This window comes from Saccoglossus kowalevskii, chromosome 1 (assembly GCF_978046115.1).
Source record: "Saccoglossus kowalevskii chromosome 1, keSacKowa6.1, whole genome shotgun sequence".
Taxonomy (NCBI): domain Eukaryota; kingdom Metazoa; phylum Hemichordata; class Enteropneusta; family Harrimaniidae; genus Saccoglossus; species Saccoglossus kowalevskii.
This window is the reverse complement of record NC_140641.1, coordinates 16,520,765-16,592,853: the sequence shown is the minus strand read 5'-3', so window position 1 is coordinate 16,592,853 and position 72,089 is coordinate 16,520,765. Positions and strand designations below refer to the sequence as shown.

The 72,089-nt window shown below is 37.0% G+C and overlaps 2 protein-coding genes across 3 annotated transcripts; one reads left to right on the top strand and one right to left on the bottom strand.

Annotated features, from left to right (window-relative positions):
• Positions 1–2,393: 2,393 nt before the first annotated feature.
• On the bottom strand, positions 2,394–16,070 carry LOC102809021 (organic cation transporter protein-like). Its single transcript, XM_006823891.3, has 10 exons — positions 15,578–16,070; positions 10,594–10,697; positions 9,958–10,112; positions 9,342–9,510; positions 8,016–8,124; positions 6,753–6,901; positions 5,270–5,484; positions 3,994–4,102; positions 3,694–3,903; positions 2,394–3,144 (listed from the first exon to the last, which is right to left on the bottom strand). Exons 1-10 carry the CDS (start codon positions 15,977–15,979, stop codon positions 3,012–3,014), a joined length of 1,755 nt encoding a protein of 584 aa, XP_006823954.2. The 5' UTR covers positions 15,980–16,070; the 3' UTR covers positions 2,394–3,011.
• An 8,527-nt stretch (positions 16,071–24,597) lies between these two features.
• LOC100378093 (organic cation transporter protein-like) lies at positions 24,598–55,955 on the top strand. 2 transcript variants are annotated; one of them, XM_078014299.2, is made up of 10 exons: positions 24,598–25,292; positions 50,868–50,971; positions 51,307–51,461; positions 51,889–52,057; positions 52,521–52,629; positions 53,092–53,228; positions 53,392–53,606; positions 54,157–54,274; positions 54,520–54,729; positions 55,299–55,955. In XM_078014299.2, exons 1-10 carry the CDS (start codon positions 24,699–24,701, stop codon positions 55,471–55,473), a joined length of 1,986 nt encoding a protein of 661 aa, XP_077870425.1. In that variant the 5' UTR covers positions 24,598–24,698; the 3' UTR covers positions 55,474–55,955. The 2 variants fall into 2 exon arrangements, with proteins under 2 accessions (XP_077870425.1, XP_085358864.1); XM_085502738.1 differs by having other exon boundaries at positions 55,293–55,955.
• Positions 55,956–72,089: the final 16,134 nt, after the last annotated feature.

Genomic DNA, 72,089 nt, shown 5'->3' with positions numbered 1-72,089 from the left:
TAATAAAAAGCTAAAAAACAAAACAAAAAATCACTCCCAAGTGTCCACGAACCTGCATCTCTACCTTAAAGTGTCAATTGACACACAAACTCGGGCTTTTCAAGTTACTACAAATTATAATATTGAGTATGAGATTGCAAATGAACAAGACAAACTACAGGTGCATTATGGGAAATGGATTACTATACTAGAAATAATTAAAGCGCGGCTCCGCAATCCCAGGGATTGTAATGCATTCAACTCTGTAATGTAATCTTTATGACGTAATGTTGCCAATACTGGTATTGATAAAGCTATAAGATAATATTTGATAATGCTTACGTTGTGTCAGCATTATCTGATCATGTTTACATCGTTATATCATTAATATGCATTGGTTTAGTAACATGTTTATATCAAGAGTAAATGTGGATACAATTCGAGTTTTGTAGCACTAATCTCACCCGATAGAAAGCGTCCAGTATTCGTGCAACGTGTTCGAATTTCGTTTAAACAATGGCTTTTACACGCTTTGTATACATCGCTTGGGATGTTTATCGAACACATAATAACCTTCAAAAACGGCACGATGATGAAAGTGCAAATTGTTGATTTAGTATCACAGGACAAATTAGAATTATCACTCGACACTAATTTTATAACAGCTCATCACTACCTTTTTTTTTTTAAGTTTGAATCTTTATTTTGATGGCGCGTTTTATTTCTTGGACTAGCACACATTTCAGACGACAGCAGATCTATAATGTAAAGGGTTAATCATGGCGGCGAGGTCACGGTTGCTACGACCTACATACGACCCACCACCAACTTGGTAGTATAACAATACGATAGCTTGCTTGGAATTACATTTATGCATATCAATAAGGTCACACGACACGTATCATTACCCCCCCCCCCACACACACACACACTCTGTGCTATCGCTGACTAAAATAAAAATCCAATCCCGGACACAAATTCCAGTTAATATTACATGTATTAGCAATTCAATATGCATTGCGACAGGGTCACTCCCCTTAACCATGATGCGTTGCCATGAAATTTAATCATACTGTGAAATAAAACAATATCGATAGGAAATCACCAAGTGTAATTGATATACACATAACATGTGCATATCTATCGCAGCTGCATTTGACGACATGCCATTTTACTGGATATTTGAGTGAAATAAAAATACACAATGCATTCTTCGAAGCTTGAATATAATCATGAAACAAAAGTATGTGTCACAGCAACCCATTATGTGTACTGCTCACACTAAGTTGGATCAATCTATTCATTCCACATTTTACCCACTCTTTCTATACGCATTGCATCTTCGATCTAAAATTATTCTGCCGGGTATGATAGGATTTCTCGCAATAAATCCTTCGTTTATGAAATTTTATAAAATTTCTTAAAACATGTATTCAGGTTATATTGTAAGTATGACTTTCATAAATTAACTGATGTTTATGAAAGTCATATTTTAACAACAGTACAATACTTTGTCATAAGTTATTTTCTTTCAGTTGCAGACAGTAGCTAACATAAACACCTAGCGCTATTTAGCTACAATAACTTATTACAATTAGTTATTTACATTATGCCTTCTACTTCCCTGAGTAATGACAGTAAACAGATTTGAGAGTTATTAATGACCAGTCAACATTCAGCAGAACAAAATCAGTAGGCAGTATATGAATCCCTGCCTTAACACAGGATGTGTGAAAAACGCAAAAACACAGAAATCTGAACATTTTGTGACAATTTTTTTCTACAAAGGGATGGATAGATACTGTTGAAAGCATATGCACAGTATAACATAAATCACATGCAACATACGTGACAGCAGACCCATGAGCTAGGAAGTATAAGTTGCACTTTCACGCACGTTTGTCATGAGTGAACAACTACGATTACCCAGTTTGCAACAACGATAAATAAGACATAGTAAACACAATAGCGACGAGCCAGAGATACATATAACTGTCAGTTTTCGTGAGTCAATGCTCCAGGTTTAACGAGGCACCGGACGTTAGTACCTGGGCAGAATAACGATAACGAAGTCATACCGCGAATATTGCGAGTTTTAGAAGTTGTTCTGGCCCCATCGCAGTGTTCTCAGAGTATATGCGCGTTTTAGGTAAATTTTGTCGTACTGGCGGACAATGGGCGAATTACCTGCCCGAAACACAGGCAATAGTTACTGTATTATAAGATATTGAAAAATAAGCTGTAACAATAATTTAGAAAAACAACACAGATATTTGAACCAAAATTTAAATTTAATATTTTGCAAATAATACTTCGTAAATTATTAACCCAATATTTGCTGAATGACTTCATCACAAATGTAGGCAAGTGAAATTAAAAAAAAAAAAAACTTCCATTTGAAATGAACATCCATATGCAGTTAATGATAATGCATTTATTATGCAAATGAATATTTATGTTCGTATACATAAAATATTGTTTTTGACACTCCGACGTCATTTCACACACATATAGGTATGCCATACGCCATCAAAACAAAAACCGGAATACTATTGAACGGTGTTTAAAGCGGGAGGGTCGTCACCTGCGCACGCGCGGGAATCGAGTCCCAAGCGACGATAACACACGCTAAAAACGCAAAGGCTCAAGGGTAGACGCTTGTTTGTAAACAATGACACGATATGGCCATTTGGCGCCTGCGCAGGTGACGACATCCCCGCTTTAATTCTGGTCTGAGTGGAATGAGTGGGAGAAGAGGGTCATTACAGTACTTGCCTTTCCTTTTTCATACGGCATCCTCGAAATATAATAGAAAGTAACTTAGCTGTAAGTAACAAGCTTTAAGCTTGACAAATATCTTTTAGAATAACATTTCAACATTGTTTAATATTTATATTCATAGTCACGTCCACCTTACTGTGGATTACGTTTGTCGCATTTGTACAAACCTTGAAGTGAGTGGCAAATAATATTTCCGTTAAATGTTAAATTAGGTAGATATAGTAATTTCACGCTGACCGCAATGAGTGTTATTATAGTATGCTGTACTCTTCGTTTGACATCTTTGCTGCATAGCTGAGGTTAATCAAAGATGCCCAAACACTCAACTTTTCATCGTCATCTTTGCCGTCTTCGGTGGTTGCATTCGTCACAACATTAAATTTGCTATGAAGAGGAATAGGAAGAAAAATGGAATAATTACACAAAACATACTAAAGAGAAGTGATAAATATCACGTATATTTATTATATGTATACAAAATGTGTCACTTCATCAATGACAATCTATAACCTGACAAATCGGACATACTTATTTATTAAATAAACATAACATATCACCATGATACGCGCAGACACTAACATACTCGAGGGTATCAGAACAACAGCATTAGTAGGAATATCAAATCGGCATACGTTTAAATAGCACAATCGACAATGTACCGAAATTAAACAAATTATTGGTGGGAACAGCACCACTACCATGTCGAAGTGAACACGAGGGGACGTCAAAAAGACAGGTGGCACCTATAAATCAATGAGGACCACGCATGACTATAACTAAACCATTACACAATCAGTCAAAGATATATATAGCAAGGTAACAAGAGGCTCAAGGCTCACGAGTTGTTGATTCTTAATTATACTATTCCACAAATGACACTAGCGATAACCCTTGAGTCATGATATAAGTTGTTCATTAAGGATGGTTATATACCTAGATGAATTTTCTACATCGGCAATAGTGTTTGGGAGTGGTTTTCCCATTGTCTCTGGAAGCAAAAGAAGCATCATGCCAGCCAAAATAGATACACATCCATATACGACAAAAGAAAGAGGCTTCCAAGTTGACGATAGAAGTTGAACAAACGGTGCAAAAATGGAACCCAGTCTTCCGAAGCAGGTTGCAGCACCGAGACCAGAAGCTCTGAAATTATATAGAAAAATACGCCTCACTCAATCATATCACTGTAACGACAATTAATGCGAGTATTATCAATGTTAACATGCTACAGACCTGAGTACAGTGGGGATCAACTCAGAGGTGTAAATATATGTAGTCCAGAAGGCAGCCGCAGCACCTAATTTACCAATCATAGCAACAGCAATTGATAGATGATTCAGATCTGTGAAGGAAAACGATTAGCATTAGAGATATGTTTTCTGCGGGTACTTATTGACAATATGCATTATAGGATTAGGTTTCCCATTATTTTATAATACCACCGTATGACAAGTTTCATGCATTTTATGGCAATCTTTTCAACCTTCTGACCATTATATGACCGTTGTGTACCCTCCATGTTAGTTTCTATTCATTCCATTATATGAGCATTTTCAAACTCATTGTGACAATTTATGCAAAACAAAAAAACTCTCTAGCCTGGATCTTGTGTATGTTTGTGATCATAGTTTGTGTTTGACCGAATAATAATAAAACTCACATATTCACTGTTAATTTATTCCCTAGTGTCAACAAAATGTTTGAATCAAATGCAAAAGTATGCACTTCTGGGAAGTGTCAGGACAATCATCGTGATATCCTTGACAATTATGAAACTATTATTGACAATTTACTGTAGCAAGAGCAATGAGCCTTAAACTAAACTGTTGTACAAATATCAGATTTTGTAATTTTCAGATTTAATCTGGGGATGAATACTCTTTCGACACTTAAATGATCAGCATCTTCATTGTTTCCACATTCCTAGTGGTCTATATTGGCTTGGTAGGTGCGCCAGTAATCCCATGACTTTCTATTTACTTACTTTTACGAACCAGTAACAGAACGAGTACGCAAATCAATCACAAACTCTTAATTGTTCATCTGCTGTCCAATTGTTCTCACATAAAAGCACATGAATAAAATTAACGTATAATTGCGACGATTGGATAAAAAAGGTTATGCGTGAAAACGATCACACAATGATCATGTTTGCAGAAAACGCGTAAATATTTGAGAATAGTCATAACATCTAATAAACAATTGGTCATATAATGTTAAAAACATGTTTTAAAATGGTGTCAGCAATTCGGCCACTTGCCCAACTGTTATCACGGAAGTTGTGAAAAGGTGAATACACATTTGAGAAAGCTTAATTTGTAATAAAGCTGCATGGATTACGCATTGTCATCGATTCAAATATATCTGCTCTGAAAATGTAGTTCGTTTACGTCACAATATCACCTACACTGTATCACTATACTTTTTTTGGGGGGGGTGAACTCGGATCAATATACATTTGTTGTGCCTTGAAATCTGATTTTAGAAACGGTATGCTAATTAGACCCACCTTCTGGAAAGAACTGACAGCCAATACACCCAGCTCCGGCAACAATGAAGAAAGAACAAAGCGGAATAGGGCGCCCAAATCGGTCGATCAAGAAAATAGCAAGAAGCGATGCAGGCACTTCGACAATTCCGGCCATAAAGAAAAGCAAGTATTCGTCTCCTGGCAAAGTGGCGATGTTGAGAGAAAGTCCATAGTAAACAAAGGCGACAGCAATCCTACAGTGGAAATGTTTCAATATATATATATATATATGTGTATATATAGTCTAGATGTGGGAGTCGATTATTCCAAAACAAAAGTGCTCAATACAAAGTATATGTAGAGGGAATAAATGCGGTAATAGAGGAATTAATACACAACTACATGAATATTGAAACTCGACAGCACTGTTTCGTAAGGTACAAGTACCTCACTCATCAGGAGCTTTATGTTTAATTCACTAGATTAGATTATAATTGCATTATAATTTGGTCATACGTTTCCATAAACAAGAGACCTAACAGCTGAAATAGCTCCACTGCTTTTGTAGTGCCTTCCCAAAAACATAATAATGTTCTGTACGATGATATACTAACTAATTGCCATGGTTATTCGTGTTCGCACAATGTTCTTGCCATATCACAACCATGGTAGTTTTCTGGCTGTTGCCATGGTAATTACAATTATTATCATCTTGTTACCAATGTCATGGAGATCAACACATGGGCCCAAAATACGAGGTGTCTAAGCAATCGAGCTTGTAGTTTTTAAAAAGAATTCGAATTATTCCCTAAATTAGACAATTGAAGATATCGTCACAAAATGAACAAATCTGAAATGAGCTCCACCCAAGGTACCTACATACCAAATATCAAAATAAAATTGTGTTGACGCCGGACGGACAATCGCCTATATAAACAGCTCCGCTATGTCATCTTCGATGACAGAGGACTTAATAGTTGGCTTAGCCGCTACTGTATATACAAGTCTTGTGATTGTTCGTGATTGCAGTAGTTGCAAGTAATTTTGATGTAGTGTCATCAATATAATATTAAAAGTATATGGCCACGACACCTAGTGTCCTCTTGATATGTGCACTGTGTGTCATTGAACGTCAAGGTTATTTTTCTTTATTATGAGTTTTTATTATTTGGGAAACATTGATACACCCGGAAGTACGTATTTTATTACGAATTTATTACGTATATTATTACGAGTCTCGTCATACCACGTCATGTCATGCAGAGTCTCATATAAGTATCGGTTTCACATTCGTATTACAGATTACAAACAAAAATGTGTACAAGACACACAACATATTACGTGCATTGTAGTCAAAATCAACATTACAACAAGGAAGGAGCTTTTATTAGGATTTCGTGAGGTACCCCGTGCGGGTGTTCGCCATTGGCTGAACCACATGTTCTTATTCGTCTATTATCGTAAAACTAAATTTGATGACAATTATAACGTTGTTATTTTCACTTATTATAACTGTACTTACCAGTGACAAAATATATTTAGACACCGCTTTCTGAGAACTGGTGTTCGAAGAAGATCAAAAAAGTTCAACTGCTTCTTACAGTTATTCGTAGACTTTGAGTCAATTCTTTTGTTACGTTCTTCCTGGTAGTAATGACGCAGTTTTGGTAGCTGCAATTTGTACAATGCATTGTTACAGTAATTAAAAGACATTTTGTTGTGACGGTAATGATGTTCCCCAACATTCTAATAAGTCCTACAGTATTCCCACGAGTTAAACTGAGATGGCATGATAGTATTTTTGCTAGAAAACGCTAGGAAAATGTCGATGGTCATAACTGTCCGTAACCTATACATTTTTTAGAAAGCATTTGACATGATTTTTTTTTTCCGGAAAATAAGGTTTCCTATCGTCTGATTGTGTTTCAGTATCACAGTTTCATTTTGTTTGTCAATTTTGATCAACTTCAGTTTGCGAAAATTAATATAGCAACTCGATTAGAAGATTACAAAGTCGCCGTTTCTGGGTTTTGAGTTTGTTGCTATAGCAAAAATAACCGTGGATATGCTATTTTGTCGTATCTGTTTATTTTAAGCGTCATGTGACCTTTTTTGTGAAAATGTCATCCCAATTGATTTCGAAGAATGTATATGTTATTTGCCCAGTTATAGCTATCATCATTTTCTAACAAAAACACTGCTTCCTTGAAATACTTGCACCACCGTCAGTTTTGGCCCTACCTATGGTCATTAACTGTAAATATAAGATATTACACATAACCAAACTAATTGCCCAATAACATAATTTTGCTATGCGTGATTAGTGAAAACAGGCGACAAAGCGCGTGATTGCTAGGTGTATAAGCAACTCATTTTCACGATATATCAACATACCATCAACCGTTGTTTATATATAATTAGTTATAGGAAATTACACCATAACGGTAGTAAAAATATACTGTAAAATAATTTATTTTCGCTGATGAGACGAGTCAGTGGAAATAACATCCAACGAGTATACCCTTTTCCCCTATATTTTACATACAACTCACCGAAAATTCCAAACAAAACAACTATAAATCTTTTCAGTGAAAAATAATTCCAGCTAAAATAAAGTATTTTACAGTAGGTAATATTTCCTGTGCAAACAAGACACCAATCATGTCAAACGTGAATGAATGTGTAATTTATTCCGAGTTGGCTCCTATTAGATAATACGCCATCGTTCACCCGTTTTCAATGACTGGTGGATGGTTTGCACACGGGATAGTAATCGTAGTTGTACCAGTAGACTTATGTCAGCCTTGTTGACTCTCGCAGCTTTTAGAATAATCACTTCAGCCTCCTTGATATCGCCCCGAGACATAAGCCATCGCGGAGATTCTGGTATGCACCTTAAGCGGTAGTAATGAACACGATCAAAATGTGGGTAAAATGATGGAGCAGTAATATCTATTGATATAAAAACTACTAAACATGCACAGTATATGAGGCAATAATACAAAACTGAATAGCAACATCTTGGTTATTTGAAAACCTCGCCTAACTTTCATTCTACATTCATTCAAATTCATCTACATTGAAAGAGTATGGTGAAGACAGTAGTAGTATAAATGTTCCGTTATTATTATACACAGTGTTGAATTTATCGGAATTTTTTTGTTTTGTACAATTGAATTGTCATGTCCTAAGCTCAGCAGTAAACATTACGGATTGTTTCACCACAGAAAAAATGTATATTCTACAACTCACGCCGAGAAATGCTATGATCTCTGATGTCACTCATTTTCAAATTGGTGCATGTTTTTTCTCTCTCTCAAAACCAATACTGACATTGTTTTATTGTGATAATTATAGATTTGTTATCATTTTGAAACGTGTTTGTATGTAATGATTCATCCTTTATCTATCAGACGTGGTTTGTCCGTGCAATCAGAAGTGACAAAATAGTTCTAAAGTCTACTTTTTCTTCTGCTAATTAGAAAAATATTAGGATGGCATTAAAAGGTACAAAAAATGCAACAATACAGTGTAATTTGCGGCTTGTGTATATTGATTAAATAGGAATAAACACCATATGTCTGGTTTGGATGAAAAAGAGATACGATCTCCGGTGTGTTTGTGTTTGGTATTAATGTAGCAGGCGAACAAGCTTGTACTCAAACAAGCCAAAGCTGTGACAATTTTTAGTTTTTGTCTTGTAATTCGTGGTAGATTTACCACCATGCTCTTTTAAATATCCATGAATATGTATATCCTTTTTCTTATAGATATGTTAAATTTTGTGTTGGTTCAGAAAGTAAGTTGTTATGAGGGTTGGAGTGGCTGGACAACATTAAATGCCAAGCTTCAAATGGTTACATCGCATATTGAAACATTGTGTTATCAGTACACACTATCTTTCAATTGAAAATGGCGTGAAACGAAGATTAAGAGTGAAGTATAAATCATGTTTACATAGCCTTGCTGGTGTTTGTATGTGTCGTTTGAGCTCAGCAAGATTTAAAAAGTGCATATTAGGCACTTGATTTTCTAAAGCTCATAACAGGCATATCCTGTAATACAGTGCAATGGAATCGTTGCCCCTATAATGCGAAAAAGCATAACTTACCAGATGTATGCTAGCATGAATATCTGCGGAAGACTTAACACCAGACATAACTGCCTCCAATCACGTATTAGATAAGCCAGGCCAGCAAGCGAAGCGTATCCAAAGGAATAAAAAACGACCACACTGTTGCACGCAAATGCTCTACGTGATGGCCCGATCCATTCTAGGACTAGAAGGAGAAATAAAATAGGAATAGTTTGTCACATTGATATCTAGTACAATTATTGTGAATTTTAGATGAGCATTCTGCATATAGAATTCAAATATTCACAGCAAGCATTCAGCTTTCACGGTGCATCGGAAACGCGTTTAGCTTAGTTTTCTTTGAGATACAACTCGTTATATCATAAACAAGGCTATGAGTACGGTATTATAACACGCTTCCGTAAATATTTTGTACGTGAAAGAATAAATGCAATATAAGTAGTCAATTAACAAGACCTCTGAAGAAAATGAAGGAATCTAGCAAATCGTATACATTGGATTCTCGTTATCGGTTTTATTCATAATTAATATTAATTAATAGATATATGCAGCCACGACTAACGCAGTTTCAGTTGAATTCGTGCAACGATGCTGCCAGATAGACAGACAATACAGTCAAAATTAGCCTTACCGTAACTGAAAGCGATAACGTACGAACCAACAAATGTACCACCGTAGAGGAACTGGCAGATGAGAAATATCGGAAAGTAAGGTGCGAATGCCGAGCACACACTAAAGAGTATATTGCATGACAGAGCGATGAATATGTATAATCTTCTGCCATGTCTACAGGAGTGAATTGAGAATATTATATGTTATCAGTGTTATTAAATCCCCATATTTGTAGTGGCAGTTCGTTCTGTAATAAAAATATCGCATTACTGCAAATTCACATGAGTGGTAATAAGGTGGTATTAAACAGTAGATCACACACAAATCATGGAATACAATGTCTCCGGGCGGTGGCCAAGCCCACGGAGTAACGTAAGGCGGCCACCGTCAAGTGTCAATATATAATTGCCATGTCATTCGTAGACATTGTTTTCATGAGCACGAAAATATTTCAATATACGCACATTGGGTTCACGTGAAATAAATGTTCCTGTCTGGGTGCCAATGTTGAGCATCTGCCCGCATAACACAATAGAAAGTGCGATTGTTTAAACTAATTACGCTGTAATTCGTATTGACAAGTTATGATTTGTATTGTTTACAGGCAAAACAGAATGAAACACCAGTTCAATGAATACGATAAGAGTGCAATCACCTGTCAGATAGCGGGGATACCACCACTGTTCCTGCCAGTATACCCATCTGCACTGTAGCCTGAGCAAACTCTCGCAACCAGCCTCTATCACAAACTAGGTCCCACTGTAATTAAAGACAACGAAAATTAAAGAAACAATGCAGTAACTTTGGGAACTTTGGATCATGATTAGATATCACTTGAAAATTTAAGTAAATGTTGGACACGCGTGTGTTACATTATTTCATTGAATGAATACTGTTACTATACCACCTCACTAGCAACACGAATAGTCCCAAAACATATATATTCCAAAACCCATTGCATAACACAAGCACTACCACAGTCACCATTACCTCCACTGAACAGTAAACCCATAATGCATCAGCAGTGGTGAATTCTTACTAGCAACCACCTATACTTCTTTCTATGTAAAACAATGTTTAATGTCAGCCAGTGCGTCAGCCACTAACTACGGCAGGTGGAACACCCCGACCCTGCATTTTCCAACATTAGTCAGAACATGGTAAAGCACACAAGTTGATATTGAGTATTCCAATGGGCGAGCAAATACCAGACAAGGCATTTGAAGAACGGATGAATGAGTATGTTGACTTTTGAATGAAGATAGATCCAATGTCTAGATTAGGTGAGGTGAATCTGTAAGTATGTTATAGTTTTAGAGGACATTCTATGCATCACTGAGGTCAACATCCACAAGAAAACACCCAAAGACCAATCTATCGACCACAGCAGAAAGATATTTTTTTCATATGCACATTTGGGACACTATGATTGCCTCAATGCCAAACAAAACCAGATGATACAAAAAACAATCTACATTAAAGAGCTCATGAATGTAGGGTATACCAGGGTCAACATGAAGGGCAGATCCAATGGCAGATCATATGTGAAGATAAATGCATTACATGTTTCAATTGCTTTGTCTCAAAGGGCAGCTACTGAGAAGTTTAAGGACCATCTGTATGGAAACAGGTTTACTGACAATAACTCACTCAGGGATGTGATCTAAACTTGATGCAACAGGGCAATGGTTGTTGCCAGTATTGCCTGCCTTTAATTTTGAGCTGAATAACAGAGCCAGTAATATCAATGGTAATGCAGATGCTCTTTCAAGAATGTCTCATAGAAAGGCTGAAGAAACGCGCAGAGTGGTTAGTGGTGTCATGAAGCAGATACCAGAATGAGCATGATCAATGGATATTCATCAAAGTTTTCAAATCACAAAACTGGTGAGGTAAGTGCATAGAAAGAATGTTGTGCATTGTCATCCCTAACTGTCTGAGAAATGCAAGTGTTTCACAGGAATACACCAATATCAATCAAGTACTGAATTATTTGAATAGAGGCAGAAGACTCAGCAGAAGAGTGCATGTAATAGAAGAATACAAAGATACAATTCTGCTATATAAGCAATGGATTGATTACAGGTATCTACTAAATAGGTGTATTCATGATGGCAAAATAAATACTATCTGGCAACTAGTCTTCAAAATGAGAGAGAGAGAGACTGGCACTGATATATAACCTACCAAGAAAAGGCAGAAAGACAGAAAGTGAAGATAGTAGTTCAAGTGAAAACAACTGTGACTATGATACCTTAGATGAATCATTACAGCCAAAACAAAGTCAGCTTGGACAATCAGTTGTGACAAAACAAACGCAGACAGTGATATATTTGGTGAATAAAAATACAAAATAAACGCAATCAGAGGCGCCGACCACGCGCGATGGATAAATAGAACGCGCCGTGACGCGGTCTCACCAGCCTCTTTCACTCACGCAATAAAATTATGCTATTTCCCAACGCACTTGTATAATACATTGAGACGAAGAAAAAAAATGTAAATCAGGCTTGTAATCACTAGTAACTCAACTTCAAAGCAACATTGATTACTGCAAAAGTGGACAAATTCAAGCTAGCCATAACATTCAAAATTCAAAAGATCTTGTTGAATGTCAAACAAAAATAAACCCAATGTTTAGAAAGACAAAAACAACAATATAAAAATATTACAAACAAGAGTGCAAAAAAAGTTAGGAGCAAAAGACGAGAAATGCGTGTGGAAAAGCGATGAGATAACTCGAAGAAAATTGTGCTAATGTGAGAACACGCTATATACCCGGCTGAGTACTCGCTAGAACATCGAGAAAATTTGTCATTTCAAATGGCACCCTTACAAATAATTGTCTGCGATTGTGTGAACATGATAACGTGCAAACAAAGAACTTAGCTCGTGGTCCACCAAAGAATAGTAATACTAATTAATAAGCAATTATCCAGTACTGGAAATTATTGCGGATACTAATCACGTTTTTTATCAGAAAGTTGGATACTTGAACGTGTAGTAGACGAGCTTAGGGATTGGTCAGTTACTTCGACCTAGGGGGGGGGGTCGGCAGATTCCATTTTGCCAGCTCTAAATCTCAGTCGACCCACCCCCTATCAAATAAAAAAAAAGTGGGTGACCCCCCCCCCCCCCAACATTATATTATTATGTGCTTATGAAAACAAAGGAAACCTTGATTTTGCTTAAATTTGTGTTGGATTTTGGTATTTTACAGAGCAAAATATGTATATTTAAAAGTTAAAAAAACAAAAAAACTATTTATTTTTTCATCATTTATTTTAATTTATATATCAACATTTTCACAAATTTAACTTTTTTGATTTGCTGAACAAAAACTGTCACTGCTCTTTGTCCTAATTGATGTGTTGTCTTTCCGTCTCCTGTTATAATTGGATAAATCCAGTAAATATCTTATACAATGGTGACTTCAGACTTTAAATAAAATAATCTGATATCAGCAGCACATGGACTTGGGATGTGTTTAAAACTTAACTGTATAATTGGGGTTCTAGCCGCATTGCATTGCATTTGGCAACTTTAACCTCAAAATACTTAGCCTATAACATTTTTTGCATCAACAAATTTATAGGTAATAGTTCTTATTAAGAACACATTTGTACGATTAACTTTTTTATCATTTGTTCTGAAATAAAATTTGACAATTCTTGTTTGGTTTCTACACATGTAGAAGGTAATAAAGTTGAAAACAAACAAAACAAAAAGTGTGACAAACAAACAAGAAAAAGTAAACTACTATGGTAATATTATTTGCTCTCTTATTGTATACGCTGTTTTGATATATTTAATTATATATGCATGAGCGCGTGTGTGAATTCTGGAAAACATTATATCAAAAACAAGGTGACCCCCCCTATTCGCACAATCAAAAACAGGGTAACCCCCCCTACTGATCCACCTACCCCCCCCCAGGCCGAAGTAACTGACCAATCCCTTAATAGCACTGTCGCATGTCCTTCGTCTTAGCCACATAACCACCGCAGTCCACTTGTGATCATTGAATGTTTAGTTTGATGATTGATTAACATATATTCATTGTAAAGCTGTTGCATTCAAGTTGTGTTACTACAAGTTGATTTAAACTTGTTCCTTTCGTTGCCAACGTATTTAATATACGGAAATAGCATGGGTGTGCGTTTGCCTGAGTGAAAGATGCAGGTGAGACTCCTCTTCGCAACGCGTTCTATTTATTTCCAATGTGCGTGGTCGGCGCTTTTGATTGCGTTTATTTTGTTCTTTTATTCTCGAAATCTATCACTGACAGCGTTTGTTTGTCTCACAACTTAATGTCCAAGCTGACAGGTCAATGCCCGAGGTACACATGAACAATACATATCCCGAAGAGACATGCCACAATATATCAAAATAAACCACACTTACTGTTCACTCAGATATATCTCCCAAACAGATCACCTCAGAATATTTACAAGATACATCAAGCAGCAATCCCACACCAAAATCAGTATGCAGTATCTAATTAGTCCACCGCCACCACCTGTAGTTGTCTAAGATGTAGCTACCCAGTCTTAAATCCAACTGAGTTACTCCTAAACAGGTATGTCTAGTCTGCCTACCCAAATAATAGAACCATTTAATTCTGAAATATAGCTCAATCTGTCACCTACACCAATATAGAAACTCTCAGTCAGAGTGTTAACAGATGGCAACTCCTCTGACTGTCCCAGGCCTGAACCTCAATATGATGGAAATACAACACCAGAATCCAACCTGATAGATTGATGTATTACTGCATGACACTGGTGTGTGACTGCAAGCACAGAAAATCCATAATCGATGAGACTAGCCAACAGACATAGGAATGAGACTGAAGTTATTAGACGGACTAATAAACTATGCAGCTCTACGTGCGCCCACACACAATACCATACAGTAAAAAATCATGACTAAGACAGATGGAACATGAATGTGATTAAGCAACAGTATTGAAAGCCATTTTGAACTAAATGATGAATATATGTGTCTGGGCATTGTGTAGTAATATTTATTTGTTGTTCTTTGTTAAATATAAAAAAATTGCATCTCGTTGTAATGTAATTATCATTAATCACAACAGTATATGGCGCCCTCTGTGTCAAGATCATGACTAACCCACCCACCCCCAATTGACCCTTGACACAACACCTGCTTCTGAATTTGTACTTACAATAGGTACGCGATGTCATCCTAATCGTTTTATATTGCGTATTAGTTATTCAAACCAACCGTTTTTGGTCGGTGGATCAATATTTATTTAGTGTTTGAGGTCATGTACAAATTAATAGAAATTTGTATAAATTTGTTGATTCATTGATGTTTGTAAGAGTTATTTTCCACACAGAACGTAACGCGTTTTCCAATTCCGGTTACACTTGTTTTCAAACACGTATTGCGCACAGTTTTCTGTACAAGGCGAGTCTTGACCTGACACTGACACCGTTCATCTGCATAACACACACAATCACAATGGGCTCGCAAGGAATTTCTATAAACTGTTCAAAACACATAGACTGTAGCCCATTGTGGTTGTATGTCCTGCCATGAAGATAAACATTGCCTCCCTTGCCATGTTATGACGTGCCTGCATTTGTGCAATATGACAATTTAACGAAACTTACCTCGGTAACGGTGCTGGTTCGGTGGTTAGCGACGTCGAAACTCCATCCGCTGTCACACGCCGTCCTTGGCATTTCTGTTTCGCACATCATTGTATTGTTGTTGTGTTTCTCTACCCTTTCACTCGTATTTCTAGGATGTATGTCGTAGCGAAAACAGCTGTTCGGCTGGCATCGATTGTCGCTCATATCGTACGGTATATACATACTAACCGTAGCATTGTTCTTCGACAAGAGTTCGGTTGAAATTTTACAAACATGAGGCACTTTTGAGTTTATGAACGCCGGACTAAGCAAAAGTATACTATTGGATATCATACAGCAACAAAGTAGGGAGTATACTAATTTTTGATAGCGTCCGAAATCCCCGAGGTGGAGCAATACCTCGTCGAATTCTAACCGCATCCTGTAGCCCCGGCTGATTCGATATGTCCTCAGCGTCAGTGTGACAATAAATTATCTAGAGCATAGGATGGCCAGAGCGTTCTTGCTTGTCGGGGTCATTCATTATGTCATAGGGGCTACATGGTTATGCGCATGTGTACAAGTTGTTTACCGGCACGGCAGGGGAGCTGCAGGTCATAGCGTTGACTAGCGTTACTGTTGTAGGACGGTTTTTTGTTACTAGTAGTTTAAAATCAACAAATATGCTACCACCTGCTACGTTCACACGGCAGCAGTCTTTTTGTCCTGTTTGTCGCTGGTCTGGAAGACGACTTGTCCGGGATCGTTTTGTGACTACAATGTTTACATTCATTATGTCATAGGGACTGCATGGTTATGCGCATGTGTACATGTTGTTTACCGGCACGGCAGCGACACTGCAGGTCATTATTGAATAGCGTTGCTGTTGTACGACGGGTTTTTGTAAGTTTAAAATCAACAAATATGCTACCACCTGCTACGTTCACACGGCAGCAGTCTTTTTGCCCTATTTGTCGCTGGTCTGGGGGACGATTTCTCCGGGGTCGTTTCGTGACTACAATGTTTACACGTAATTGTCAATCTTAAAACTAAGCTGATAAGGTACTGGGCAAACAGTACAGGGGGTAGGCCGGTATTTTTTGAAAGTCGCGTATATAAAAGTATATGACCCGTCACAAGCATCTGCATGAAAATTGCTGATCAGTGGCGGATCCACAGGGGGGGGGGGGCATGGCCCCCCAAACGCATGACGATTCATATCATCTGGATTACGCATAGCCTCTCTTTTGCTGGATCCGCCTCTGTTGCTGACCTCCCCCGTGAATGGTTCATAAAAAGTTGGAAGACTTGCCCACTGTAAAAATGCATGTTTTATTGTGTGCGGGGCAAAGCTGTCATATACATAATCTTAATAACTGGAAATGGTTTCAAAACGGAAAACTGTTTTATTACCTTTAATAATTATGGACAATAAATAACGAAAATCTGTGAGTCATAACATTTATAAAAAATGTGCTGAGATTCACTCTGAAATATAATTTTACAATCGCATACGAATCGTCAAAACGTACAGTTTAGTGACAGTTGGGAATGATTCCAAGATTTAACAATTCCATGAGAACATCGCGATGTTCTTTTAACACATGAAACGGGTGTGCATTGGTCAAATTTTGTATAGTTTCAATACGCATACTAGCCTGACAAGTTGGCGTAGGTGGCGCCCTGGACTGCTGCGAACCCCACGCTGCAGTCCAGGGCGCCACCTTTGCCAATTTGTCAGGCTGTACGCATACAAGCACCCGTATATATTTTGACAATAATGTTATGAACGGGATCTTCGTGGAGGTGCCGGTTCCGTCCTCAAGGAATACCTATTTTCGTTCTGTACAGATCGTCCCGCTTTATTCACACAAGCAGTCAGCCGAGGTAACTTCTCGCTGCACTGTTCTCTCCTCTTACAAATGTTACAACCTCTCTATGTTAAATATGCGATCAGCCAATCGCTGTAGTCGCTGGCACGAGCGCGTGAGCAGGACAAAGTTGCTACTACTAAATACAATAAGTAAACATTCTATTTATAAAATTCCTGTAATATATGTTTATAATCTCCACCCTAAACATGCAAGTTGTTGATTCTAAGCAATAGTGTCGTGGCATGTGAACCGAATATGCGAACGTTAAGTCGCTATCATAACACATTCCTCCTCTGACAAATTTGAACTGTTCTAAAAACAACACATTAATCGACAACTCATTAATCTCACTAATCTTAGAATCACGTGGGGCTATATCCTTCCCATCCGTACTCATAAACTTCTTAAAAACTTCAAAAATATGTGTTGCAAATACTTCGTCTGCCGAGAAATGTTTAAATTTACCTCACAAAGTTATTAAATATCAGTTCAAAACGTAGATTCTGGGCGTTTACATAAAATACAATTCAACATCACAAAACAACGTTCATAAATTCGACAATTATAACAATAAACTCCCTTTCTTTCTGACAGTAACATGTAAGTCCGTAATGTGGTTGTAAAACTTTAGTCGGACCACAAATACCAGCAATATTGTTGAGCCACGACAAGCTTGTATTCTGTAACATGGCTTGGAACAGTAGGTTTAAAAATGCTGCCAAAGCAGCAAATACTGTTACTGTTATTTGCATGTACCCCCCACCCGTCCATTAACAGAAACTAAGGCTATTACGTATACCGCACCTATGATTGATGTACTGTGACGTCACGTGCTGTGACGTATTTTGAAACCCGAATTCTGAACCTACATTCTTGCCACATTTACTATCCTTTCATACCAGTTCAATTTCCTTTTGTTATTTCATCCAGATGTCATGATATTTAAAACCATCCTTCATTTCACAGTCACCCTAGTTTTCACTTATCTAAAAAAAATTACTGATCAAAGGACTAATCACTCCCATCATGCAATTCCCCATTATAGTGCTTCCGCGGACACAGCGACGATCACCAACATAAATGCAAAAAACCCTTGCTCTCGGGAGCTGAGTAATAACCAGAGTTACATGATGATGTCTGGATTTTTCAATGTTTTTTTTATACACATGTCTTCAAAAACATAATGTAATAACAGGACTGAATACTATCGAAAAACAAACATGCGCCGTTTTCGGTTTCCTGTAGGATTTACCTTTTTGTTTTGTTTACTTAACAGTCACGTGATAACTATTAAATTCTATCCAAAATGACCCGGAATTTCAGGAAGTGTGAGATAAGAGGTTTCATAAATATATGGTTTACTATAGTTCAGGACAATTCTTATATGAAAATATGAAGCCTAACTATAGCATACCTGTTATGTCTACTACATCCTTAAATAAATTTTCCGAAGATAGTTCATTTTATTGTGTAAAAAATGCTCATTTTACGCTAACCTTCCATAATGTAAAGCTGCATAATTTGAAGTGGAAAATGCCATTTCAGCTGGAACAGTAATAGCGAACAAATTATTTAATTAATTCATTAGTTTCCGAACTGCTTCCCGGCCGAATTCCCGAGTTTCGAATTGATAGCGTTTGTTTAAAAAAATCATCTTTTTCAACTAGAAATCTGCGCTCGTTTGTACCCATCCTCACTCACTCCGCTATCTTTAAAAACAATGTTCAAGTTAGTCCTCTTTTTTCACGCTCACTCAACAAACGGTTAGGCAACGATCTCTGCGCTTTGCAAATTTGACATTTAGAACGTCGTTACCAAATTACCATCAGACTGTGCGCCCTAGTCAAACGTCACAGTAACCCGGAAAGTGCCGCAAGAGTCTGACCTTTTTCGTCTTTGTGGTACTTACCTTCATCCCTTCTACTCGTCTATATTTAGGAAAATATTCATTTCACAAAGAAGTATGTGAAAAATATTTTTCATACCGATTATCCATATCGATAAAATGTGAATTGTTTTACCGGCCTCGCTGTGCTCTGTGGACCTGCCGACGTTTATGTTGTGTTTCGCAATGATATCAACCCCGTGATTTTGAAATTTCGATTATATATGGTTCAGGAAATTCATTTTCACAAACATAAAAACACCAAAAAATGCGTGGTGCAACTGAATGCAGGGCATCAATTGTAAATATTTAGTAAACCTAACGTTCGTGGCTGCTTCAGTTTTCACCATCATTTTTTACATGTTTATGTGACCGAACTGTGAGTTACAGACCGCATACATTTGTTGTTTTGTTTGTTATTAAATTTGAACGTTAAACAAAACAACAAATCTATATTGCTCGTTAATCGATGTTTACATCCGTTAGTACCTTCCATGATGTTTATTACTAAATGTGGACGTTCAACGAGAGAGATGCTGAACTGTTCGAGTTACGAGTTATTCAATTTCGAGTTGCTAACTCGAAGATTGAATAACTATCAATTAAAGTTCGAGTTACAAAATCTGAAAGGTAAACAAAACAAAATTACATGTTGCCCTCGAAGTTTAGTTAGCTGTTATTTAAAGTTCGAGTTACTGAATGTGAATGTTTAACAAAAAGCAAAATGTGTTTTGCCCGTAACTCGAAGTTCTGTTAACTATTGATTGAACATCGAGTTACAATTTGGACGTGGTTTCACAAACGTGAGTATGGTTTCAAAAATATGGGCATGGTCATTTCTGTAACTCGATGTTTTCGTAACTCGATGTTCGTAACTCGAAGTCCGTAACTCGTACAATTCAGCATCTCGTTGACTTGCTGCTATATTCATATGTCTACCTCTATCCAGGTAGCTTATTCTTGAATGTACCTGATTTACGTCAATAACATGTTAAGGGAACACGATACGCGGCAACATTCATGAACTGATTAGTGTGCCAGGTTTGCGTATACTATTCGACTATCTCATTGCAGAGAAAAAACTAGGATTTTGTAGCGATTTCGCTTGATTTTTAGTTGCGCTTGCCGAGCGTTTCGCCAGTGCGCTCAGCTATGCGCTTTGAGACATTCGGTCTGCGGTTGCGCAGTTCGTCTACCCAACAAATCTGAGAGTTGTGGGTTTTGCCTTGTGACGGCACAGTTTTGTTTGAAAAAAAACAACAGTTTTTTACCTCCATGCATAAACCCCTGCATAAACCTATACTCAAGCCGTGTGCATCTCCGTGTTTCACTGTTATAATGCAAAAGGGAACGCAGTGTAGCGTATAGCTGCGCACAGGATGGCGCCGTGTATGTTTGTAAAAATCAATTCTTTGTCAGACTGAAGCTGCTGAAATTAGGTTTATCAGTCATGACAGCCATGATTAAAAATTAGTAAAAAGGCATCAATAATAAGACTCAATTCAATCAATGCTCTTGAACTCTTTCAACTTGTATATTTTTGTTCATACATGCATTCAGCTCTACGAGCGTGACCGGAAGATTGCCATGATTGAGTATTGGATAATAATACAAATCATGTTCACCCTATGTGGCTTCCGCCCTCTAGTGGCAGATTTGAAATCTTCTTTCTTAGGATGCGAGTAGAATCTCGCAAAACAAACAGACCGAATAGCTTCACCTTCTCGATGGTGTATCATTTCGCATAGAAAACAGTCTTTTTTGTTTCATGAATTTTATGCATTTGTAGACTTCTTGTTGTGTTTGGGGATTTTTATTGATAGTAATAATTATTTTGTGTTGCATTTTTGACACTTTTACTCATTACTGATTTGATCTTTCCAGGTGACTCGCCCTTTTGTATCCATGCGCATTATTGCCGTTTGATGATACAAGCAAGACGTGGAAGCTGTTTCCGTTATGTCACCGTCAATTTCGAATATTTTCAATTATTCCAAGGCTTTACAGGTCGCCAATGAGTTTTTACGGAGCTTAAGATTGTGAATACGATGTTCAGGAATGTGCTTGGTTTTACACTACTGATCGTTCGTTGTATTGTGTTAAGCAGACCTGCACTGTTGCTATGAATAAATCACATCTCTTGTATACGAAACTCTTGCAAAGTTGTCAATCTAGAGTAAAGCTCTTGGTGATACACCCCCAACAGCGGTGGACATATAGTTTCAGAGACCATCAGAGTCTCGGTTGACAATGAGCTGGGTGACTATGTTTTGCGAGGTAATGTTATTGTAGTGAAATGGCGTACGTGATACACTACAACTGGAGAAAAAACGTTCTGTTATCGTACACAGTTGTGAAAAAAAACATTAAACACTAATTTCACTACAAGGGGTTTCCTAACATTTCCGTTCATCTTGTTTTCTGGTGAATATTTCAATACTATTTCTAGCTTGAAGGGATTCGATTTTTCGCGCCTAACGGAACGGAACACAAAGGAGCTAGTAAGTTTATATATTAGTATTTAGTCATTTATTGCATAATCTAATGTCTTGAAAAAAAATTTCCTAGCGTGAACCGTGCATGTTTTATCTAATTAACCAAACATTTCTTTCAGACAAATAGCGCTGAACTAACTAACAGATCGATACGCGTTATCACTACACATAGTAGGTTCATTTGCATATTGGAATATGTTCGAACTAAAAGTCGCTGTCGACATTAACACAATTATGCTCATGTTACCCGGTTACTTGAAATCAGTTTAAATAAAGCGTTTTACCAAATCTGAAAGACGCTATGACTTTGTTCGTCCTGTTTCTCGACGTTTGATTTCCGCACGCATAACGCGAGATCTCACAGAAAACTTTAGGATTGAGTGGTCGGTGGGGGCGCTCGCTGCAAAATTCTCCTTATCGACACCCTGGCTCTAGTATAAACAATACACCGTATGTTTTTGTAAATTTCACAAAAATGTTCAATCTCCTTTTCCGGTAACGACTCGGGGCCGTTCGAAGTTGCCTCTCCCACGTGACGACTTGAATGCAACTTTGAAACCATTTCTTACATCCAGAATAGATATGTTTGTACACGAGACAGAGATAGTGTACTACTTACCCTCTCTCAAGGCTGTTGTGTGATGTACAATATTTCGTGAGATATATCTCTAGATACATAATTACCAGAATATTTATTAAAAAAATGGTTCCGCCCGAAAAGTAAATGTTGTAGTGGCTGACAGTCGGCATTTTGTATTATTGAAAACCGCTCACTGAAGTCAATAAGCATTATAAAAGCTTTAGATAAGTACAGTTCATCATAAATCTGATCCATCACAATCCTGAAATCAAACTTAAGAAAGAAGAAGAATATGGAAGAAGAATATTTGTTTTAACCTCAAATGAAACTGCGTAGTATTAGTTATATGAAAATAAACTTGATTCGCTGACACAAAGTACAGTCGCTGTATACACTACGCCCTCAGCGGCAGTCATAAAACATATTCGTGTGGAATAAGAATCTACTATCTATAATTTAATTCATTTCCGTTCCTGAAAACCCGCTACAACAACCAGACCAAAAGAAAACGTAAGTCGATTAAAAGATTATGTTCGCATCAAATCCAGTGACACACGTATGACGTCACGGTGTGACGTAACATATTTTGAATTATAGAAGACTTGTCACTGCAATGTTCAGTTCGTTCGTGAATAAAGTTTTGGATGCAATTGCCCTTCATTGAAAGCACGTGTTATCTTGCTGTGTTCGAGTCCATTTGTTCTCGTGATCCATAATGACATTATTAAGTTGTAATACAATTGTCATGTGCTGGCCTTTTAGTCCCAGCTTGTTTTCATTACAGCGAAATAGCTTTCTTGAGATATCTCTAACATGGAACAGATTACTCAAAACACGCCGTAAATCTGACAACCTTTAGAAAGACTGCTTATCGTAACGTTTCTATTATTATTTTATTACCACCGTGACCATCCCCATTCCAGCTTGCGTTGAGGTGTGCCCTGGGGGTTAGCGCTGAAAGATTAATAATAAAAAAAAATATATGATAACAGTATGAAACACTCTCAGAAATTAAAAAATAAAATATTCATAAGAACCGTTTTTTGTTTTTATTAACGTGTAGATGCTAAACGAAACAATGCCTGTTTTAACTTAAAGAAGCCAAATTTTGGGAGTCATTTGCATGCGGTTATTCATGAGTGGGTGTGACCGGTGACTGCAATACCTCACTGATCTGCTGTTTAGAGTAAAGGACATGACCACGTCACTGTACGTGTAATTCCCATTGTTGGTGTGATTTATTCAACTTAATTCAATGTTATCGCAATTCATGCAATCATACTAGTAGTGCGCATGACATATGTGATATATTTTTTTTAATTTCCCGGGAAGTATATGATCCAAATCAGGGTGCTTTACACAAAACGTGTACGCACCATAATATAAAGTGTATACGTTGCTGTTTTTCACTAACTTGTTAGTATTTTATTAAACGTTAGCAAGTCAAGCTCGATTTGGGCGAGTCTTTCGTCATAATTGATAATATATCGTCAAAACATTTTGCTTGAGTCACACGTGATGAGAAATCTGTAAATCGCTTCAATTATTTAGATATATAAACAATCTTTGTAAATTTCGCGAGAAAATGCAATAAAAAAAATTGGATTCTACTAAAAGTAGACGTATGTGAAATGCTTCGCACTCAGGTTGTGCGGTTCCGTGGGTGATGTTGAAGTTGTATTCACACTATGCAAATCTGAGAGGTGCACTCCCCTGACTAATATGTTCACATCAAATGTTGAGATTGTGGGAGAATAATGAGAACGTAGCCGCAGAACAATCATCATTGATCTATAAACATTACCGACATTCATTGCATGCGAGTCTGTTACACTACTTGCTTTCGAAATAAAATTGGCGATAAATGACGACAGGATATCTACTTTTAATAAATCGCATTTTTTAACTATAACAGCAACATTTGAACACAGTTTTTGTTTTTCAGCTTTTTCCTGGAGTGACGTTTCAGATATTTGCAAAGTAGGGATACCGCCAGTATTGATAATGAAGTATACCATACAATATCGGCTACATCCAGTATATCATTGAAGAAATTTACGATCATTGGGAGATAACGGCGAGTTGCACAATCAAAAAATTGAAACGCGGTAAACCAACGCAGTAATAAATAAAAAAGTATAGTGTGTTATTGCCGTCACTGAGAAAACAAATCACGCTCACCCAGGCGCATGCGTAGTACGCACATAAGTGGTAAACATCATTGATTCATCGCAACTGAGCAGGGAAAGGCGCATCGTACTGATTGGGATGGATCATAGCAGTTGAACGAATACCCCAGTCTTGTCCCACGTAAAAGGGTTGTTACATGGTCATTTCTGCTTGTGAATATTTGGTATGTGTACGCTGTTCAGCGAAAAAGGAGACAAGCGTGGCATGGAACGCAGTCGATGAAACAGCTGTGTCGAGTGGACGGTCGGCTTTGCGATCAATCGGTCTACGTCTCGGTATGGATTTTGACCATGTCTTACGTTCACTGGGAGAGTTCGGGCGCTACCAGAAGTACCTCTACTCCATGCTCTGCTGTATGCTTCTGCCCTCCTGTTTCATCGTTTTAGGACAAGTGTTCACGATCGCCGACGTACCGCATCGCTGTCGCGTGTCAGAGTTTGACGGCGGCGGCGGCGACGACCAGAGCATAACCCTCGCCGCCGGGGACGACGGCGTGTACAACGACACGTACCTCTACGTACCGTTTGAAAATAATGACAAGATTTGCACACCCAGTAGCTGTTATCGATATTACATTAATGCCAGTCTCGCCGATTTGCCGGTTAATTTGAATTTGACAGCGTCGTCATCACCATGTTCTTTTCCAAGGCAATTACCAATTACTGCGTGCGACGAAGGATGGGTGTACTACTATGGGAATGACAATGTCCGCTCATCCGTTGTAACTGAGGTAATGCCTATTTAATTTGCTAACATATGGTGAAATCCAACATAAGCATAACCTGTTTCCATAACAACTGTTTTGACATACATATATATAATGTTACATAGCAATAGTCACATTCTATACCGGTGTGCGTTTAGCATTGAAATAAGAAACCCATGCAATTTTTAATTTAATAAATCGATGTTGTTGTTTTTTTATCCGTCAAAAAAAAAAATCATCATCGTGGTCAAAATAGATGCGGCGCGTGTTGTAAATTTCTTTCCCTATGATCTGGCGCTCAGCATGTTAACCTTTCATTGTGGCGGGTGTTTTTGTTTGCGGCAGACGACATTATGAATACAGACACTGATTTACATTGATAAGACCGAGCCCTTTAGCTCATTGTCGTTGCATCACATAGAAATTACTGTTTTGCAGCAACTAGCTAAAAAAACAAACCAGATTGACATGGACGATCTATGATCGCCATAGAAATACAATTACATTACCCACGACTACCTTTTGTTTTATTTTTCTACAAGGTCATAGTCGTTACATATTCTGCCCATCTGTATAGAGATTTGACCTTTTTTTGTGGTTAATTTGCCACTGTAGAGATATTTGTGTCTCTCCATTGAATACATGAATAATAATTCCCGCACATTATGAGACTTTACAATCTTTGTTCGTCATTTGCTATGTGAGTGTATGTACACATCCAGTTACATTTAGCATTTAAACAATTCCTTAAAGCCTTCCTTCTTTGAAAAAAAGCATGATCATTGGGATGCTTCGAATGTGGTGGCTTTGTGTTGGCACAGCCCGCGGTTATTGGATTACAATTCGGATGATGTTCTGTGTGTTCAGCAGCTGTTGTTGAACTTGAATTAGGCGTACTTGTAGAGATAAATCTATGATGAAATCCTATTTTGCCTACTCCGATTATTTATTTTTGTGTGCACTGCGACTGATTTTGCGATTGTTTGTGTTATTTCCAATGATCGATCACCGCTATCGGGAACGAAGAAAACAAGATTTATCTTCCAAATATGGACAGTGTTCTCTGACGACCCCCCCTCAAAACAGATATAAATTGTTAAAACACGTCATAGCAATTATAACATACAAGTTGTAAACAAATATAATGCAATATTTCTAATTGTATAATCATTTATTTTAATATTGACTTTGACCATGGGCCTTAGAATGAGACGATGTCTATTCTCTAATGCGCTAACAAAGATATCAAATCATACTCAGGGATCTGACTCGACGTCTACGTATCTGGCTAATTACGGTCGGATACGCATGCGTTATTGTCGATTGACACATGAAACCCGTCACGCTTTACAAAACACGGTCATGGTATAACACTTATATAGTCCGAATTTTGTCTTTCGATGCAGAACGTGATATAATTATTGAAATGTGTGTTTTTCCTAAAAAAAACGGCAATATACACACGTCATTTAAGTATTGTCACTATCGCGTTGTTTGCGTATTCCTCGTTCCATACGGAGTTATATTGAATTAATATATTTACATTGACCGCCGGTAAATATCTATAAATCACTTTTTTAATAGTCTGAAGAAAAAAAATGACGTTTTAACCAGCTTAGAAATCCCCTTTACGCCTTCGGCGATGTCTATATTTTCTTCGACAAATGCGTTTCTAAAATGTAATTTGAAGATAGTTCCAAACCACTGAACATGTTCCATCTTTGTACTATTAATGTTACTTTCCCTGCCGACTACTTCACCTGCACGTTGATATAAAAAAAAATATTATTTTATGATTATAACGATACTCGACGTACCAACATACATATCAAACATGCCACTCTCCCAATGCAAATATCCATTAAATTTCAATGGTTAGCATTCTTTTGACAAACAGTCGGAACAATCTTCACAAACAATTACATTCTCCATATGGCACTTCATGCTTTTTTTTTAATATACCATACTGCCGAGTGTTCGGATGACGGCGTTGAACAGCAATACAATCGCCTCCGTGTTATGAAAACCAATGGTTTTACCCCCAACGGTCGTGTGTTGCATACAAATATACGGCCATTGAAATCACTGTCGTCTATTAATCGTCCCCATTGCTTAGCGGCGCTGCCGTCACATGAATCAAAGCGTTTAACCTCGTTTGTAGGATACCCGTGCTGCTCATAGTGATAATCTCTATTTTTCGCGTTAATATCATATTAGCGATATGATTATATTCTTATCTGAACGGAGAGTAGGAACCGCCGTAAATAACCCAGGGCGTGACTGTCTTGCAAATAACAAAAAATTAACTTCGTCGGCCTAATATTTAGCATGTTAAGTTATCGACAGGAACCAATTATTATTATTTGTTAATTAGTACAATCTGTTATTAATCATGCTTATAGAATGTCGTGATACTCGAGTATAGTTTAGTGGATGCCGTGTCTGCACTTTTTTTTTATTTCAAGATCGCAAGCCGTAGTGTTCCATCGATCCTAATACTGTAACATTTGTTTTGTGATATGACATGGGGTAGATGTGTTTATTATTTTATTTTTTGAGTAATGATGACATGATCAAAAAATATTTCCCGGAAATTAGATCTGAAGATTTATATAAGCTTCGATTTAATTAATACCAGTGTGCCTACAATCAAACAAGACTATATTTATTACCTCTGTGTCGTTCTTTACCAATGAATTGCATTAAAGCCGATACTTGGGGACGACTGAACGTTCGTCGCGAGAAACGGTTCATCCCCTGAAAACTAAAATTAAAAGTTATAGTTCTCGGTCTGTTCACGACATTTCACGTAACTGACAGTGGCTCGAAATGCGCAGTACCATTATCATATTTCGCAAATTATTATTATTATTATTATTATTATTATTATTATTATTATTATTATTATTATTATTATTATTAACACTACTTCAAATATTGAAATTTACATTCGAATATTTAAAACGCTAGAATTGAATTCATTCACAATTTACCGCAATTATATTTTAAATTTAAAAAAACGCACTATTTTATTTGATTAGATTGAACACATTACTGATAAAATAGAGAAATAAGTTTATCTTCTGTACACCAATGCGTGGTAAAACTTTCAGTGCGTTGTTATAATAATAATTAAAGAATAGTTTTCACCTTTACTTGTTGTAAAATGACATTGTGAAACAGTCCATGACAAGGTCCCTCCAGTGCACATCAATAACACTTGATTATGTTTAAATCAAATTAGTCACCTTTAAACGATTTCGCTTTCAGTTTCTCTGAAAAGTGTGACCACACTGTTCTCTTTAGCGTAAAATTATTGTGTTTAAACGTCCAATAAATAACCGGTAATTATGTAGTTGGCTGTATCGTGCGAACTCAACTCGAGTAGTAATTGCATTTATGATAATTCCGCCCCACTGGAATACTCAATGCGGGTCGTATATGTTTTTACTATAATAATGAAGTCGTACGCGGTTTTATAGACCGTTAATTTCGAAAGTCTGTCTGTAACTCGAAATTTCTGTGACGAAGTATTATTGGCGGGTTCACAAAATCTGCAATCATGAACTTACATACAAATTTAATTAAACTTTCGCTGACACCGTGGAAATACACGTACAAGTCATCCATAAAACGAACTCTATGTTAACCCTGACCCTCGTCGTAGATGTGCTTACAAATGTCCTCGGCAATCCCATTCCCCCTGATGTTCGGATTATATAATACAGGTACCGATAGGTTCCACGTAGTAAGCAATACCTACTTTCAAAATAAAAAATAATATTAACTGCTCATCGATCCGCAGGTATATCAATTGATCACATTCTATTGATCGACATATAATAATATGTTGTTTGAATAAAACCCCTATACCTAATTCCGTATTAACCATATATGGGCAGCACGTAACATTCGAACGTTCATTCCTATCGAAAGATATTGCCACGGGGGTTATACGACTTGGTGAGTGCAGCCACGAGATTCAAGTGCCATTACAGTGAAGATACTAGACTGATTGCGTTGATACATGTTTAGAATACAATTTGCGATATAAACAGGTGGTGGTTTGAGTTCAGACACGCATAAGACAATTGTTTGTCTGACCTTCACTTGTAGCTTAATAGTGGTTGCACTACCCCTTACATTTGGTGTGTCATTTTATTCCGGAACCGGAAAACATATTTTTATGAGTGATCTCGAACATGCTTTAAACCACAAACATGTGTAGTGTGACTATCCATACGCCCTTACATCGCCGATAGAGATACGGACGAACGGACAGACGGGTAAACAGACACGCGAACAGACAACCAAGTACAAATGATCGCGCTGTATTTGCGTCTTCTAGCCACTATTACAGGTTTCAGTTATGTCTCATTTTACGTCATTAATAGTGCAATTACAGTCGAATGTGTGGTCGTATTTGTTTTGCACTAAATTATGGTTTCAAAGAGAAGCCATAAAGGTCACGCAATTCAATCTCGATGACGTCACATCATCAATGTTTGCGTGGAATCCATCGCATTCACTGCACTGCGTTAGGTATAAGATGTATAAATACTTTGATGTAAACAAGCAATAACAAACAAAATGTTGTGATATTCTTGCATATATTCGTCCATTTTTACTTTCGACTCGGACTCTAGCTATTTATATACTGCGATACGATTGTTGATCGCCACATGGCGTCCGAATTGTTGACAAACCCGACATCACATCCCACTCAAAAGCAGTAATTTAACGATTTATTAAATTTAATCAAGGTTAAATTAACACATGACATTTTGCCCCAACAATCCTTGCACTGGGTGGCACATCCTTCAAAATATATGACGTGTACCGCTTTTGACCAGACTGTTGGTGATTGTAGGACGTTTATTATTGATTATTCGGGGTTGTCGCTAGCGAAAGTTATCCTCGAGATCACATTGTGACACTAGTTTATTGTTTGTGATGCACGTGTCAGATTGGTACAGAGAAGTATGAGGACGCAGTTCTTCTTCATGTCCCGTTAGCTATGAGGATTTGGTCTACTAGAAACATTTAACCCACGGCATTGTGTATAATTCATGATGTATCAATGCAACATCACCATACCACACTACTGTGGCCAGAAGCTTCTTCGCCACGGCAGTGTTACTCATATATGACAATGACAAACTCATTATTCTAACTTTTTGCTCTGTGAAAAATTATAAATTATATATTTCTAATATCCTCGGTACAATTATTGATGTCATGGCGTTTGACAAGAATTGTCTATTTCTTTCATTGTGTTGTTTTTGTCAACTGTCATTTTTTTTTCATATTAAGGAAAAGGCAGCTGCAGATTTGCACAGTGAATACGACCAATCCAGCTCTTATTGGTTAACACCGATACTATTAATTATATAAGGATTTGAACATTACCGTATTTTTACTGAAAACCAATAATACATCAGTTTTATTTAAAACAGTCTCAAAGCCTAGGATGCACCTAAATATAGAAAGGGTAGTTGAAAACAAGTGTGTATGCGTACGATACCTCGTACAATATACATATGTGTTTATAATTCCTGATTATTGATAGCATGTCTGAGAAAACGTGATGGCGGGTGACGAGTGCTCGTGACGACAGTGTAATACATTTACATCAATGATATTCGACGGGATCTGAAGTTGAGTAAGCTTGTCAGAGTACCAAAGTGCGCGACTTTATAACCCGTGCAAACCGACGGTAAGATAATCTTTGCATCTGTGTTTTATTTGTTTTCATTTTAATCGGTTGCCATAGTAACTAGAAAAAAGTCAAATAATAGAGGATAGATAGTCAGCATTGCAATATGCTAGTACACCATATGGCACCGCAAGAGAACAATCCATCAATATATGTATATTTAAACTCGGTAAGATGTAATAGCACACTGTAACTAATACACTATGGTAAGGAAACATTTGAGAAACAAGGAATTACATACAAAATTGTCAATATGGAAACTGGGAATGACAAGACAAATAAATATTTACAATAAAATATTAAATAAATATAGGAATATGTTTAAAATTTGTAAATGCACGGTTGTGAAAACTCACATGCGAACGATTAAGTGCCTTGTGTTTTAATTTACTATTTTTTAAACTTTTGGCTTTTCTTGCATCATTGCTCAACGCATTACAAATGATGGATCCTGATATCCAATTGGGTGATGCACACCTATCCGCTTAAATCCATAGTACTGTTGTCGTTATTAAACTGTGAATATATATAGGAGATACCCAGATTGTTTTTATTTGGGAGGGTAGAATAAAGCATTTCTAAAAGCTTTTATTATTTGTCTAGTTTATCGGAGTCCCTTTTTTCAGAAACATTCCACACAGCAATGCAGTAATGCATATGTAGAGAGATGAAGGATTGTTGTTGTAATAATTGTCGAGACGTCGTAGAGCTGCCAGTTGTTAACAGATGTTTGAGATATGTTTATGTAAATTTAGTTGTCAATGTTAATACCAAAATGATCAAGATTTGCAATTGCCTAGATACACATGCCTGATATATTTATCTGTATATCAGAAAGATTGTATTTACTTAGAAATCGTTGTACTTATCAGTCTCTGAAAAGTCTTATCAATGACGTTTAGCAACTGTGGTTCGTCCGAACTGCGGACAAAAAACATCGACAATATGGTTTCCAGATACGTTTTTAAATGGTTTGACAACAAATGTTAAAATATTTGACTACATACGGACAGACTTGTTATCGGTTTAAAATTCTCATTAAGATTGGATCTATATGGTCTTTTTTTTAGATGAGAGTATAAGTGTTTAGAAAGTTGCATTTAGAAAAAACATAATGCTAATGCTTCTGCTATGCTTGCCGAAAACGTATTGTTTTTAAAACGTGTTGTTTTTCAGTAGTTTTTTTTTCAACTTCATTGAGATTGTTTTCGTTTGTTTTTGAAGTAATTGTTACCTAGATTAGCAATAATAGATTTCACACAAGAAGCAGAGACAAAACATCACAAATATCCTAAATATAAATGACATGCCTGCCATTGTCAAGAAGTGTTTTTGGTTTTACTTGCACTACCCGATTCATAGTGCGTCACGCGTTACATTACCAAATACTTTTCAAAAAATATTTGACACCGTGTAGTCGTGTAGTTTCAAACACCCAACATGTGTAAAATACCACAGAGAATACAGGTATTTGTATCGATCACAACACGTATTTTATTCCGATATCCATCGTTATATGAAGTACATTTAGTTGAGCACATCCTGCTCCACGTGTGGTATCCTTCATATCAGTTTTGAACTTGCCGTTAACTTCAGGTAAGTCACTTTGAAGTATATATTGTAGCATATTTAACATAATTATTTACCAGCAAATTCACAACACCTTTTTTTATTGTGGCGTTTTCAAACTGCTTGTTACTTGTTTAAAAAATTGAAAATACAAAAAACAAAAACAAAAAAAAACAAAAAAAACACATCAGATATATTTAAAACAATACCAGTCTGAAAGTTTGAAATGCATGTACCTCAATTAGTTGAATACGAGTATATGCAATAACGCGTACAATGTACTTATATTTCCATAATTTTGTAATTGGAAATTAATTGGAAGAATGTCTGAGTGTTGGGCGATTAAAGTCTATTGTGACAGTGTAATCCATTTACATCAACATTTGAAGGGATCTTAAGTCGAGAAAGCTTGTCCTAGTCACCGAGTATTAGTATGTGACTTTATAACCCGTGTAAGCAATCGGTAGAATATTCTTTGCATCTGTGCATTTTTTTTAGTTATAGTTAATGTTTGTTTTCTGTTGCAATGGTAACTGAAAGAGTTCCGGAAGAACGACAAAGTATATCAGCAACAACCTGTACACCATATGCGCGCCGTAAGGGGCGTAATCATCATTTCTAAAGAAATGCCACAACGAATCAAGAGACAGATCTGTGTCTATCACAACCCGTATTTTATTTCAACATGACTCATCATCATCATCATCATCATCATCATCATCATTATTCGACTCTAGCAGTTACCCTGCCCTGATAGTGATTACTAGAAACGCCGTGAAATGTCCCGACACAATAAAGATGTAATCACTTCTTTAACAGCAATGAAAAATCGTTCAAGTCTTATCACGAACCCAATCGCGTGTTCGAGTTCACTCGAGGTTGTGGTAATTTTTACAAGACATTGTTATTACATCGCAGCGCAATGTTATTTTGCACGAGTTCTCGTCGCCGCTTGTAAGTGGTTTTGCGCTTTCAATTTGTCAGCTACCAAATTACAACCACTTTTAGGAACCTGATATCAATATTCCAGTACGGTTCACGCAATGTTTATAAATAAGATTATATTTAATTCGTGTATAGTATAACGGTCCTTGGATAATATTTTGTATAACAGGTGCTGTGTGTCTATTCCATTTTCTATTAATAATACAAGCTGTTGTGCTTTGAAATTCTTTTTTTTTATCTGTCGCCATTCAACGATGTTGTAGCACAAAACATTTTTTTTTTCTGTTATTAATTCAATCAAATACAATAGGCCGCCGACTCAAATGTATACATCATACACAGGCCGTACTTATGATGGCAAAGCAATAAAATACAATACAACACAGCGTATGGTACAGTAATTGACAGTTGATATATACGTTGTGAGAACATCATAATTTTGGTCGTACTTGAAATGCATAATGTGTATTATTAACAGTTTTCTGCTGGGAGAATTTAAAAAAATATGTAGCTCAGTCATACAGTTTTCATAGTTTCCTCTACTTGTACATGCAAATTAGATAGGAAAACTCGGGATAATGGCCATTGGCGTATAGTTATGCTCGGCCAAGGGTTTATAAGATAAAATAAACTTAGGTAAGTGCATGTACGTTTGAAGCTCGTGCATGACCAGTACTCGTACCGTCAACGGAACATTTTTCCTGAATTTATAGAAAGTGACTGCACACTTCACGGAGTTCAAGGGTACTATAAGTCGAACGTTTACCAGCAAATGCTCGGTGTTGTGTATATATGTTACGCATGCGCATATGTTCTATAATGGAGACTTATTAGGATTATTTCAGTTGTTTTATAACAACCAACTGCGAACAAGGACGCCAAAATGGCGGATGATTATGACGCATTGTGACAAAAATGTCACGCGACACAGTAATGGTCTATTGAACAAAAATGAGCGAGGTTTTTGTCATATATTCAGAAAGGCAGTCACGTGATACGAATACGTAAAGAGCGGATACTAGAAAAAAAACAGCCCGAGGATAATGAATTGCATTAGTATTGTTAATATACGTCTGCCTTGCGCTTTTGTTGCCATTTCGCATGAATTCGCGTGAATTTAATGGAACCTTTAGAGCATATCACACCAGTTACCTAACCCTACCCCTATCTCATAGATTCCTTAGTACAACTTAAAATGCAAACGCTACTTTCTCAACATTATAAACCCCATCGGTCGGGGACAGTCAAATAATGTGTGGGGGTGTTGAGAATGGAAATCCTATGTCATTCACTTTGTCTATGGCTCAGCCATATCATACAATATGTAATCACAATAGGTCCTCTACTATTACTACTACAGATAATATCTCCTGGCTGGCCTCCGCGATCATTACATCACCGTGCAATTAAAACACTTGATTCTGCATCAAACGAACAGCAATATTCATCACGACTGTATTCATCGTGATTTATCACGACAGTATCACGTGACTTTAGGTCGCAAGCATGTCAATCTAATTAACTTACTACTGTATTAGATGTCAGATTTCAAATCACGGGAGTACTGATCACAAAGCATGATGGGATAGCAAATCCGGAACTAAGTTTAGTTCAAGGATATAAGGTGACAAATATTGCCGTGTCTTGAAAACTAAATCACCATTGTAACAATGTACGCCAAGATTTAAGACTAAACAATTTTGATAGATCACGTTCATTTTGACATCGTATAGAAAAACTAATTATCTGGCGCTGTTCGACGGAAATCTCTAATCATTAATGAAGGTCTACGTTCCAAGAATACAAAGCCGATCCATGGGAATATGATCACAGACATCAAATATCTAGAATCCTCATGAAGACGATATATCAGCATAGGTAAAAGATATAGAATTATAATATCAAAAGAGCGATACAAGTATACACGTGTATACCAATTAGTTTATTTCAGTTCCGTTGACACCGTACCAGAAACACAGGGAGTATCATTCTCATTTCCCATGCTGGCGGATTTGTCTCAAATGTTCACACCACTTTCGTAACCTCATTTTGCCTGATTAGTTCAAAGTTTCAGAAGCAGCAAGATTAGATATAGAGTCATCAGTAAATCAAATGTAATGTAATGTATATAATATAGCATATGTAAATATATGTATTACTAGTATATGTGTACGATTTCTAGCCATACTGTGACATGAAGATATTTATATTATGGCTTGATATGATAGCGTGAGTATATGCCTTAATTGAGGTTAGAAATTTTACTGCGCGATTCTCTGTAATGTACCCACAATCCGCTGGGTTATCAAGCTTTTTTAGTCACATCATCTGTATATTTCACTCCTGTATTTATTCTCATAAAATTGTATACAAAAGTAATTACATCGTAAGAAAAGAATTTTCATGTACCCCGCAAAGATGCTCAAATGCAGTCGCGTCTCTCGGTAATAATAATCACCGATCGCACTCTGTTACAAAAAAACTAACTACTGTGTTCATGACAAATGTGATCAGTAATTCTGAATATAATGTGGAATGACAGTTAAGAGCAGTCGTTACTATTCACATGTCGTGCGACCTAGTTTTTAGTTTTCTGAGCGCGGTGAGATAGACTGATATTATTGAACAATAATAAACATTCCCGTAAGCCTGCTATATTGGGTAATTTCATTTTTTTCGCATTCAATACTGTCATTATAATAACTAAATTATACCATACCATGTTTACTTAGGTTCTTCCTTGACGTCGCGTCTAATATTGTGTGCAGGACATTTTACGCGCGCGTGTCACTTCCAAGTTCTAGTTCGTACTTCGACCCAAAAGCACGCGTCGATTCATCGGTGAAATACAGTGCACATATATTCAAATTAACCGTTCTAATTTATATTCAGTACAGTATGCACATGCAATACTGTCGTGTAAATTCCATCAACAGATTGCGTATCAAAAAAACTTTCTTGTTGAGCATGTGCGTTTCATTTGGTATGGATATTAACCGAGTTTGCTTTCAAGAGAGATTGGTCTGTCGTACGCGTGTAATTATGTTAGTTTGTTCGTTCACTTTGTTCCATACATTACTATATTCTGATTATCGTCATTTAACTATAATACGACTAGATATCACATTAATAATAACCAGCAATGCGACTATGTATATGCAATTATTACCATGGCGACAACACGTGGGAAACAAGCGTTCAAGTGTACTATTTTTCACATCCTTTCACGCAGAGCACTGGTAGTATCCAATCCTAGAGTACTACCCACTTACATTGCTACGAAAGTGAAATATACAAATAACAAAATATCTTCTCGCAGTCACAATCGGTTTCCGATAACTCTGCATTTCGAGGCGATTGGGGAATTACTTCCGGTTCCGGGAATTACTTCCGGTGTTACTATATATATAATATAGATAAGTAGCACTATGAGGCGAGGGTAGTTGAGTGGTGTTATTACACATAGCTTTAGTGACAATCATCATCGCAGCGAGTGTTTGAAACATTTCTTCTGAAGAGCTTAAGCGATGATAAAGAAATCAATTAGTGATTATTAACACGATAGGTCTGAATCACGTGTAGTTCAACACTGTATTAAAAATGTGTCTCAAGTGATTCAAACCAATTCCATATTCGCACATGATCAATGAGATAGCGTGGCTGATTACTTCTTTGTTGTGTTGATTGCATAAAATGATGGGCTGACACCACCACGATAAATGCTCGTAATGCCGAAAATGGAGCAGATTATAAAACATATAGAGATGTTATTTTGATTGATTGTATATATAGTACAAGCTATTAAATATATCACGCAATACTGATTTAAAAAATCAAATTAATCAAACAAATATTGAGTGATATTTTGAATTATTGTATATTATAATATACACATACTGTGAATTGGTAAACCACGTATTGATGAAATGGTGAATGAGAGACCTACAGACGACTACATGGCACGCAGTGTCTAACAGGCAAATATAATAGGGGAATGCAGACGATAAGGACGAATGCTTGTCACGTAATATCTAATGCATTACGCGCAGCGATGGGTTATATAACTTAATAATGGTGGCACAATATCGTGCGCACCACAAGTCATAATTGGGTTTCTTATGCATCATTGTTTATGCTACACGTAATGTTAAAAAAATGAATATATCACACACATTGCCGTAGGTGGCCTTTCATGACACAAACACGCATAATTATAATATCTCTGGTCTATTCAGTACTTATATAGAGTGGGGGATATGAAATAGTATTATCTGTGTTAATAAAAGCAGTTGCGGGTACGTGTCATTGAGGTATGTAGTGCACGTAAGCTGCGTATGTAGATGAAAAATAATAAGTTAACGGTTTTATTATTAACTTTACATAAGTCACAAGCTGATACTAAGAATACGATATTGAGTGTTGAACAAGGGGCGGCACGTTTCGCTCTCTGGCCGAATATCAAGATCAACAGCGTGGTGCAGAATAGTGCTAAGATTGAAATTGACGGGCGAACATCCTTTCACGATGTCGTCTATTTACTTGTGTAAAATCTCTCTCCTCATCTCACTGGTGCTCATTCCATCTGTATCCATGACAACACTCGGGGGCGACTCGACTCCGGGGTGTTACGCATGTGCATATCTGATATCTCAGGATTCGATTGAGCTGCGTATGATGGAAAATTTAAAAGTCAATTAAAGAACCCAATTTTCCGTCTTCGTGTTTCATTAAAGTTATTAGCACTCAAGAGAGAGAAATAAATCGTTCTCATCTTTTGAGTGTTATCTTCATTGGTTTGATGGTGGGTTGATTTTTTTTCCTTCTTGGCCATTTTTGTATACTGCATGCTTCCGGAAATTGGATCACTCGTTTTCTTTGAAGCATTACTACTGCCTTGAAAAAAAAAACTTAGAAATGTTAGCATAGTATACTACAAGCACTATCATCCCCGGGGCACTTTCCATTGTACGGAATGAAGAACGATCGCTACTATCGACCCAATTTTTTTTGTATTATTTATTTGCACCGCGGGGGTATGAAAAATATAAATTCGATCATTTCTTCTTATTATTATTATCATCATCGATATAATGTTACATTCCATGAAACTGTGTTGAATATTGATTGAAATAGTATTGTTATTATTCACAGCGGTCAACATTACGAATTATAATAGTAATAGCTATAATTTGTATACGTGTGTGTCGAAGGTGTGTATTCTATTCGGCGTTCGTTTTGACATGGGAATACATACAGAAATGATAGAATTAACATTATTAATACGAACTCTAATGTTTTAATTGGTATTAAAATGTTAAGTGAATATATCAGGTTAGTCCTTACTACCGGGGTATGAAGACGGGAACTTATAATTTCACCTGCATCCGTCCATTCGTATGCATATGTATCTCAGGCATGCTTCGACCGACCGATTCAAATTGTACACATACATCATGCGTTATTCATAAATACACACATACACTTGTTTCATAATCCAATTCGAAATGGTCGAATGACGACCATTTTAGTGCTAACAATTCATCAAAATCGGATCTCAGTCGTAATGGCCATTTTGTTTTTTTTAAAGAATGCTGTTCTAGTGCAGTATTCTTAACATGTCTTGACCAATCTCATTCCACGCAAAAATACTGGCTCCAGTTTTTATCATGTTTGAATTTCATGTATCGATCGTCATCAATGACTCTTACACCAATCTACTGATGTAATTTGCCATCATACTAACCACACCAACTTTAATTGGGACATTGAAACTGGTTATTTTTTCTCTCTTCTGCGATTGCATGATTTTTTTCCGTTCGTAGTCAGTCATTTCTGCGGAAATGTCTGGTGTTTAGCTTATAAGAGAACTCATGTCAACGAGGACAGTGTCACAATTTTCATTGACTTCTTTAACATGACATAGTGATTATTCCGTCATTTTTTTATTTTTTTAATTTATATAGTATGTTGCCGGTTTTGTAAAAAAAGTCAGTCTCCCCCACTGTGATTAAAATATAATTTAAGCATAGGCTCAAATCTATTTCATTTTCCGTATTTGATGTATTGTTATTCTTGTTTATTACTGTAACCGGCTTCCAGGTCGGGCTAAATTGTGTAGGTTGAGTAATCATTATTTAGCGAATATCCGCACGTCGATGGCGGCGTAACATACATGTACTATCTATTATATTGATATGTTGATGTAGTCGCTCATCTTGAAACACTTGGCTTCAGTTCTCGGTTGTATGCCTTAGATGTCCATATGTATTTCACTGACTCACATACTAGTACATATGACAGCTATTTATTTTTCTCACTGTTTTGTGTTTTCGAACGTTTATATATTCCTTTACCGAATTCTGAATTTGTATATATCTTGTGTGCGTCAAGGTGGGTTTGGAATGTAATTTTTAAGTACTGACTTAACCTGGAGAACGACGTGCACGCATGTTGATTTTGACGACTCCTCGGGGAGGGGGGGGGGAGCATGGGTTATTGCTGATAATACACTTATATTGCTTTCTGAAGCTATTATAACAATGTGATTCCGAAATTTACGTGCGGTTAATTATTGAATTACGCGCTGATTTCAAGTTGTATGGATGACTTCAACTAGACTAGAGTATTCACGTGCTTTACTTTCTTAGAATATAGTTGCGTGCCAACTGACGGCGCGAACCTATTTTCGCCGAAGCAAATGTGAGGTTTCCATTATTCCCCATTTCCCACTGTGCCAGGCAGTCTATCACAATATAGTATAGAGCTCATTTCCGCGAAATGCCGATGTGTTCCAACACAATTAACACTGAATGTGCGAAGAGGGAAGAATTCAGTTAGTTTCGCCTTACAAGACATTCGCTGAGGTCGAATAAGATAATTCTTTATTTGTCACTCTTGAATCCAAAGGGCAGATTTATTTCACTAAACTAAGGCTAAATTACGTATATTTAAAAAAAACAAATATTAGCGCGCACGTTTATACAATTCGCCTCAACTGAGTAAGGGGAGACGGAAGATGAAATATACAGTTAGATAAATATCGACCTTGTCAATCTACGCTCGCCCACCTACTTTCACTGTCCTTCATGGAGGAACTATTTCTCGAAATAAATTATACTTGGAAAAATCAAATTGTGTAGTTATATTTACACTGTCACTATTTTCAGTATTTCAAAGTAAGGTTCACATTTCGCCATCAGGCAGTGTGGAAAACGATTGAAACTGAGATATTATCAGATCGTTACGATTCACTAAAGGAAAACGTTGCCTCAACACGAATTTAATCAATATTGAGTTTTTTTAATGTTTTTTTATATATATATCATTGATAATGTGCGTGATGTGTAAACAATGCCAACACTCTTAGTCAAATGTTCAGTAAAAAGGACTTGTAAAATGTCAAAGAGGGGGGACAATTTGCATATAAATGTAATGGCGTTTCCGTATCTGCGCGTATGAATGTGACACAGTGTATGCTATGTGCATATTAAGTGTACGCAAGCACGACTGATGCGTTTTCATAGAAACAAAGACATTTTTTTGTCCTCAATACCCCGTAAAAATGCAATGGAATAAAACACGGACAATATCAATTGCACAAAGTACCGATAATTCCGCTCGACTAAATTCATTTGTATTTGTATGGCTAATAATTGCCGATTTTGTTTGTCGAGCGTAATGTATTCCTGGATTCTTTTTATACAAAGCTGAATATAATTTGTTGCCAGTGTATTTATATGTGGTTGACTGACCTCACGCAGTGCACGAAATGATGTACATTTCAATATTCTAGATTGCTTTAATCCATAATTGCGTCATCGTTTTAAAAGCAGTTCCATGTTCTACTAGTGAGTCGTGTACGGAAATGCTAGACAACGTATAAACTATTTATGCCATATCAGTTTCCAGGACATATGCTTCCGGTTATCGGAATATCTGAATTATGATACTCCTATATACTTGTTAATCATTCTCCCATTATATCAAGATCAAATAAAAAGAGTCGGTCTATCTATATTGATTAAGCGTGTCTCTTTGCAGGGGGTCATTACGCGTTTTCCGTGTCTTACAACTAACTACGGAAAACGTTAAATGTGACTCGCTTTGATTCGATGTGGTTTGCGTATAGACACGTTTCTTATGGTTGGCTTTGATAGTAATTTTAAGGGATCTATTTTATTTTTTCATTAAATTCACGAAATCAATGTCTGATTTGATTTAGGCCATAATTGATGTCATTTATTTTCACAAATCACGAAATCAATTATTCAGTCACTTTTAATAAAATAGTGAGGATGTTTTCTTATCTTTACATTTTGACCTTTAGCTTTTAACATATGTCTGTGTCGTCCCCAAACAAGCTGATCTATTACATATTATAGTGCGTATCGCCATGGCTTACAAACCACCGTTGTAGCATGGTCACTTGAACTGTGCTACAGCTTGGAGGATTGCTCCATGGTGACGTAATAGGGATGGCATTGTAAGCACATCTTGTCGGATTTTTCAAAGACTAGGTCTATTGATTTTTGTACTATCTGTAGCAGTGACGTCATTTGGATGAAATTGCTGTACATATTGACGGATTTCCGCACCATTTGCTGTAGTGACGTCACCAGAATAACATTGCAGTATATATTGGTGGATTTCTGTACAATTTGTTTCAGTGACGTCATTGGAATGACATTGCAGTACACCCCGGGGAATTCCCTATTCCATTTCCCAAATTATAAATACAACAACTATTTTCAATTAAAAATTTCAATTCAAAACAACGACCGGGCGAAACGCACGCGTATTTAATTATGTCTCTTTAATGTATTCTGCCATGTCTTGAATTGTGCGCTATTGTTGTCATGACTATACAAGTTTTGTTGGCATGCCAGTATATTTAGTCTTTTGTTGTTTATTGTTTAAAACTATTACTGAAAACAGGCCCATGTCATTTGACATCGATTGTATTTAAATACGCAACTGTAAATTGTAATTCTTTCAATGGATGTTTATATCAGTTGTTGTTTTCGAGCATTAATGAGACAGGGGAACGATAGGCAATAGTTTACATATGGACAAGGTAGCGTTTTGGAATTGAAATTACCTGTGAGCACTTAATGCAATTCCTGGGATCGAACGGTTACCCCTTAAATGTTACCGAATATCGACAAATAACAGAATTGAAAAATGCTTTGATTGGGTCTTTTATAACAGATCGTATTTATTATACAGTAGTTATCGCAAGTTTGAATCAATACACTTTCCGTAATTTTACGATCGTTTTTGATTTTAAGGCCTCATCATCATGCCAGTCGCATTAACGTGTTTGAATACTCTCCGAATACAAGGTACATAAATACTTTCCCCGGCGCACGGTTTTAATGTTTTAATGGTCTTAGTTGGCGAGGAGCAAATAATTTGTATTTACAGGTTGTCTACTGAAGCCAGTATGAGACGTTTACATGAATGCCACAAACAACCAAAATAAATAAACTGTTATTGTAATTTCCAGTAATTATTGCGATGTACCATCGAGCGTACACATCTGCAGCTCTTCTCTCCTCTACTTATTACACACTTTTAACGATCAGAGCTACAGTCGACGTCATTGTCACCATGGTAACACGAATATCGTCGATATTATGAGGTCATTAACGTTAGTGTTGCGTGTTGATTCAAATGCTGTGATGGTTTTATCGCAATGTCATTTTTAACGAGTTCCTAGCTCACTGTGAACAGTACTTACTTCCAACATGTCTTATTTAGTATTATAGTGTACATTTCTATTTAGGAGTAATGCCCGTTTCTCTGTATAATCTTGCCAATGTATGCAATCGGTGTGAGCAGTACCTTGCGCTGTCTTCCCTGCTCTAAGACTGACTCAATATCGAATTTGAAACATAGAAATTGTAATCATTTTTAATTGAATTTACGACGTAAACCTCGTGTCCGCTGTCATCTCGTCACCTCGACCTCGGTTTCAACTTCAGCACGTATTGCTTTTCAATAACACGGCAATACCCGCCATGGCACACCGTATATTGCTATAGCTTCAACGGGCACAGACAGTCAAACACTGTTCGCGTGTACGTATCTACGCCACGTGATCATTAACCGCAACCCATCTCCACTAATAAACAATTTCACGTCAACGGTATGCATTGGTTTTTGACTCTGTGTCGTAAGCAATCCTCATCCTTTTCGCGTCAGTATTTTCGTTTGACAAAACATGCAATATTATCGTCATGTTTAAATGTTGTCGTCTTACCTGAACGAATATCTTAAAATGCGAGAAGCAAATGCTCCCGGGAGTGCAATACTGAAACATATATACGGCACTACAACCGTAGTATCTACTTGACATCTGACCTGGTTCTGTCAGTTATAAATGTGTAAGAACCATTGGAGATAAGCCATTTATATGTATATACCCTCCACTATTTAATATACAGCCCTGCCACGATATGGCAAATAAACACCGCGATATGGCAAATAGACACCACGATATGGAAAATAGACATCACGATATGGCCAATGGACATCACGATCATGGCAAATAGATACCACGGTATGGCAAATAGACATCACGATATGGCAAATAGACATCACGATGTGGCAAATAAACACCGCAATATGGCAAATAAACACCACGATATGGCAAATAGACATCTTGATATGGCAAATAGACACCACGATATGGCAAATAAACATCACGATATGGCAAACAGACCTCACGATATGTTAAATATACATCACGATGTGGCAAATAGACACCATATGTTAAATATACATCACGATATGGCAAATAGACACCACGATATAGTAAATAGACACCACGATATGGCAAATAAACATCACGATATGGCAAATGAACATCATAACTTGGTTAATGAACATTATAATATGGTAAATGGACATCACAGTTCACGTCATCGTTATTGGGCATCACAATATGCGAGGATGGACATCCTAACATGTCAATGGGCGTCGAGTTAGTACAAACTGCTACTTATAAGACAGTCATGGATTTCTATAGCCGGAGGTGACTGAGCAAACTGTTAGGACCGAGTGTCTACGAACCCCATCACGATATCTCTGCCGGGGTAATATATGAGTGTACCACGTGTATTTTATGTGTCAAACAGCAGGTTGATTTTAACAAGCCACATTTCACTCTAATAGCCGAGCTTTCCTTAGCAACATCCGTGATTTAATGATATTAGTTCTGTCCTGCAGCATTTCAGCATATCAGTTCTGTTTTAATGACGGAAATGGGCTGGCAACGACAAGAAGGGGTTACACTAAATTCAATTGATTTTAATTCACACGAATCTGGTGCCAAACATCTATTTTTTTGTTTATCTACCAATGCATATTACACGCTGTTAAAACCTCTAATATAAATATCAAACAACAGTCTAGCCATTGTCACCAAGCGGCGATATTGTATTATGAGTTACATTCCAAAGTCACAGAAAAGAATTTCCCGCAAGATCGATTAAAGAAAAGAAAAGTTGCTCGATGGAGGCTTCACCGTTTACGGATTCAACAAATGTCCCACAATCATATCATTCACCAAACACGTGTAAACTATTTCACTCAGCGATCAATGCCCCCCCCCTCTGGATCCGCCACTGTAGTCAACTGAGTCATCCCATGATATATTTAGTACTCTTATGGTATATTGAATCATCTCAGGAAATATTGAGTCATCGTATGATATACTGTATCATATTATGATATATTGAATCATTCCATGACATATTGAGTCATCCCATGATATATTCATTCATCCCATGATATATTAAGTCATCCCATGATATATTAAGTCATCCCATGATATATTCATTCCTCCCATGATATATTAAGTCATCCCATGATATATTCATTCATTCCATGATATATTCATTCATCCCATGATATATTAAGTCATCCCATGATATATTCATTCATCCCATGATATATTGAATCATTCCATGACACATTGAGTCATCCCATGATATATTCATTCATCCCATGATATATTCATTCATCCCATGATATATTCATTCATCCCATGATATATTGAATCATTCCATGACACATTGAGTCATCCCATGATATATTCATTCATCCCATGATATATTCATTCATCCCATGATATATTGAATCATTCCATGATATATTCATTCACCCCATGATATATTCATTCATCCCATGATATATTCATTCATCCCATGATATATTGAGTCATCCCATGATATATTGAGTCATCCCATGATATATTAAGTCATCCCATGATATATTCATTCATCCCATGATATATTCATTCATCCCATGATATATTCATTCATCCCATGATATATTGAATCATTCCATGATATATTCATTCATCCCATGATATATTCATTCATCCCATGATATATTGAGTCATCCCATGATATATTCATTCATCCCATGATATATTCATTCATCCCATGATATATTGAGTCATCCCATGATATATTGAGTCATCCCATGATATATTCATTTATCCCATGATATATTCATTCATCCTATGATATATTCAATCATCCCATGATATATTCATTCATCCCATGATATATTCATTCACCCCATGATATATTGAATCATTCCGTGACACATTGAGTCATCCCATGATATATTCATTCATCCCATGATATATTCATTCATCCCATGATATATTCATTCATCCCATGATATATTGAGTCATCCCATGATATATTGAGTCATCCCATGATATATTGAGTCATCCCATGATATATTCATTCATCCCATGATATATTCATTCATCCCATGATATATTCATTCATCCCATGATATATCGAATTATTCCATGATATATTGAGTCATCCCATGATTTATTCATTCATCCCATGATATATTCATTCATCCCATGATATATTCAATCATCCCATGATATATTCAATCATCCCATAATATATTCATTCATCCCATAATATATTCATTCATCCCATGATATATTGAATCATTCCATGACACATTGAGTTATCCCATGATATATTCAATCATCCCATGATATATTCATTCATTCATCCCATGATATATTGAATCATTCATCCCATGATATATTGAGTCATCCCATGATATATTGAATCATTCCATGATATATTGAGTTATCCCATGATATATTGAGTCATCCCATGATATATTCATTCATCCCATGATATATTCATTCATCCCATGATATATTGAATCATTCCGTGATATATTCATTCATCCCATGATATATTCATTCATCCCATGATATATTGATTAATCATCATTCCGGAATAGGGACCTCCAACTTCTAATTCAGATCAACATATATTCCAATATTTTTATGGAAACTTGCCAGTCACAATTTTTAATTTGAGTATCCAGCCTCCAAAATGGATGGGGAAAAATGCTGTCAGCAGACGTTGTGTTAACAACAAGGAGTAAAATCAACAACCTGAACTATCCACCTTTATTAGACCTGAGCTTCTCTGACTTTTCTGAATGCCTTTCAGCGTCACGTGAGAACTGAAGTATGAATGATTGAACCCATATAGTTCTAGCCGTTTCAAATACACCTGCGAATCGTACACTGATGTGCCGTCAACTATATAATTTCCGAAGTGCTTCTGAAGGGTGCAGAGGAAGTATTAGAGGGGGTTTACTGATGGGCATAGTGTACGATGTTCACTTCCAAAGGCTTCCAAACGGTATTAATGTGCTACGAAACTACCTGGGTAACGAATTAATTATTGACAATCATAGAACCCAATTTAACTTGAGAAATGACTGAGATACTAAATTCGGACTCAGCTGCACAAGACACTATGCCTGTAATAGGCGAGTAAGTGTATGTTCTCCTGCAAATATATGTGATGTTATACACAAATATGTGTTTGCTTTATAGCGGAAAACACCTAGCCACAGCATTATCCTACCACAAATTCATGGTGAGTGCATTCATTGCAAAAAGAATCGACCTTTTACATACTTTTATATATAGTTTTAAAACCTGGAAACGACGCACCTGCAATGTGTTCATAATGTATCTCTACCGATGAATTTGAAGATGAGTGAATTCAGTTTTATAATATATTGCGTTTGTGGCGCGAAGTTTTCATTCGGGAGTACTCGTCTCTGACAGCTCCGGACTCTGCTCATCTCAGAAAATGCGATTTGTCAAGTCCGGTATGACTACTTAGAGTACATGCAGCCTTGCAGCGATACAACTGTTACCCAGTGCTCAACCAACTTAGTAAATTGTTTACTGTGTGTGGGAATATTTATAATCAGCACAAATTGCTTGTTCTGCACGTGGGTGTAACTATATGTGCACCTAGCAGCCTTACATTTCAGCTCACATACTAGGGATCGAGAATGAGTATATCATTAACATCGCGTTGTACTAATATACCAGATGTAATTACTACCACGCGCGATCAGACTGCGCGTCCTTCGATAACTTGAAGGAGTTTATCTACCACGGAAATTATAATTATAATTTTAATAGTCCAGGTGGCACTTAAAACAGCCGATAAACCCTTGAACATTTACATTTCGTTACTTTGGCATGCGATTCAAGTTTTCCAGGTGTTGTCTACGTGTAAAGCCCCGGGACATGCTTCCCATGAGCCACGATCAGCTGGGACCAATTACTTTCACCACAGTTCAGCTTTCTCGCATTGAATGTACAAGCGCATATTCAATCAAAGCCAGAGTGTCAAATCTCATTAAAGCGTGTCTAATAAATACTGTATCTACCCTTCGGGTGTTGTAAAAATCACTGTGCATGCTATGAATCAACGTTGCCGTGCAGGTTCAAGTACATGGCGTTCTCATCCTCTCCCATCATGCCTCAGAGCAGATATACCTGACAACATTTTACTTTGACCGAAAAAAAACATAACAGAAGGATTTATTTTTTTCAAATCCGGAAGTATCCCGTTCACGTGGTACGCACGTTAATCTTGCGTGGATGTGACGCAGAATATGTGATCCTGCTTATTATGGACTTGACGTGGTACTAGGACCTAGTAAAACCTCAAACAACTAATAATTATTAGTTGTCTGAGGTAGCACACAAACCCTAACATATTTTCATAGTAATATATTATGATCTGTTGCTGTCGTGATATTTTGGTTTTGTTGTTGTTGTTACTACTGTTACCTGGCAAGAATTCAGCCAAACTTGTTTTCCAACGAAATCACGTACAAGGACAAGGCAACCATATTTTAACTATAGTACTGGCGGAAGTGTATATTTTCGTATGTGTATGTCCCGTGGAGATGTAATCAATATATGCGTCTCGCTCTTAGCGTGAAAGAACTGCCAGTCACTCAATCGAGAAATCTAGAGTGAATGATGCGATATAGATAACTAGAATCCGTGGTTGCCTAGACATGCAAATTACATTCATTGCCGATGTATAACTGCATTTTACAGCATGTTAGTTGCAATTGGCAACTGGTCATTTAAATATACCTCTTTAATAAAAATAAAAGTAACAACAATACAATTTGAATGGCCTCTGTATGGTCAACTTGTATATGCATAGCATGTATTTTCAAAACTTAAATATTTATGAAATTCGAGTAAACGTAGTAAAATAGAATAAAAATAGCTCTGCGGTGTCTTGGGATGGCACCTTCTATGGCCCGCCTTTGTGCCACATGTGTTCTAATATAACCAACTGTTTGAAAAAGAAATGTCGAAGACGTATTAAATCTGGCGCTGGCTAAATTTATTTCATAGCCTATTTGTTCGTTTTTATTGAAGATGGGCCACCCTTGGTTAATTTTCTTTCTCAATATATTACCTACACGCACGCACGCATTCATTGCGCTCTTTTAACACATCGTCAACACGAATCGCACCTACTGGACCGATGTAATACGGTGTATGTATAAACCGAGCACGCCGTTCCTATATGTCGCGCCCTCTTGCGATTGAGCCATGCTGTGACGTAAGTGGTTGCGATGGAAACCGTTCTCAGCGTCAATATCATTTTTATCAATAAAAATACTGGTTTTTGTTTCTAAATGCCGAACGACTACGCAACCAAAGTTGCGCCGTACCCGAATACGTTATTTTGACATCACAGAAACGCCTTCTTGCTAGAGGGCGCGACTACTCAGAAAGGTATATTTGCACCCAAAATAATCCTGCACAGTGAGTGACAGGGAATGCAACAAATGCTGAAACTATGCGATGTTTAATGTAATTGCCATTTTGTATTTCCGTCATTGTTAATCTGACATCCTCCGATTACGCCGCCGTTGGATACTACTGCACTATGATTTGACATTATTTGTGTCTGTATGAACCCATCATGCAAATTAACACATTATGGCGAAATACAGACCCGAGGGCGTGTGAGATATGAGCAATTAATTGCCCTATCCTGGCCCCTGTATTTCCCGCTGGGAAATCACGCGTAGCGTCGTAATTCTGTTTTTTTTCTCTTCTTCTTGTCGTTACGTCTTCACTTCGTTCAATATCAAGCTTTAAGGCCGATTAAGGTTATCACAGTTCCGCGCAAATGTATGTTTGTCTCTGACCATGGGAGATAATACTTTTATTGCTTTCCATGCTCTGACTGAAGCTGCAGCGATTATACATTGTTGCTGTATGTGACATGTTAAATCAAATCAAATCAGCACAAACATCTGTTGAAATAAAATCAGCTAGGTCTCGAAATGATATTTATAAATTCGATATGTGTAGAGTGTTCTACATTACGAAGCGGTGTTACGATGTATAATGTTAAAGCGAGTGGTGAAGCAAGGTGAATGCGACGCGAACCCTGCCAACAAAAATTTAAATTGTAGGCACGTTTGAACATAATTACGGCAACATGAAGGGAACCGTCGCTGTAACAGACATTGTAATTATGAAATTCGCTACATCTCGCTGAAAATAACAGTATTTTAAAGCACACTTCAGACAATCATGTCTGACAAGTATTCCCTTTTAAGTCTATGTAAACCGCGGATAACAGACTGCCGTTTCGTGCTTATATAGGCATAAATATTATTTACAGCACTTTAAACATAACACGTCTGACCAGCCAGACAATTCGAACAAGACTATCCCATTTACGTATTAGTGCTTCTAATCAAACGAGAACCTGTCTATGGCTTCACTGACTCAATAAAGGACCGAATTTAAACGTCACTAAAACCAAGAGGGCGCTCATAGTGCTCCTGTCCTGTTGAGCAGAAATACAGTCGCTATACATCTATGCATCTATGACAATGATGACTTACTAGTTACGTATTCTGTCTAACATCATTCTGAACAGCGATTTTTTATATATCAGTTGCTATGACAACGAAACTTACTCGTTTTTTGTGTGCTTTGTTTTTGTTGTTTTTTGTAGTGGGATCTTGTGTGCGACAGAGCATGGCTACGTGAAATGGCCAGGTCGTCAGTCTACGCCGGCAGTCTTGTGGGTTCGCTTATACTAAGCCCTCTTTCAGATAAGTAAGATATATATTATAGTAACGACATTTAATATTAGCTGAACAAATAAAACAATACTGTCGTTGATGTGTGTTCCGTTTAACGTATATAACAGACTCGTTGAAACGCCGGTCACGGTGTTGTCGCACACATTATAGGCTCTCGGGTTTATGGCGCGTGCGACTAAAACACCGACCTAGGGTCTATGCCCCCTAGAGTACATGAACACACATGTCAACTTGGCATGATAATTTAACGTTATCTAGCTTACCTCCCACTTCTTGTGACACCAGCACATTGACTATGGAAATGTCCCAAATAACCGTTCATATTTTTATACTGATTTTTCATTCCAGATTTGGTCGTCGTCCGGTGATTTTTATCGGTCTTCTTGTAAACGTATTCGCCGGCATCGGCTCAGCTCTCTCGCCGTTCTTCCAAGTCTTCGTTGCCTTTCAGTTCGTCAGTGGGATAACGTTTTGTAGTGTTTTCACAACATCGTATATTTACGGTGAGATCCTAAAACGCATATCACATTTTTTTTCTTTCAAAAGTACTCTCCATCCACCGGTACTACGTCGCCGAAATTCGTGTCAATAGAGGGCGTCATACATTGTCATTCCCGGTATCATTGTGCTGTAAACCTTTGGGAGTTGCTGTTACATGTCGGCGGGTCATGCGCACGTGATTATTGACTTTGAAATTTGCATTCAATGTGTAATTACAATTAATTGAACATTAATCAAATTTTGCATTGCAAAAACAGACCCAGCAATGTATCGACAGGGAGTTTATTGAAATACCCAAAATTGTCAAACCAAATATGTTGCCGGGTGTCGTGTTTACAAGCCTAATATACCGGTAAAATACCTAGACGTTATCGGCTGTTTTTTTTATTTTCCACCCATGTGATATTGTAACATTTCTGTTTGTTTCAGTCCAGGAATGGGTTGGTCCGTCTACGCGATCATTTGTAGGCTGTACTATAAGTCTGTCTCATGTTCTATCAATGTTCGTGTTGGCTGCAATCTCGTATTTTGTTTTAGAATGGAGGGCGCTACAACTGCTTATCAGCATACCACAGAGTACAATTCTTGCCTATTGGTGGTACGTCATTCTGTTTATCTATTTTAAAGCGGGGGAGACGTCATCCGCGCATGCGTCAAATGGCCATAGCGTGTCATTGTTAACAAACAAGCGTCTACCCATGAGCCTTTGCGTGTTGTTATCGTCGCTTGGGACTCAAATCCAGCGCGTGCGCAGGCGACGACCCCCCCCCCCCCCGCTTTAAAATCATTATTATTTACACTCTAACCACAGTCGAAACACTCCACCTTTGTATACGTCACGGGTCACGCTTGTTTAGAGACCGTGTGCATGGGAATTTGTGCTTGCATTAGTATTATACATTAGTATTATATTTTACACATACTGGGTAGGGAAATACTCGGCTCATGGTCATCTTGGATGAAAATGTGCCTATTTTGAGGCTGTTATTAGTGATTATTAACATAGCGGGACGTCACCAGTAATGTCCATACTTATACCGGCCGTCTAATTCGTTCTACAGGTTCGTTCCAGAGTCGCCGCGATGGTTGATATCACAGGGGAGAGTCAAAGAAGCCGAGGTCATTATTATGAAAGCCGCTAGAATCAATAAATCTGATCTCTGTCCATTGGTAAGTACATGTCCCGGTTTTATGTATTTTCCCGCCATCTAACGACGAGTCTGGTTATGTAGTCGTAATTAGGACATATAACATCTCTAAAAACAAGTATTGGTCGATGACTATTTCAGACAATATCGACGCTGCGAGCGGCGTCGATTACATCTATGCAATTTTCTTTGATCATCTCTTTATCACAAAATGATGATGAAGTAGTTTGTTGACCTTTTCATGGTAAAAAGCGGCGATTGTGTCTGGGAGTCACACCAAAATACAATGTTTTAGCGCTCCATCAAAAAAAAAAACAACAACACAACATTGGGATTGTTACAGTGTATCGCACTAGTCTTCTTTTATGTTATTTACTTTAAAGTAAAAACGTAATTTTTAAACATGATTACTTATGACGTCACTATACCTGTCATTGTTAAATCCCTGTGAGGATGATGAATTGGATTTCTGTTTCATTCAAAGCTACCTATGCAAGGTTCTTGGAAAGTCGAGCTGGAGACGACGAAGAAGTCTGTGGTCGACGAACAAAGATACACTGTGTTCGATTTATTTCGTACAGCTACGCTCAGGAAAGTCACCTTAAACGTCTTTTTTCAATGGTATGTTTGTATTCAGAGTTCATTTACAGTTGTTAAAGCTCGAATTGAGTGGGTTAATAAACGAGCCATGTTCATTTCTGTAATCGTCACCTTAAAGGTCATACACAGTTTATTAATTGACAAGGATCAGTCTATAGAAGAATTGCACAAATTTTGTTTTCAGGATTGCAGCTTGTATGGTGTACTACGGTCTCACTTTGAACATTGAACTACTTCCGGGTAATCCGTACCTCAACTTCTGTCTTTCCGGTTTGGTTGAGATACCGGCCAACCTGTTCTCCATGGTGCTGATGGAACGACTGGGAAGACCAAAAGCGTTGTGCCTTTATTTCACCACAGCTGGTGTTGGCTGTATTGCATCTGCCTTAGTACCAAAAGGTATGCACCATGGGCCAGTTCTATGGGGACGGGCTTGGCAAACCAAATTCCGTGAAACATATTTTAGCCACAATGGACATTTGTATATTAGGCTCTTACAAGTGTATCGAATACTGTAAAATACTTTATTTTCACTTTATTTTAACTAATTTTCGCTATTTTTGCTGAAGGAATGATTCAGTGAAAATAAAATCCAGCGATTTTTTTTCCATATTTTACAACCAACTTGTCAAAAATCAGTGAAAATAAATTCCATACAAAACACCCAAAATGTCTTTTCAGCGAAAATTTATTCCAGCTAATATTTTACAGTAGTAATATATGTAAGTGGGGAGGAAATGTACTCTCCATCTCATATTACAAATGTTCCATCCCAAATGGGCATAATAATAGCTACTGGCACTTTTTGCAAAAATTTAAATAAATGATTGAATAATAAAGATAAATAAATAAATTAATAAATGAATAAATAAATTAATTAATTAATAAATTGATAAATTAATAAATAAAATTAAACTTACTCTGATTCGTACTTTTGTTTATTCTGCAGTTACTCTCATCCTTAGAATTGTGTCCACTTCGCTGGCAGTACTTGGCAAGCTTGGGGCCACTGCAGCGTTTTATTCTTCATGGGTATACGCCACGGAGTTATTTCCGACTGTTCTCAGGTAAGAAAAAAATATGCTCATTCAGATCCCACTTGAAGAATACAAGGAGATTGTTTGGCCCGTCTGTTTGTATTTATGTGTGCCATTTTGCTAATTATCGCCAAAACTACTCGTCAGATTTCAAAAACAACAAAATTGACTTCGAACGAGGTTAACAAAAATGGCGGAGTTGATGATGTACTATGACGCGACGTATTGACACTCTGTAGACCTGACCAACAATAAAGCGGAGCTTGTTTTTACAGGAACACTGGCGTGGGTGCAGCTGTATGTATAGCCCGCTTCGGTGGCTTCTCAGTACCATTTGTGTCTCTGCTGTCCAAGTATTGGAAACCCAGCGTATTTATAGTGTATGGCGGTGTGTCTGTATTCGCTGGTCTCCTTGTACTATTTCTACCTGAAACCAAGAATAAGCACCTCCCAACAACCATCCAAGATGTTGACAAATTTGTTAGGTGAGCTCCACAAAATAATTGAATGTTTTTTTAGCGCGGCAGTCGTCGCGCTGCGCATGTGCGACATTTGTGTTGATAAATATTGATTTTCCCACAATCAAATGCGCTCTTTTAATGAAATCGAAAGTATGAGGTTTTACCTGGGCGCGACTTGCACTAATTACCACTGGTGATTCCTTCGACACCTTCCAACCACCTAAAATACCTAATTAAAGTTTCGCAACGTCTCAGTTTGAACCTTGCTGATTTGCAGTCAAAGTCGCCATCTTTGTTTATATGAGACCCATATATCTCGCGTATGCGTGGCGCGACGACTGCCGTCCTTTAAATAAATATTTTTGTTTCGAAAAACGTGTCTTTTCGTGAGAGAGACGGAAGTCTCGAGGCTAACACATATTCAAATGAGATATAGAAGAATTGGGTCCGTTAGGTATTTGACTGGAACGCTATATCATTTCTAATTTTCCACAAGAAACGGAACGACAGAAATTCAAATGTTTGATTTATTATGCATAACTGATGTTCTTTGACAAAATTGGTGCTGTTATTGTGTTCTTTTTCAGTTTCAGAAAGAAGAGACGAAGAAAGAAACGAAGGAAAATTATATTTGCTACAGATAATTATACTGACGACTTTTCTCATTATAAACAAAATATGCCACTTAAGACTTTATCAAATCAGAAAAAAGCCGAAGCCGAATTTTTTAATTTTGATGACAAATTATTGGCCGAGTCCAACCTCTGACACCAGTGTAATACATTTTTTCGCGATGCCTCGTTTTTTTCACCTCCCACGCCCGCCATCTCGTGATTTACGTGATCCACGCCATCTTGTCACCTATGCGATGTGTCTGCTTATCTACGCGGTGTGTCGGCTATCTTGTGATCTGCGAGATTTGTCGGATATTTTCGTGATGTGTCGGCTATCTTCGCGATGCGTCGGCTACCGTGTTGTCTACGTGAACAGTGTCATCTCATCATCTTCCCGATGAGTCGGGTATCCTATGGACTACGAGATAAGTGCAATCTTCAAGTTGTCATTCACGTGATTGGTTGAACTCACACCATTGGCGTGATCTGTTGGCCATCGCATTCTCTAAGTGAGGTGTCTGACATCTCGTTGTTTGTGTGACGTGGTTGCTACTTTAAAACATGTCAGAATCATGAATTTCATTCCAAGTGTATTTTTTTTAAAAGCTGAAAATACAAATAAACATTTTGTACTTATTTTTCAATTTGTTTTTTTACCATGCAAGAACCAATGCACCCACACTTGGTAAAAGTACGTTGATTATGCAAGAATACCCGAATTCTGAAATACACCTATGGTTGATTTGAATGGGGAATGTACACAAATGGCACATTTACGTATGACGACTGTTTTTATATTTTCTGCAACAAAATTTCTCATGGTCTAATAATTTTGTTTTACTAGATCTGAAATCGCTTGAAACAACTAAAAGAATTGTTAGTGACTCAGCTGTTTCAAGGCGCCCAATTTTGATTCAAAAACCGCCGAACGTTCTGAACAAGGGGATATGCCACGTATAGCATGTAGGCTGCGGTTTTACGTCCCCACAAATTTTATTTTGACATTTTTATGATTTTAAATATTTTCTGTATATTTTCGAAATTATCCCTTTTTATCAGTCTCTTCTGACTTATAGACAACATAATAATGGTTGAATGACGTAATAACACGATAGCGCAAAACAGCAGCGTTATCCGTCACCCAGGGCACGTTTGTTCGAGTGTTCTTTCTTGTTTCCATATTTAGTTTCTATATACTAGATGGTTATATAAATGATCAGAATTCTATTCCCACAAATACAGGTATTATCGTAGTTGTAACGGCAAGCGTTCCTATATAGTGTTGCGTTTTAATTGGAGTTTAATTAAACCCAATTACAATGCAATATCCCGTGACTGAACATAGAAATATTTGCGAGGCGTCAGGTTTAGTAACGGGGGGAGGTATGGTACAATTATATTAATATAAATTGAACCATACCTCCCCCCTTTGTGAGGCTCCACTTGTACAAAAGGTTCCACTTTGTTGGTGTGTATCCGGACCACTGGCTCCACTTCTACTTCTATACAAATACACAAATGCTCCATTTAATTGAGATAAAATTAAATGCAAATAATGAGAATTGAAATAATAAGAAATTACGGGATTAAATTAGAATATTATGTAATTGTTCGGACCACATTAAGTTTATTTTATCTCGAAGGAAAAATATGTGTCTATAGTTTGGCAACACATTATTGTTGACAACATGGTCTGTAATATAGTGAGGATAAAGCAGGTACAGTATGCTACAGAATATATTGGAAAATCAGACAAAAACTAAGGTTACTTAAAATCGTTTCACAAAACGTAAATGAACCCGAATACTAAATGGCAGTCGGAGATGCAGAATATGTTAGTTCATATGTCTATGCATATGTATGTAATCCCATCACCACGACATACCCAGAATTATCGCCAACTACTAGTATATTTTCTTCGCCTGGTATTCGATTTCCTCCACTGGGTACATTGCCAATACCGAATCTGTCACTCATTGAAATGAACACATCTACACATAAGTTGCGGCAATGTGGCTCATGTTATTATTTGCTTTCTACCAAAATAAATGAAATCAACGCATTTCGTGCCCATTGCGCGCTGGTCTGCTATTTCCATAAAACATACAGTTCCCCGTCTTCTCGATCTCAACAACCAGTTTTATGCTTATTTTATGTCTCCAATTTTGAGCCATGTTTTTTTTTAGAAATCCGTTTCATTATATGCACTTTCACTTTGAACTCACCCAATAGATCATAATCTTTTGGGGTTACATTCCCCCAAAACCGCAATTTACACTCTGAAAACCAGCGCGAGTGGGCCATTAGCCATTTCCTCGAATTGGAGGTAAGGATAAAAGGTTTTCAGGAATTCGAGCGCCCCTTGTCACGAAATACTGCAGCATCATTTTTTTTACAAATAGCTTTCTAGTAATCAGCGATTCTCCGCGTCCAGGTGTTCTTTCGTAAGCGTGATCGATGCATTTTGTAATACATTTCGGTAAATGCTAGGTAGACATAGAGTTATAACCAGTTCCATCATTACCTCATATATCTCGTATTACATTTACAATTCTTAATTGGACATTCAGGTCTCTCGTAATAGTACGATAACTCTACCTCGTTTTGCTCGACTGTCAGTATCACTTTGTGCTTGAACGCCTGGCAGGAGATGTCGTACCATATACGGCGTCATTTCGCCGCCGGATAATCGCGATAAATCAGTAGTCTAGACTCGCTTTTCAGTCTCTGTCCCTCGCGTATATAGTGTAGTACAGTAAAGTAGTATAGTACAGCTTATTTTTATTATAGTGACAAGCCCATGGCTTGATACTCAGTCCAACAACGACTCATAATATATAAGTCACTACAAGAAGAAAAATATGTACATTTTAAAAATTACACAAGTGAAAAATAGCGTATAGCGTCTCTGTGCGCATTTTCTACGCTTCTAATGAAAAAAGGTATGTCAATGCTAATTTATGTTATTTTCAGCGCTCTTCCATGTTTATAGTAAATGTACACGAAAACTGTATCGGTAGCTCAAAGAAAGTATAATTTTCCAGTTCCAAAGAAATTTGTGTCACAGTGCCCCTGAAAAAACAAACATACTAGTATCCTTTTCTCCGAAATTTTCTCAACATGATTGTTGCGGACGGGAAAATGATGGAGATCATTTGGTGAAAAAGAATATTACTATAGGAGTGTCTGCCATTCGATATGATTGCTGATGTAAGTATAAACATCGGAGATAAACTTGAAAAAAAAAATACTTATGTGACACAGGGCGTTTAATTTGAACTTAACATTGAACTATAAACTAAGGTAGTTGTTAAATAGTGCAATTTTTTTTTTCATATAAATGGTCATTGCATCATGTTCAGTCTTACAAAATACGTACCGAGTCGATTCGAATAAAACAGCATAACTAACGTTAAGCAAGCAATGCGGCGGCCAATTTTAAAATCAAGGTTTTGATGAAAACGTTGACCAACACGAACGATTTCAAACACAATAGTCTCTTTTATTGAAATATACATCAATATAACACCCTATTGAAACTATTAAAACTTTAAGGAGTGGAAAATGGCAGTTTTTCTAAAAAAAAATATGTATGAAAATAAAAGCTATTCTCCTGATAATTCATGATCAGTGCTTTATGCCTTGCCATTTTTGTCCAAGATACTAGTAGTATTGATATCATGGTTAAATCAACGTTTTATGGCTGAGTTCATTCAGTCTGCTGCGAACACCTGAGATACCGATAATCTGAGCCAGCTTTCGTATGCACCAACTTGTCTTTGATATCATGACAAATGCATCTATATCTCCCATATCCAAAATAAAACATAAACATATTTTCCTCTCATGGCGTCATTACTCATGTTAGTAGGGCCAGTCAATTCATTTTTGTGCATATGTGACGGAGACATGTACTTTACTGTATTCAATTAGCACACATAAGTAGTCTTGTCCAATCTATTCTGTTCTCCTAGTATCTATATGAATGGCATCGACGTATCCGTCTAAAGACGCTAATTATACCTTTCAATTCAATTCAATTCAAGTCCACATTCCGGTCGGTTGTCTTGACAAACATTTGTGTACATCCTTGTTGAATCGCACCACTACGGACTGTCACTCAGCGGGAGGATGAATAATGCACGTCATTCATTATGTTATTAAATTACCTGAAGGTGCCGCCACTTACATGTTTTATTTCAACGCAATCAAACTACCCGGAGAGGGCGCTGTCAGACACGTGGTTTATTTCCATACAATCTACGGGGTTAACGTATTGGCGGTATATTTCTTTGATCGGCTTCAGGATAAATGTGTCTACGTCGATATGTAGAATTGATGCGGCGAAAAAAAAAATCCTGGTTATCTTCCATCAGCATTACGAAGGTTTGTATGGAATGTCATGCCCCAATAATCTTAGAGTCTTAGATTTGCGAGCGAGTGAAAACCTCGCCTTTTTAAACAACATATACAATGGTCAATTATACCAAAGACAATAGAAAAGATAATTCTCTTTCTAATGTCTTTGATTATACTGCTGTGGTCCCCCGATGTGGTTTGTTGGTCTTCATTTTGTGGATATTTAAGTGCTATTTGCCAAAGTTACTGGTTGATTAAATTCACATTGAGAATCTCGTCTGAACACTTAAAATGTAGAGTAAAAAATGAAGCTACATCCCGGCATTCAGACATGCTTTGAATTCTTGTGGTTCGACTTCTACTACATTGTATATACATATTATATCAAATCTATTTAAATGCTAGTGCGTGCTTCCATGTCTCAATACCTTAAACATTGTCCCATTGAGGCACGTGTGAATATGTAAAAAATAAATACACGTAGCAAATCGATTAGAAGTACGGCGTTCGGTGTCGTCAATTTCAATTTCAGACTAGGTGCTAACCTTGGCTCCTCAAAAGATAGCATTGTCAATTTCAAACATCCCAGGAATGATAGCACACTACATTGAACCTGAGTACTCTGAATAGCAAGTTTCAAAAACCACTGGGCTCACATTTCAACTCCGCGTTTCCACAAATACATTTTGGGTCTCATTGCCTACTATCTTGACCACATTACAAAATATGGACTTAGTACATTCGTAGCATTATTTACATTTGTAAAACATACCCATCAACCCTCTGCATACGGCTTGTCGTACAGTGTTCATTCGAATTTTGTGTGAAACAAACCATCTGCATAAACATTGCAATTTGCCAGGCATTCTTCAAGCAGTTGAGTTTGCCGTTGGTGGCGTTCTCGCGAAGCCGTGAATCATACATTTTACGCCCATGATTTTGAGGTGTTACAACTCTGCTCTCAAATACGTTATAATTGTGTATATTATGCTCAACAATACAAATAAACAAGTGGTTGATACTATCTATAGTTGTTAATATTAAAGTGGTAAAGAAAGTAATTATATATATGGTTGATTGTCCTTAGACTTAGTCAGTAACATCGACACCATATTCTCAATTAATATTAAAATCATGGCACATCACGACTACAGTCACATCAATGAGTTAAAATTGGAATATTTTTGGATATTTTTTTTTATTAAGACTGTACACTGTTTTTTTCGTTGATACTGCTTTCAGAGAATATAATGCATTACCCATTCCACGTGAAAATAATAAAATAGAAAAATACATTTAGAGGAAGTCCTTCAAATAATCATTGAATCTACAAGTCACAACTGGTTAATTTACGATCAGATTCAACCAGAAGGTTGTGGGATGATGTTCTGAGCTGGCATAGCGCTGAACGTAACTTTTTATCTTTTATTAAATGCAAATATATTTCACACCCCAAATCTATCTTAAAATCTCTGTATTTATCAAGTTTAGATAGTTGTTGAGATTTGAAACCAAGTTTGTTTGTACATATCATGAACTCTTTGGGTGAATAGTGACAAAAAAGAACAATTATCTTATATCTTATATTCGAGATGACGCTCGGCTGGAAGCTAAATAATTATGCGTACCGCTAAACGACGGGGAAATTTGATTGCCATCCTTAGACTCGGGCTTGAAAAGGAATCTGTAAGTTCATCATTTGTGTATATGGTGTATACACACTATTTGTTACAGATCAAGTAATTATAATTTACCAAACAATGGGATACTATCAGATAATAGGTGATTTTCCGAACAATTGCGAGATCTCGCGAGATGCATGAAAGACGCGCGTCGAACGTCTGCCGCAAAAATCGAACGATTTGATTTTGAACTAGAATTTCTATATTTCGCAGCTTACATTGACCGGCCGATCTTCGACAGAGGAATATTGCTTCCGAATACCCCCACTTAATCGAAATTGCCTATCATCAAATGTGGACAGCACATTATTAAGCATGGAAATGTCCCCGAAATACTTTCGCGTTTGTCGAATCCCACGCGATGTTTGACGCGACTACGACGCTATGACCTATATATATATATATATATATATATATATATATATATATATATATATATATCTGTTTAATTCGTTTAAAAGATTCCTCTCATTAGTAAATAGCGCCCTCACTCCACAATATTTAGAATGAGTGGTTGGTCAAAAGTTTGATGAGTCAGGTGCATCTATTGGCTAAGCTTGTTGTACATAGATGCAAATGAGTATAGGAACCATTAATGCTGTAGGGTGTACTGGGAGGGGTAGAGGATTTCATGTTTGTAATGACTGGTTGTAATGCGGTATCTCGTTGTTTTCAAGATGCAGCCTGGTATTTGTTGCTTTCTTGGTTGTTCAATTGTGGCTAAAATTTGTGTGGTGGGTGGAAGATGTGTTTATTGTTTGTTGAGTCATTATTTAGACACCCTGCAGCTTGAAATGGTATGGTCCAAATCCAAATTCGATATGGTGGTGTTGAATATCAATGCGATATGGCAGTGTCGTCTAAAAACCACGCATAAAAATGATTTCTGTTTATTTATTTACTGTTGTATATCCTGAGAACTAGCCATTGAATATGATGTCGGGAATAAATGGTTTTCTGAACAAGCTTTATTAATTATTGCTGGCAATATTCCAGTATGAATTGGGAGCAAACTGTGACACCAAATCTAGTCGATGTATTGTTATGTTTCTAAAATATTTTTGTTTTAAATAAAATAAATTAAATAGAAATATTATGTGTATTTTTGTGTGTGGAAACATGGCTTGCCCACTAAAAAATATAAAAAGGTGTGGCCTGCAGTTCTTTTATTTTAAATTTTTTTATTTGTGAAAAAAAACTGGAGTGTAAACAATAAAACACTCACAGTGCAAGGCTAGTTCACCAACATGTCTATTCTCTTGCTTGAGTGTGAAAGTGCATGGTTTAGTGACTACCTCTTATATTTTTAAATTTTAGAATTTTTTTTTTATTTGGAAAGGTTCTTCTATAAAAATAGAACAGATATATATATATATATATATATATATAATTTGTCCAAATTTGCACAATATTCGGGTAAACATCCTGTTAAATATTCTGATATAACAGGTGTAAGTTTCCTATCGTAAACAGTGCGTGTTTATCTAACGTCCATTGTCAGCATTGTGTTGATCGACGCCCGTCCTAAACTCAGTATGAAGAAACCAACGATATTCCAAACAAATACTAATAAATATTAGCAAATACACAAAGAGGTGTAATATTAGGTTTTATTTTAGGCTTAGAAAATATTTTCTTTCACTCAGAATGAAACTGCCATTTAGCTTCATGGTCTTTCAGCTTGTCTTCGCCTCGGAGGAAAACAACAATACTTATACAAAACACATTGCGAAGACTCAATAATCAGGAAAGAAAACCCAGACAACCATGTCATACTTGTGTCGAAATACATTTTGTATTTCACGTCAGAATATTGTTTAAAATAAAATATTCAGTCCAAGCCAAATCTAGGTCAAAGGGTCAGATTGCGTGTATATAATTATAGATAGTTAAAACAAAAAGTATTTGAACTTATATCAGCTGTTCAACATATATAAAAAACAGAAAAACAATGATAAGGCAATGTGAACCTCGAAATTTTTTTTTATAGTCCGAATGATATTTCGGGGTTTTGTGCGGTCGAAAATAAAGCGGAAATTGTCCGGTCGAATTCAGCAAGCGGTAGCAAAAGCGAGACAAAAAAGTGATTGGAAAACGGAAGCGGGCGGGAGGTTGTGCGAAAATACTGTAACTTTGCGCAAGTTTCGTTTAAATAGTTTAATTTTCCAAGTCAATATTCTATTTTACTAATACCATTTTTTTTCTAACGCAATGGCGAGGAAAAAAAAGTGTTGACAGACGAGGCAAAAAAAAATCTGCCACTCAACGTCACACTCTGACACAGCAATTTTTTTTCACCATGAAACCCGTTTTATTGGATTTCTTATCAGAGACACTTGAAGGATTAGCTTGTTTGTAAACTGTCAGCGTGTACAGTGGGACAGTAATGTTTGTCAGAGGATTATCCCTCGTTGTTCGTTTGCATAACAATGGAAACCCGAACGTTCCTGAAGTACGGACTCAAATGCCAGCAATTTTCTTCATTTTTCACGCTTGAAATTATTCATTATCTGACACTCTTTATGAGTTCTATGATATCAGTGGTTAATGTGTTTGGCCATTTTTAGTGTATATTTATAATAACGCAGCAAATTTACAATGTTTTATTATCGAAAACTGTTTTTCGCGTTTTTCTTGAGTTGAAGTTTTGATTGAGTACGACTTATTGGGACCACCGCCAAATCAAGTGCGTTCGGACTAGGACATTCAAACTCGCAGTTATCGTTCAAAAGATAATGATGGTGTGCGAAATATGTCTGGGTTTTTTAGGAAAATGCTTTGTCACAGAATAATAGTATGTTAAAGGTGCTAAGTATGGAGTAATTAAGGGACAAAAAACAAACCTGCGTAGAAATCGGAAGAATAGGTCTTTTGACTATGGAAGACGCATTTCAATAGACTTGATTACAGACAATGCCTTGCACAAATTTCACCCGGAAATTCCCGCATTGTACTCTCGCAATCGCGGACTTAGTCATTTTTACAAAAAGTTTTGCCATTTTTGTGGTCACATAGTAATTAGTCCCTCTATACTTAGGCTTTTGAAATATATAAGCTAAATTACGGTTCTGAATGAGATAATAGACAGAGAATGCTTTAATCAAACGTCATCAAACCCTTCTCGCTACCTTAACACATTGTGTATCATGTTTTGGACAACAATGAGGCCTCTCATGTCCCCCGGGGTCCTCGGATCTCACTTAAAACTAGAATTGTGGTACTACCTTTGCTATATGCCATTAAAAGGTGGCGCTCTAACCAGAACGCGTTATAACTGTTGAATTGCGTGTATCTTTGAAATGTGTGTATCTGTCAAATTGTGGGCGCCCGAGGCTGAAATGGGCCTCCAACGAAAATGTGTAAATTTTTCACACTTTACCGGTTCTTCGAGGACGTGTCTCAGAATGGTGTCACGTGGTTAATAGGTCATTTGAAGCCATTCTATAGCACTTTAATCCGAGGACCCTGAAAATGTCCTCGCTACCATTGAGATGTCCTCGGAGGCAGGTCAAAAAACCTATCAACGTCCTCGAAGTATATAGTAATGCGAGTACACACACACACACACACACAGAGGTGTCCCATGAATTGTGGAGCCACCACTGAATTAACTTTTAATATAGTTGCGATATGAACTCGATTAAAACGCATTCCTATATAGGGTTGCGTTTTAATTGGAGTTTAATTAAACTCAATTCCAAAGCAATACAATGGAGAATTGCACTTTAATTAAGTTTAATTAAACTAGAGTTGAATATTCCGTGACTGAACATAGAAATGTTTGCGAAGCTTAGGTTTAGTATCGAGGTAAGGTATGGTATAATTATATTAATATTAATATAAACTGAACCATACCTTCCCCGATACTAAACCTAAGCTTCGCAAACCTGATTTAAATTCGATTAAATATTAATATAAATTATGAAACATTGTGGAGCCACTTGTTTGGGGCTTCACTTGTACAAAGGGCTTCACTTTGTTTGTGTATGTCTTGACTACTGGCTCTACTTCTACGTCTACACCAACACACACACACACACACACACACTTCCCACTGAAGGGGAGGGGCTAATGTATTGCATGTGTAACACTTCTTTCGCCGGAGCCTGTTTGCCAACGAGAGTCATTGCCACAATTTAAAATCCTTGGGGCAGGGTCCGTGGTGTTGATTAGTCAGTATACAACGAACATTAACACACCACAGTGTGAAGAAACACACACGCATACAGACAAGGTGCTGACAATGGTTGAACAGTATAAACTTCAAATACTTTAATACAATACGAAGAGAAATCCCTGACTCAACAAGCAGCATCCAAAGCAACCGATGCTTCGTCAGTGTTCGAAATACTCGGGTGCACACTGCACTATGCACATAGGTTATTAGCTAGTGCAAGTAAACTCAAAATCCAATGTGCACGCTGTGCATGTAGAAATTAACACAACATTTTCTCATTATATTCACTAAGCCTAAATTAGTTTCAACCAATATTGTAAAAAAACTCAAAAGCACAAGTGAAAAAAATCAAATTCGTCCGTGATCGCATCGTTCGTGAACGCATCGATCGAGAAACCGGAAGTAAATTGGTAGCTTACTCGCGTACATTGTGAGAGTACTTTGGGTCTCGCGTGACCTCAGAACAGCATACAGATTTGCGCATGCTCGGTAGTCACGTGTCATTCGGTTTGTATACAATCATGTCAAAACAACGAAGCCTTTTCGAGTGTGGGCTATTGACATCGTTACAAAAATCTGAGACGGCTGAATGCCCAGTATCTCAAGCAACAAAAAATGATCCCGATAATGGAAATATTTCTGAACAAGGTGTAGTACTTGGACACGTTTCTACCACTGAAGGAAATATTGAATCTCAGCAGAGCACGAGTGCGGCATCATGTGTCAACATTGGGGGCCGCGACGCAAGTACTTCGTTTGACTCAGTGATTGAGTCGCCACCCACTAAGAAAAAAAAGTTTATCGTTTTCAACAAACGTGGCTTCAAGAGAAAAAATGGCTAATATTCGATGAAAAAAATAACGTAATGTTTTGTGATGTTTGTCAGAAGTTTGACCACAGTGGAAAGGTAAAAACATTTCGCACACAAGGGTGTAATTCCTTTCGTTTACATGTTTTAAATGGTCATGGAAATACAAGTAACCATGTCCAGGCTGTATTATCAAAGCAAGTCAAGGAATGTAATCACATCACATTTGTTCCTGACAATGCAATTGACTAGTGGTTTCAAAATAGCAAAACAAGCAGAAGACCCCAAAAAAGACGATATGGATCTCGGGTACCAGAAAATGAGGCTGCATGGTCTGATGACGACGATCTTATAAAGAAACTTTAAACTTTATTAAAACTTTAAAAGTGGTGCATTTCACAACAAGTTGGTGCAGGTAAATTTCAAGTTCAATATGCACACTGTGCATGCAGGTAAAAAATTCTAATTCAATCCCTGTTCGTTCTCTCTATTTAACATTAACAACATTCAATAACTATAATGCACATAATAAATACTTTAACCTGACTAAGTTTGGTCAATACAACTTACTGACTACACTATCAGCCAGCAAGCTAATCACTATATCAGTCCTAATCGTACAAATAATTCACTTAACTATATTAAACTACAACAACCTGATATACATGTATGTTCAAAACAATGTACATGTATTAATCCAGCATGTCCTATCTATCTTATACACAGGGACTATCTAGCTCAAACTAACCAAATTACATTAACCTTAATTCAACAAGATCTGTGTAAATACATCACTCATCTTATTAATCCAACAAGATCTGTGTAATACATCAAATGTTACAATGATACTCACAAACAAAACTATAAACATATCCAATAATATCTGAACAGTACCTAATTATAATCACATGCACTGTATTAACCTGTCACAGCCTCTCACTTTAGACTATCTTAAAGAAGAGCTATATTAATAGTTGCTCTAATATGAAACACAGGTTACTACATAGAAATGCACATAAGCTATATTAAAAGAACAAAACATGTATCTCTAAAACTCATTAAAATGCTCCAAACTCAACACGTAAAATACAGGGAGTCTACGCACAATTAAATAAATCTAGAATATGCTTAAACAATGTGAATCATATGCGGCTAACCGCTACAGAAAGTACACTGGTACTTCACAGAAAAATTAAGCAAGAAGTGGACAGTAGAGTCTATGCTATGTCCCCGTCCCAATAAATGGTAGCGTCCAAAAGTACCTCTATCCAAAGTAAAGCTGAAAGTTTCACAGCGATGGTTTCGGAGCAATTGCCAAACCGCCAAAACATGAATAATAAAGAATAATGTCACTCAAAAAACCAAAATACTGGAGCAAAAAACAACAGACGCCAACCACTAATTACTTTACAAAATTTACAGTGAGAACACAATATCTTTACCGCTATCGTCAGTTCTCATTAAATGATACATACTAGTACTACAATAATAACAATATATCAAAACAAACATATGGTATGTTCAATAATATACAGCAATGTCACACGATATCAAAAGTCACCAACTGGTTCACAACATCAGGGATTGGAATAGAATTTTTTCCCTGCATGCATAGTGTGCATGTTGAATTTGAAATTTACCTACACTAACTTGTTGTGAAATGCACCATTTTTAAAGTTTAAATACAATTTATGGGTTCTCTATTGATGCAATCACGAAAGAATTTGATTTTTTTTAGTTGTCTCACAATATTGGTTGAACTTAATTTAGGCTTAAAGAATATAATGAGAAAATGTTGTGTTAATTTCTACATGCACAGTGTGCACATTATATTTTGAGTTTACTTGCAAGGCTAATAATCTATGTGTATAGTGCAGTGTGCACCAGGGTATTTCGATCCCTGCAACATTCTGTACAGTTCCGAAAATTCGCTGACCACGAGGCACTTATAATTGGCGATGACGCAATGGCGGTGCCGGAGAACACAGTCGCTCTAAGAGAATTACAACAACTTTCGAAGATTCAGGCTCCACGACCTGATGAATGTCAAGTTCATTGAGCCCTAGTTAGGAATAACAATACATAAGGTTGCCTATACCGTCACCATGGTCACTGTATCCCGAATTAAAATGCGTTAAATGTCACATAAAATCGTTTTACATTTTATAACAACACTTATTATCGAAATAGAACGTCTGTTTAGTTTAGAATTTTCGGGTAGTCGCTGAATATGTGGGAATTGTAATAGAATACTAGCCCTTTTCACGCAACGTTGATGCCAGTTGACGCCATTTTCTTTTTTGCCGTGACTCGCGAGAACTCGTCGCGTTCGCGATCGGATACCGGATGTGACCTCATTCTAAGACAGCGCCATTGCTCATAGACTTTGAAGAGGTGAGTGTTACGTTCTTCAAATAGCGAAGTTTACAATGATTTTTCTTCAAACCTGTGCCAAACTAAATTCTCGCATGGGCCGAACATGAAACCATTATCCATAGCTAGTTTCAATATTCCTTACTCAATTAGAATGGATAGCTGCGTCATAAATGATTGCGCACAGGTGCGCAATACGACTTTTGTAACCCGGAAATGAGTTGCACTGTCATGGTAGTGTTGACGTTTCATTGTTAGTGTCCTATTGTTCTGTTACAAAAGACGTGTATCCTAGAAACTGGCGTCCTCTCTTTGAAATATTCGTAACCTAGCAATGTTTATTAGCATATGAATGCCACCAGAGGGTAGGTAGTATGGATCCCGATAAGATCAATTAATTCTTTATTATTACTATCTTACAGTGTGTTATTGAAGTGAAGTGAAGTGAAGTGAATTTTATATACAATATTTGTGTACATTCTGTAAGTTTATTTCGATTAAATATATTGATTGGTTCTAATTGTTGTGGATCTAGTAATTTTAATATTTATTGGTATTGTATGTGGTTTTGATGGGTATACCTCTCGAACACATTAACTTTTAAAGTTCGACTTTTTTGATGAATGACTCACAGTGTAGAGTGATTTGCGAACAACATAACTTTATTCTTACTTGGAAGTGTACAGATATATTCTCATGTTGACTGATTTCCTTCAGTGTCAGCACCCTATTCCTAGATGAGGAAAAGGGGTAGGTCTGTTTCATTGTTAACAACTACATTGTATATGTAAGTAGTGTTCTTCTTTCTGTTTTATAGTTGGTTTATATTCATATTTAGTGTCTAATTTTCTCTTTATGCATCTTTACTCACCTGTATTTCAGACCTGCACGAGTCAATCACATGTACCCTTCACATACATATCACATCATACATATATACCTGCATTTGTTATATCGAATTATTCAAGATGACTGACTAGTGGCATGTTTTGTAATGATTGCTCTTCTTTGAGCGGCCGGTTCAAAGTGTATTACTACATTGTATAAACAAAACCTTTAGTTCTTAAACCTGATAACTATAAAGTGGGTACTGTTCAATGCATGCTTGTTTTTCCTGTTGCTTGCATCTAACATTACACCAAACAACCTTGTGGTTATTGTGCTCATTCTGACCACTATACCAATAACTAAAACAGTCCAGTAACATTTTTTGTTTTTGCTTTGTAGATCTACCACATGGATTTGCCAATGTATAGTGGTGGAGCAGATTGTGATGTAAGTACTCAAATCACAAATGGTAGAGTTGTAGATCACTTCAAAAAATATGGCCGAGATGGTACAGCATCATGGCTGGAAGTTATTGATGTTAACTCCATCAAGCCCACTCATAATACATACTCTAAATCCGTTACAAGAGTAATTGCCAAATACCAGAAATTAAATAAGAATAAGAACAGGCCTGATGGTGCTGTTGTACTCCTTGAGTTTCTCGAGGAAATTTATCAATTTCCAAAAATCGCCGAATATACCAGAGGGAGAGATGTGAAAAGTCACACAGAGTCCCAGAGAGGTGACCTTATCTCTCGCTAGTGAGGTGCACCAACTCCAAGAAAATCTGAACAAAAAACAGCAGGAAATAGTACGTACTGAATCAGAGAATACTGTTCAACTTGCTGATTTGAAGGAGCAGCTGCAAAAGAAGAGTACAAGTGAGGCTCATCTTACTTACAATCTTGAAAGTAAAAGAAAACAGGTTAAAAGAGGAGGGGAAAGGGAAACATATTGGCGTACAAAATGTTCCAAATTGGAGGCCCAAAAAAAACACCAGAAGTCCTTCAAGAAGAGGTAAAATGTACAGAAAAAAAACTGTATGAAGCCAAACAGCATATCGATGATTTGAAGCAACAACTTGATGACCTAACAGCTGAAGTTGTCAAACTGTATGACGAGGACCAGGGTCATTACACATCAGACCTGCAGTTATTTGTCTATACACTTCTTGAACATCATGTGCCTAGTGCACATGTTGGAGCTGTCATTGGAGCATGCCTCAAACTTGTGGGAAAAAAGGCTAACCGTATCCCAGCAACAAGCACGGTTAATAACATGAATATCCAGCGAGGATGGCTGTCACAAAAACAACTGGGTGAGGAGTTTGTCAGTAAGGAGAAGACAACCTTACATACAGATGAGACATCCAAATATGGTGATAAGTTTGGTGCGTTTGCAGCTCGTGACCAAGACGGCAAGTATTATTGTTTAGGTTTAAGAGAAATGCCAACCAAATCGGCACAAGATACACTTGACACCTTCAAGGACATACTCCATGACATCAAATGCAGATCAGAAGAAACTGAATCAGATGTGGGCAAAAAGATATTATGCCACATATCCAATACCATGAGTGACCGTGCAGCAACAGAGTGCAAATTTAACAGGTTATTAGAGTTGTATCGACAAGAGGTATTACCTGAAATACAAGAAGGGTACATCAGTTTGCCGGATGAAGATAAAAATTTAGTAGAAACTTTATCCAACTTTTTCTGTGGTTTACACAGCTTGGTCCATATGGCTGAAACTGCCCGAAGCATTTTTCATGAGGTGGGAAAAGCTCATTTTGAAAATGCGCCTGCTGTTACCCAGGAGTACAAGGTTACAAATGAGCCAGGTACATTAAGCTTGGTAAGAATGGCCTGCAAAGCCTTTGCTCGTGGGGCCGATGAAAAGTCTGGCTGTCACCGGGCATTTACTACATATCTCCGTTCGTATGGTTTTTTAAAACAAAATAAAATGCAATCAGTGCCACTGGTACCCTACAGAGGACAAAGGTTCAATATTTTGTTTGCTAACGCTGGACATGTTTACTTTCTTCAAGAAAAGATGATTGCATTCCTGAAAACCCAAAACTGTAATCGGCTCACAGAGTGTGTACTAAATCACCTACAAGAATCATTCTATGTTGCAGGTCTGAGGGCCCTTGGCTTAGTAAGCAAATTAGTTACCACACCTGTCTGGAATTTACTTGAAAATAAATGTTTGCATGTCATGGATATGAATAAATACTATCTCACATTGGTCACTTTCCTGCATGATGCTGCTCTGAATGTAGATGAGTTTATGTCTGGTAAAATGGTACCGTTTGATGACGTACAAATCAAGGAAGATTGTATTTACAAGGCACTCATTTTACCATGTGAATATGATGTTGATACTCAAGTAATATTAGGGGCGTTGCTACCAGCATTAGCCAAGCTATTACAAAAGGAGTTTCAGGATCAATTGCCAGGTGGTAAATATAGTGAGCCTGATGCAAGAATATGGGAGAAAACGAAGAGTGTTGATAAACACAACAAATATGTTGAAAGAGTATT

Bases quoted from the DNA above. Each gene is read 5' to 3' on its own strand.
- LOC102809021 (XM_006823891.3), bottom strand. From the start codon at position 15,979: ATGCGGTTAGAATTCGACGAGGTATTGCTCCACCTCGGGGATTTCGGA. The intron at 9,511-9,957 runs GTAAGGCTAATT...TTCTCCTTCTAG, and splicing joins CGTTATCGCTTTCAGTTACG to TCCTAGAATGGATCGGGCCA. The intron at 3,904-3,993 runs GTCTGTAGCATG...ATATAATTTCAG, and splicing joins TTGATCCCCACTGTACTCAG to AGCTTCTGGTCTCGGTGCTG.
- LOC100378093 (XM_085502738.1), top strand. From the start codon at position 24,699: ATGGTCATTTCTGCTTGTGAATATTTGGTATGTGTACGCTGTTCAGCG. The intron at 25,293-50,867 runs GTAATGCCTATT...TGTTTTTTGTAG, and splicing joins GCTCATCCGTTGTAACTGAG to TGGGATCTTGTGTGCGACAG. The intron at 53,229-53,391 runs GTATGTTTGTAT...TTTTGTTTTCAG, and splicing joins TTAAACGTCTTTTTTCAATG to GATTGCAGCTTGTATGGTGT.